Source organism: Brachionichthys hirsutus, unplaced genomic scaffold, assembly GCF_040956055.1.
Source record: "Brachionichthys hirsutus isolate HB-005 unplaced genomic scaffold, CSIRO-AGI_Bhir_v1 contig_1438, whole genome shotgun sequence".
Classification (NCBI taxonomy): domain Eukaryota; kingdom Metazoa; phylum Chordata; class Actinopteri; order Lophiiformes; family Brachionichthyidae; genus Brachionichthys; species Brachionichthys hirsutus.
The window spans coordinates 23,321-85,178 of record NW_027180561.1 but is presented as its reverse complement, the minus strand read 5'-3'; the positions used below and the strand labels follow the sequence as shown (position 1 = coordinate 85,178).

General features: G+C 45.6%; 4 protein-coding genes across 4 annotated transcripts; 2 read left to right on the top strand and 2 right to left on the bottom strand.

Annotated features, from left to right (window-relative positions):
• The first annotated feature begins 1,120 nt into the window (after positions 1 to 1,120).
• On the top strand, positions 1,121 to 5,641 carry LOC137915965 (keratin, type II cytoskeletal 8-like). The gene is made up of 10 exons (XM_068759087.1): positions 1,121 to 1,546; positions 2,583 to 2,791; positions 3,059 to 3,119; positions 3,239 to 3,334; positions 3,461 to 3,625; positions 3,971 to 4,096; positions 4,183 to 4,403; positions 4,476 to 4,516; positions 4,686 to 4,942; positions 5,606 to 5,641. Exons 1-10 carry the CDS (start codon positions 1,121 to 1,123, stop codon positions 5,639 to 5,641), a joined length of 1,638 nt encoding a protein of 545 aa, XP_068615188.1.
• An 11,256-nt stretch (positions 5,642 to 16,897) lies between these two features.
• On the top strand, positions 16,898 to 20,933 carry LOC137915963 (intermediate filament protein ON3-like). Its single transcript, XM_068759084.1, has 9 exons — positions 16,898 to 17,390; positions 18,456 to 18,664; positions 18,772 to 18,832; positions 18,913 to 19,008; positions 19,118 to 19,282; positions 19,388 to 19,513; positions 19,616 to 19,836; positions 19,934 to 19,986; positions 20,098 to 20,933. Exons 1-9 carry the CDS (start codon positions 16,962 to 16,964, stop codon positions 20,301 to 20,303), a joined length of 1,566 nt encoding a protein of 521 aa, XP_068615185.1. The 5' UTR covers positions 16,898 to 16,961; the 3' UTR covers positions 20,304 to 20,933.
• An 8,679-nt stretch (positions 20,934 to 29,612) lies between these two features.
• Positions 29,613 to 37,964, bottom strand: LOC137915962 (protein-glutamine gamma-glutamyltransferase 2-like). The gene is made up of 13 exons (XM_068759083.1): positions 37,955 to 37,964; positions 35,336 to 35,515; positions 34,314 to 34,532; positions 33,623 to 33,741; positions 33,135 to 33,263; positions 32,792 to 32,969; positions 32,258 to 32,390; positions 31,879 to 31,982; positions 31,560 to 31,799; positions 30,911 to 31,186; positions 30,662 to 30,822; positions 30,444 to 30,580; positions 29,613 to 30,013 (listed from the first exon to the last, which is right to left on the bottom strand). Exons 1-13 carry the CDS (start codon positions 37,962 to 37,964, stop codon positions 29,863 to 29,865), a joined length of 2,037 nt encoding a protein of 678 aa, XP_068615184.1. The 3' UTR covers positions 29,613 to 29,862.
• Positions 37,965 to 38,654: 690 nt separating this feature from the next.
• LOC137915964 (pleckstrin homology domain-containing family G member 4B-like) lies at positions 38,655 to 53,021 on the bottom strand. The gene is made up of 24 exons (XM_068759086.1): positions 52,968 to 53,021; positions 51,639 to 51,836; positions 49,322 to 50,846; positions 48,124 to 48,309; positions 47,294 to 47,417; positions 46,392 to 46,512; positions 46,194 to 46,280; positions 45,993 to 46,109; positions 45,344 to 45,442; positions 45,096 to 45,244; positions 44,624 to 44,762; positions 44,416 to 44,538; positions 44,033 to 44,230; positions 42,988 to 43,895; positions 42,571 to 42,820; positions 42,267 to 42,356; positions 41,556 to 41,780; positions 40,931 to 41,101; positions 40,402 to 40,579; positions 39,839 to 39,955; positions 39,507 to 39,761; positions 39,171 to 39,418; positions 38,965 to 39,019; positions 38,655 to 38,886 (listed from the first exon to the last, which is right to left on the bottom strand). The coding sequence occupies exons 1-23, from the start codon at positions 53,019 to 53,021 to the stop codon at positions 38,981 to 38,983; spliced, it is 5,601 nt and encodes a 1,866-aa protein (XP_068615187.1). The 3' UTR covers positions 38,655 to 38,886; positions 38,965 to 38,980.
• Positions 53,022 to 61,858: the final 8,837 nt, after the last annotated feature.

Below are 61,858 nucleotides of genomic sequence, written 5' to 3'. Positions count from 1 at the left end.
AAGCCAGCTGGGCTGAAGCGCTGAAGACACCAGGCCGATCTGATTGGCTGATTGGCAGCAGGTGCTCAGAGAGGAGGTGGCGGTGCCTCGCCACACCCTGGAAGAAGACACACCCACAGTCAGATGCTTATCCATCTGTCTGTCTGTCCGTCTGTCCGTCTTTACATTGCATCTTTATCAACATTTTCTACAGACAGTTTAAGACCAAGGTGGGGTTCGTAGGAAAAGACGAACTGTGTTTGCTCTTAACTGGCTGATATGGAAGGAATGTTCATCAATAGCTGTGTGTGTGTGTGTGTGTGTGTGTGTGTGGTCACAGCTAATAATGGATACATCCGATGTGCTGCACCTGATACATGTGCAGCTTCAAACACTTTGGAGTTTAAAAAGATGATGAAATTGAAACACTTTTTTGATAATCGCACAAATATTTCTTTTTTCTTTTTCCAGCGTTTCCAACATTTATGAACCCTAACGAACAGAGAGGAAAATGTTCAGTGTGTATCTGGTTCTAGCACAACAATGAGACATATTATCATTGGTCACAAAGCACATAAAACACATCACACTGCACAACCACAATTTACTCTGCAATATGTCACGTCTATGAGAACGTCTGCAAAGGAGGAACGAGGCTCATCAAATGAGGTGCGTGTTCGTTCTACCCCAGGCTGGACTCTTCGGGGGGTTGGAAGGTGGAAGGAACAGGCGAGTGACTCTAGTATTTAAATGTCATGATGAAATTAAGCCATGTCATTTAAATCATGGAAAATGCCTTTTCAGAACGGGGGGGGGGGGGGGGGGGTCGGTTCCACAGCACTCCACTGTTTCCTGCTGTAGTTTTAAAGAAGCTGGCACACTGACGCTTATGTAACTCTTGCACTTTTACTATGAAACCTTTTGTGCTAGAATTTTGGAACATGATGAAATTTTCTTCCGTGCCATTCGCTCAGTCCCCCCACCCCAAGTCCTTCACCCCCCTGTTGAAGATACTGACCAATCACATCTCAGCAGGTTTCCTCCCCTCCTCTGATAAAAAAGCTGGAGGGACAGGGGTGGTTCTATCGGCCCGCTTCTCTCTTCTCTTGTTCCACCTCTGTACTACAGACATTCTCCAGCCATGTCTGTCAGCGCCATGACGACCCCCAGCTTCTCCTCCAGAAGCCCTTCCAAGGGCTTCAGTAGTAGCTCCTTCTCTGGCTATGGGGGCCACGGTGTGGGTGGTGGAAGGCAGAGCTTGGCCGTCCGCAGCTCCTACAGGGGGGTGAGCAGCAGTGGTGCCGCCATGGGCGCCGGGGGCTTTAACGTGGTTGGTGGTAGTTATGTTGCTGGGGGATCAGGACAGCGAGGAGGAGCGGAGTTTGGCTTCATGCGCTTCGGCGGAGGTGCCAATGAAGTTGCTCCCCCCATCACCGCGGTGACCGTGAACACGAGCCTACTGGCCCCCTTGAACCTGGAGATCGACCCCACCATCCAGAGGGTCCGGAATGAGGAGAAGGAGCAGATCAAGACCCTGAACAACCGCTTTGCTACCTTCATCGACAAGGTTAGTCGGCTAAAGACTGAGATACGCACAATCCTGTCTGAGCAGAACATGCTGTCCTTCACGACAGAACAGCTGCAAGCAGCACAGACAGAACGCTCATAATCGGGGTTGGTTCTGGCTATCTGGTGGGCGCCGTCGCCGTCGCTGCCAGGCTATTACTTCCACAGAAATCAATCGAGAAGCTCAAAGGAAAACAGCCCCAGGTGAAAGGGCTCTGGTTTCAGAACGGGCACCATCTGCAGCAAATGCTGTGAAAGCTGCATTCATAAGCAGCCTGCAAGTCGTGCTCTGTGATTCGGTAAGGCTGCTCTGAACCACGGCTCAGTGATCGTTCATGCTTCTACCTTCAGGTGAGATTGTGAGGACCAAACATCTTTCTTGAGGGGTGCATGACGGTCTGAGCAAGATCCTCTGAAAGCGCAGAGGGTCCCAGTGGCTGTAAAAAAAAAAAAGAAAGAAGAAGAAGTGATTGGTATTCCTCTTGTGCCAAATGTATAGGTTGATATTTTGTCTTCTCTTGAACAAAAGCAGCATAACAGATTCCCATCGCTGCGGTTTAAGGACACGGACCTGAAGTTCACGTGTGAATCACTCGCTGAGCAAAAGCCGAGCTCCCCTGCCCTGCATTCCACTGTGGCGCGGAGCAAAGACGCAGCGCTACGGTTCTCCCCCTCGTGTTTGCTAAGTGGTAGCGGCGTCCCGCCCAGGCCGCCACCCGAGGTCAAGGTTCTCAAGAGAAAAGCTGTAAAAGGTGCAAGCCGGGCTACGGCCAGGGAACGGTGTCTCTGTGTTGAAATGCAGCAATATGGATTGAGATGAATGAGTAGTAAATAATTAGTCGATAAATGAATTCATGTTACGTGAGTGACCCCCCCCCCCCCCCCCACACACACACACAAACACACACCTTCTTCTTACATGAAATCCTTTTCTACATTCATTATGGACATATGCGTTTTGCTTTACTACGACGACACACAACACAATATCGTCTAAATGACTGTAACCATCCGTCATCGTTGGTTTTTGTCTGCAGGTGCGTTTTCTAGAGCAGCAGAACAAAGTGCTTGAAACCAAGTGGGAACTTCTGCAGGAGCAAACCACATCCCACTCCGATAGTGACGCCATGTTTGAAGCCTACATTGGCAACTTACGAAAGCAGCTGGACCACTTGGGCCACGAAAAACTCAAACTAGAGTCCAAAGTGCGTCAAACGTCAGACCAGGTTGAAGACTTCAAAAAGATGTGAGTGAAACAACATTTTCAGTGTTTAGTTTTATCCCATTGATAATATATTTATTAAGTGGATCACACTCCTATGTGCACATTAAAGTGGCAGCTAAGAGCTAACAGGATCAGTAAGTTGAATTCAATACACCAGCATTGGTTTTATTTCTGCTGTTTTCATTGGAATCATATTTGCGTGTGCATCTTCATGTTAATCAGAGAGAAACACATCTCAAATAATCCACGGGGACTTAAAGTGAATGCATTTCAAAACCTTATTTCCAGGTATGAAGATGAGATCCTCAAACGCAATGAGTGTGAAAACAACTTTGTCCTCCTGAAGAAGGCGAGTTCATCTTTTTTAACATGTTATTGATCTCGATTAATGGACCGGAGCCTCATAACGCACCTCTGTGTTGGAGCTGCATGTGCCAATGGGTATTCTAAATACTTTTTACTATGCAGGACACCGACGCAGCCTACACGATCAAAGTAGAGCTGGAAGCCAAGATGGACGGACTCAGCGATGAGATCGAGTTCCTGAGGCACATATATGATGCAGTAATAACCATAATTAATTTTTTTGGTGGTTCTCAAATGCATAATGGTTTGATCTATATATATATATATCATCAAAAAGAAAAGGAGAATATACCATATTTTCTCTGCCTATGTCCATTTATCTAGGAGATCCAAGAGCTGCAGGGTCAGATCAAGGACACATCTGTTGTTGTAGAGATGAACAACAGCCGCGACCTTGATATGGATGCCATCATTGCTGAAGTGCATGCCCAGTATGAAGACATTGCTAACCATAGCAGGGCCGAGGCTGAGTTATGGTACAAGACAAAAGTGAGTCCACTCTTTTTCTTTTAAATTCAAGCCTTATGCCAGCAGCCCATTCATCACCTGTGAGGACAGCCTTTTTTTTAAATATATTTAAAACTGAAAGATCTGATCTAACAAGTCCTATTCTTCGTAGAGCAACTCAACACAAATCATTTTTTTGTTGTGAGAATCCTTCTGTCTCGAAAACATCCTTCACAAATATCACTTTAGCTACGAGGATGTTTCTTCATCTATTCATGTCAATCTGAAATACAGAAACACCAATGACTCCAGAACTTAGAAGACAACTAAAATAGATATAAAATGAATGTATTGCGTTTGGATTATTTGTGTCCCTGCGTGCGCCAGTATGCAGCGATGCAGCAGGCAGCGGGCAGCAACGGTGACGACCTGAAGTCCACCAAGGCTGAGATTGCTGACCTGAACAGGATAATAATGAGGCTCCAGTCTGAAATTGAAATGGTTAAATCACAGGTGAGTTTAGCATATCGTATTTTAATTACAGTAATATGTGATCTTATTACTTAGCTGAAACTTGTTTTTTGTTCCTCAACTCGTAGCGAAGCAATTTGGAATCTCAAATCGCAGAAGCGGAAGATCGTGGAGACCTGGCGGTGGAGGATGGCAAACTCCGCATCAGAGACCTGGAGGAAGCTCTCCAGAGAGCCAAGCAGGACATGGCCCTGCAAGTCCACCAGTACCAGGAACTGATGAACGTGAAGCTGGCTCTGGACATTGAGATTGTCACCTACAGAAAACTTCTGGAAGGGGAGGAAAACAGGTGAGACGCTCCTGTGGAGGTGATGAGAGATTATTCTCTGGAGCTCATGCAGGTCTGCTCGTTTCTCTACAGGCTGGCAACGGGGATCCAGACGATTGTATCCAAGCAGACTTGTAGGTTCATGTTTGGCCTTGTTGTGCACATTCATTGTTTCTTGGTGGATTTACACCACATTAAAGAATAAATATAATATTTAATATATTAAAAATGTCAAACTCCTCTGAAAGCATTTGCAGGTACAAAACACAAATATCTATTTTCTTGCCATTTACTTTTGTACAGCTATGAATTACAGCGCCTATGGCCTGGAGAGCTCCTGCATCCCATCCTATGCCAGAGCCTCCTATGGTGGCGTCAAGGAGGAAGCACCGATGAAGAGCACCATAGTCACTAATACAGAAACGATGATAATCAAGAGAGAGGAGAAGAAACAGGAGAAGCAGACAGAGGTCGACAGTGTAGTTAAAAAGGAGGCACAGCAAGAGGAGAAAGAGGTTGAAACCGTGGCTGCAAAGGAGGTGCAGCAGGAGCAGAAAGAGGTTGAAGCCGTGGCTGCAAAGGAGGTGCAGCAGGAGCAGACAGAGGTTGAAGCCGTGGCTGCAAAGGAGGTGCAGCAGGAGCAGAAAGAGGTTGAAGCCGTGGCTGCAAAGGAGGTGCAGCAGGAGCAGAAAGAGGTTGAAGCCGTGGCTGCAAAGGAGGTGCAGCAGGAGCAGAAAGAGGTTGAAACCGTGGCTGCAAAGGAGTTGCAGCAGGAGAAGAAAGAGGTTGAAACTGTGGCTGCAAAGGAGGTGCAGCAGGAGCAGAAAGAGGTTGAAACCGTGGCTGCAAAGGAGGTGCAGCAGGAGCAGACAGAAGCTGAAGCCGTGGCTGCAAAGGAGGTGCAGCAGGAGCAGACAGAGGTTGAAGCCGTGGCTGCAAAGGAGGTGCAGCAGGAGCAGACAGAGGTTGAAGCCGTGGCTGCAAAGGAGGTGCAGCAGGAGCAGAAAGAGGTTGAAACCGTGGCTGCAAAGGAGGTGCAGCAGGAGCAGACAGAAGCTGAAGCCGTGGCTGCAAAGGAGGTGCAGCAGGAGCAGACAGAGGTTGAAGCCGTGGCTGCAAAGGAGGTGCAGCAGGAGCAGACAGAGGTTGAAGCCGTGGCTGCAAAGGAGTTGCAGCAGGAGAAGAAAGAGGTTGAAACCGTGGCTGCAAAGGAGGTGCAGCAGGAGCAGACAGAGGTTGAAGCCGTGGCTGAGGAGTAATTCTTTATACCCTATTTGATTGTTTAGGAGTTTTGCCGGTTAAGAAAAACCGGCAAAACTCGGTTAGGGTTAGGGTTGGGGTTAGGGTTAGGGTTAGGGTTAGGGTTAGGGTTGGGGTTAGGGTTAGGGTTGGGGTTGGGGTTAGGGTTGTTCGGGGTGTAATAAGATTCCCGTCAGACGTTTTTAATGGAAAGTGCCTCCGAATGGGTCGATTTCAGGCTTCTGAACAGTTTGATGGATTAAAGTTAAAGTTAAAGTTAAAGTTAAAGTGATTTCCTGTTGTCAGTCACATTGCTCAGTGAACGCTGCACCACAATAGTTTAGCCAGCAGGGGGCATGGTTGTATATGATTGTATCTGCTGCTCCATCTTGCTATTGGGTCAACGTGTCTGTGCGCGTAAACATGTAAACCTTTTCACCGGAAATCAACGCTGAAGCGAAACAGAAAGACACAAATATTTTCAGGGCTTCTAAATGTGTGCTCCTGTGCAACTCCTTTCTGCTCTGTAATAAATCCTCCTCAAAGGGTGTTTCGTATTGTTTTCTGTGTGTGTGTGTGGGGGGGGGGGGGGGGGGGCAAGGTTCAATGTAGGTTTTATGTAGTTGCACCTTCTTCAATTATCAGTCATGCTTTATTTATTTTATCATTAAAGAGGAAGTAGAAAAAATGTCTAATCAGCCCGAAGGGCGACCTAGTTCGACTGTGTCAACAAGCACACACACCTACACACACACACACACACACGCACACACACACACACACACACACACACATACACACACACACACACACACACACACACACACACACACGCACACACACGCACACACACGCACACACACACACACACACACACGCACACACACACACACACACACACACGCACACACACACACACACACACGCACACACACACACCTGACGTGTTCCCACAAGTTGCTGCCTGGATGCATCCCAAATAAAGATCTCATCTTTATCTGGAGGTCTTACACTCACTCAGGTGGTATCAAGTCTGTTTGCAATACCCTTAAGCATTCACTAAAAAAAGAAGAAGTGAATTACAGTTGGGTTCACACGAGAAACACTCAATGCATCCTAATTCAATCATCGCACGCTGCAAGTTCAAATCAAACATGCCACAACAGGAATGGCATATCCAGGAATGCCAAACAGGCTCTCTGCCATTGTAGTTACCGTAATAACAATAAAGGTTACTTTTCTCTCAGCAAATGCTTACATAAGAGGCCTCGGCCGCCCTGGGTGAACAGGTTTGAGCATGACTTCAGGGTGGTGGCTGTGCGTGCCCTCACAAAGTCAGGCACAGCAAGCAGCACAGAACTCTCAAACATCATTTTACAGAACTCTCCCTGTTCATATTGATATGACTTTATTATTCTTGGTGGCAATAGCTCAACACCTGCAGCTTGAGAAGACACGTAGATAGATACAATTTAAATTAAGATTATCACCAATTTGTCAATACATGCAACATGCAGTTTAACTTTCAACTGAAAGAAACTCCCTTTTCAGCAGGTCTTAAAGGGCGGCTCCTGGAACTGGAAGTGCAACATTCCTCCAGTTTTCACTCTTTATGTTTTGCACCGAGTTTCTATCTCACTGTGTGGGATGCCCCCCCCCCTCCCCCCTCCCTCATTCATTCAGGTTACAGGAGTTGCTGGAGCCTATCCCAGCTTGCTATGGGCAGAGGCAGAGAACACACATAGACAGACAACCGTTCACGCACACACTCTTGTCCGTAATGTAAAGAATATCAATATTTTACAAGCACAGTTGTTGAAAAAACCTCCTGACCTCTAATTTAATATTTTGCTCAATAGTTATAAATTACATATGAAAAAGTCACATTTGTCATGCATCATTGACTTTACATGAATAAAATGGTATATTTTTCAGATATTTCTCTTCTCTGGTCAAATGTAACTCAGCTCATCGTGCACCATTTGTACTTTTTTCTTTTCTTCGTATTAACCTGAGAGCGTCTTTTGGGAGTGAACCTGCTTGTTTGCCTCGCAGAAGAATCGGCGTTCTCCTTGCTGACAGATGCATGCATTTAGAGGCGTGTCAGTATACTGCTCGTTTTGCAACGACGCCCAGGCCTGCTGGCTTTACTAGCCTAACCTCCTGCTGCTGTCATTTCAGCGGTTAAAATTAGTTAATGCAGTCTTTAATGAAGGATGTTGAAACGAACATTTGTTCAATCAGCCTGCAGACGTGCTTTTGAGGTAAATGATTTCTGCTACGCTACGAATGGCATTCTGAAAGCTAAACCATGCAGCAGACTCCGCTCTGAATTTCGGTTTAAGCTACACGCCCTGTTCCTGTTGTAGCAGATATGACTGGCCATGCTGGTTTTCCTTTTCCAAAACAACCCCGCTAAATAAAACTTTTACAGTGTGAAAACTGCAGAAACAAAGCAATTAGCAAACAAATTCGGAGGTAAAATACAATCCTCTTCGGTTGAGCAATTGTCAGGTATGGGGCGAGGCTGCGGTGTCGAGAATAGCATGGGAAAATGATCGTGCTGTGACTGATCGATGTTCAGATCCTCCCATTCAACAGAGCAACTCAAAAGCGTGTGTGTACAGATCTGGATTTTGGAATGAAAAGTAATCCACCCTATATGTCTCTGTCTGCTGCAGAATGTTAGACTCCACTATATGTCAATACTGGATGAAGAAAGATAATCAAGCTTTTCGCTACGCTTCATCAAACTGCTGTCAGCAGATGTTTAAGCATTGCACATGTTTGTGTCGTCCTGCGTGCTGCATACAGCACATCTTTGTTAGAACACCTCTTCCAGCTTTGCGCCAAAACAACCAGAGGATTTAAAAACGCGTTTGTTAAATGTCTGCGAAAATGGCACACAAAAGTCAGATGTGACCACAGATTAGGGAAGTGTAGTTCAGATCGTTCAATCCAGTATCACATTACACAACATTACAGAACTTTTGAGAAAGCCTCTGACTCCATTTAACACAAAAGCCTCTGGAATATCCTGCACCCGTTTGGAATAACTGAAGAGAGAGACCTTGTTACCAAAACGTTTTTTCTTTTTTACAATAACTTTACATGCAGAGTAAGAAATATCTTTGGAAAATAACAACATTTAAAGACCAAAATAGAGGCTTTGAATGGAGAAGTTTCTCAGTCCTTGAAGACCTGGTCTATGCAGATGGTTTTGCTCTGCTTTCACACGCCCATCACCACATGCAGGAGGAAATGTTAAGTCTTAGTGTTTTGGGTCAAACAATTGGTTTGAAGATCAGCCAAAAGAAATCTCAGGTGGTGACCCTGAACATTCCAAATTCTTCCTGCATTCAGCATAATGGGGAAATCCTGCCTCGTACTATCATTACACAAGTAGTACTGTCAGTTATGATGGCGGTCTGTGGCTGCCCTACATGTTGGGACTGGCATCAAGGGCATGAACCTTTCTATTTGCCCCGGGCCGCATGCACGTACTTGTGCAGTAAAATGCCAACGAGGGACTTCAACAGATTTTATCAAGTGTAGCCTCACTGTGGTTTAAAGTTCACAAAGGTCTGTGCAGTAGATGAAAAATGGCAATTTACAAAAGGCGAGAGAGACACTGACGTGAAATTCTCATTTGAAACATTAAATTCGACATCGCTTCTGCTCTGAATTCACTCAATTTGATTCGCTCAGATATGAGGAAAAAAAATCACCTCCAAAGCTTCGGCAGTCGTGGCGAACTGGGAGTAAAAGCAGGGATGAGTGAAGGTTCAACCGCCACGGCGCTCACAGGGAGTTCAAACAGCAAATACGAAAGGTTAATAATGTCAGCTTTGGCTTGACAGGATCAGTGACAGCTGCAATTTGAAAAAACAAGCTCATAATCTCACACAAAAACATTTCACATGACATGATAATGACAGGCTTGTGCAATGAGAGCAAGGTGAATGTAGCCGTTCAAATCTGCACCAAACAAGTCCCAGATTCTTCCAGAAGCATTGATGGTCGTCATGTAAAGCTGCACACAGACAGTTGATCTGAGATAGAATAATAAATGAAAGCGCAACCTGGTCAATGTTCAGAATAAAAGTGCAGATTTACTGTCATGCATCACATCAAAAGAGAAACCCCTCTAGATTTACTTCTCCCAGGTGGAAAACCAGAATCAGTTCCTCAATAGTCTTTGGGTGGAGACAAGTGACAGATTGTAGGTAAGAAGCTGCAGAGGAAGCTTTCACCTTCTGGGATGCTAAGTCAAAGGCTTAGGGTTAAGGCCTAGTGGGGAGTTCCAGATGTTTAGCCCCGGCTAACGATCCCATCAAACATGCAAATCAGAACTGAAGAATATTTTGCCAGAAGTTTATGCGACACAAAGATTCCTCATGAAAAATCCCATCTAACATGATTAAATGTGATATCACATGAAGTGAAATACTGGCTCTATCATATTTCCATGTGTTTAATTTATTTATCATATTTTGTGCAATAGTTCTGTCTATTGTCAGGCTTATATCATCTGACACAAGCTAACGCATATTCCAACTGCATACTGTTGTCTGTCGGGTATTTATCTGGGCCCAAACGTGGCTGATGCCGGCAGTCGAAGGCCACGGTGTGTCGGAGTGGAGGCGGAGACCAGGTTTAAAGAATGCAGGGCGTGACGGAAGACAAATAACGCTTGTGTGAGAGAACCACAGCCAACACACCAGGATCAGCCACACCCAGCAGACACACACAAAGACACAAGTGAAAGGGAGAGAGAGGGGGGGGGCTTGAGAGGAAGGTACACAATGGTTGTAGCAGGTAGACACTAAATAAATAGTGAAGTTCTCAGAGACATGTAGCGAGAGCAAGGCCGTCGAAGACACAGAAAAGTTTGGTTTTGTCATGTCTTTATTCCACCTACGTTGCACATATTAATTGCCTTAGTAATTTATTGTAATTTATGTAATCTATTGTCATTCATTGTCACTGTGCATCAGTGGTGTAATTTATTTTAGATTAATTGTTAGTTTGCATCGGCGGTGTAAAATCATTTTATTTTTATTTTTCTAATGTTACATTGCATCAATTGAGTTATTGAATATTGGTTTTATTTTTATTTGTATTGTTAAATTTGTATTGTTAATTGTGGATGATTTATGTACGAAGGACTTTCAACGGAAAGCAAGGGCTTTTTTGAAATGCTCCTCTTAGACAGGATGTTTGACTCTATTTGTACTGTAATACATGCTACTGTGTGACTGTATTTGTACTCTAACATTCTATCTAATAAATATATTCATCATCATCATCATCTTTGAAATAATAATTGAATAAAAAAGGTTATAAAAAAAAATGTTTCTCGAAAAATAAGGATTTTAAAGCACCATAGGAAGAAATGCAGGTCTCGTCTCCTTATCTACCAGAGGAGCTTCACGTGATACCCAAAATTCAAAGCTCTGTTCCTGGTAACATTCCCAACAATTCCTGAACAGGAAGATCGTTCCATATCTTTTTTGAGTTATGCTGCTCAAAGAGAAACGGCCAGATAAAAGCCGCAGGAAGCATAACCTCCTTGGCGGAGTTAATAAGGTTATTAAAGTTGAAAGTCTTAGTCAAACCTTCACAGTATATTAATGATGCCAGCGCAGGTGCACCCCTCGCAGCCATCCTAAGCATCCTGTGTTTTTCTTTCATGACTTGTCACTGAAGCTGCTTGGTTTGTGGGTATTATCAGCCGTCACCCTGGTGCAGCAGAGTGACGGGTGAAGCTACCCGGTGACAGATGGCTCGGGCCCTCGGGGCACCGCGACAGCAGCAGTGGAACGAGACATCGAGCTGAAACTAACTCGGGACACGCTGCAACTGAACCAACCTGTCAGCTGAGCCAGTTCATTTTTCACTATGTATCTAAGCTATGATCTGGGAGCGGCTGTCCTCCCCGGAGCGAGACTGCTTCAATGGAATGAGAAGATGACAATTAATCAGCTTTGTCGGAGTTACTTATAATCACAAATAAATAAGATGGAGGTCGCACGCTGTTATTACAAATACGACGACAAAAGCCACATTTACATGCAATGTTGACAATGCCGGTCGTTGCCCTAATTTTTCCCTTTTTCCCCAATTATGCACTTATTGTCAAGAAGATATGTTTCTTTTTGCTATAATAAAGATTCACATTGACTTCATTCATTTGTGTGTCGTGTGTGAGTAGTTAGCTTCTCTATAAACCCTAACCCTGTCCTGTGCTGTCAGTGAAAGGTACGCCCATGCAGGCGTGGGGCAAAGATGCAGAAACACACTTTATTAGTCTGTGTCACACACAACTTTTACAGTAAAGAGGGTGGGTCGGTCTCCTGGTCCTGCAAAAAAAAAAAAAAGCATTGAACAGCTGATTGCTTTGATGTTGGAGTCAAAGTGACTGATTTTTGATCCATTTACATTTTAAATAAAACTTAATATTGTCCAAGGCTTAGATTTCTGATTCATGATCAGTTCTCCATCGGTGCTTCTCTGTGTGTGTGTGTGTGTGTGTGTGTGTGTGTGGGTATCATTCCTAAAACATGAGTCATCAATACAGCTGCCCCGTCATGTCTTGTAGTGTTTGTTCTATGTGATCAGAGAAAAAGGCAGGGCAAGTAGTCTTTGGGGGGCGTTATCCTTTATAAGACTGTGTGTGTGTGTGTGTGTGTGTGTGTGTAAAACACCATGAACATTTTTTTGTTTCCTAAAAATAACAAAATATTTTTATTGCTATACATAAATAATGGTAAACTGACAACTTTCTATTGTATTTCATGCTGCAGTATATTTACTGAAGCACACACACACACACACACACACGCACACACACACACACTTTACAGCTGATGAGTATGTGTTGATAAGCCAGTGGTTGCTAGTTGTTCAAGCTATCATAACACAGGGTTGCTATAGATCTGTCATGGTTAAAGGTGGGAAGAGAAGGTTATCATAATAAGAGAAGCCCGACAAGCAGCACTCGTCTCCTATTTCACCCATAAATACAAGCATCAGTTAGACAACGTGCATCAGTGTAGACAAACATGCAAAGCTGCAGCCCTCATGCAGATCTCAGATCATCCTACTGCTGTCTGAGAAGCTGCTGAGGCGACACAACCTTCATGACTCAATGTGTAGATTCCAGGTTTCAGTGTAGGAAAAGAGCATATGGCATTAAGCTCTCCTCAATGCTATAGAAATGGATTCATGTGGTCGTAAGGCATGTGCCCGAATCCAACGCAGTAAGCCACGCTGAATCTGATCCACTTGGTGGGTGTGGCACTGAGAATATGTTCACTGCAGGCGGAATAGACCTGCATGGACAAGTTGCATGTGTGTTTCAATGAATAGTGACTGTTCACCAGTACACTCGATGAACGGCCACCCAAAGAAGTTTAGCTCTAACGGGAAGAACAGAAACCAGCACAGCTCATTGTAATCAACATTCTGAAAAGTGAGAATACATGATGCAAAGCAGCATGCGAGTAGCTTTTAGCTCGTAGGTGCAACCGGCAGTGATTATTGCTTGTGGTCTTAGGCACAACTATTAAAGCCAATAACAAACGATTAAGAAAACGACCCAACACACATACACAAACACACACACAGCCAGAATGGTACTGTGTGTGTGTGTGTGTGTGCTTTAGGCAAAGTTTCAAAGTCGAGAACTGTAAAGTCAGTCTGCCTTGATGCTGCTGCTTTAGCAGCGGCCTTTGGACCAGATCAATAAATAGCAGCTCGTAGTTTTAGCGTGGAAACTACAGAATGAGCTGCTGTATGACATCATCACATTCTACGCTTTCATTGTAGGTTAGCCAGCTTTGACCTCCGCATGATAGGCCTGTGCAGACCGTCGCGTAGTAAAAGTGTTTACCTTGCTCACACTAAATCCAATCCAGCACCTCTCCCCTGTGATGATCACACCCTCATTCCTGCAGGGAAGCCAAAACAAGCACAAAGAGGTGTGGCTGTGTGGCTAAAAGCTAAATAGTTTCACAACCAAAGAAACTGAATTCATGTGGACGTCTTTGTCAATCACATACATGGAACCGAATGCTTAAAGGTATATAGTATACAGGATGTTCTTAAACCATCTCTCAACCATCATCATGGGGAACTTGCCAAGTGTTCCTGTGTATCTGCAGAGGCCCCCTCCTCCTGTCCGTACCAGCATTTGGGCATCAGCAATTGAGGAGAAATATAACTGACTGTTGATTTACATTCCCAGATTGTCAAATTATGCCACAGTCATGCATTAAAAGGCTCCTTTCTCTACCAAAGCACCGCAGCCAGCAGGAGAAATAAATAAGGTCTTTACACCCAACGATCCAAAGCAAAATAAATGTGACTAATGTTGCATAAAGCTTAGTTATCGTGAAAACGCAAAGCATAGTAGGCACGAGAGCACTCCTGAAATTTAATTGACCAGCAAGCCGCACATGATGTCAAAGTTATATTGAGAAAATAAATTGTTAAAACCTCAAAATAGTTTTGATTGATTGTGTTGTTGAGGTAGAAATGATCACCTTGTGATGTTTACAATGATCCATGGCTTCCAGACAACCTGTCACTTATTTTGATATATATATATAGAGAGAGAGACAGACAGACAGACAGACATTGTGTGTAACTGCCAGCTGCAGTCTTTGGGCGTGAACACTAGAATCAACCAGCGCTGTCCTTCTCTCCATCCTCCACTTTTACTACAACTATTTCTTCCCCGGTGTAGAACGGAATCTAGACGTTCTGTATGTTGCAGCAGCCGGGTGGGGGTAAGAGTGTCGTCCACTTACCGGAGAGTTGGTGGTTTGAATCTCATTCCACCCAGTCCACATGCCGCTGTGTCCTTGAGCAACCTAATTTCTCCGCGGGGGGGCCTAAAGGCTGACCACTACTCCTCAGGGAGGGGTCAAACAGACGAGAATATATTTAGGGCATTGTACTATGTGTGTATTTGTATTATTTATGATTGTACTCTATATTATTGTATGCTACTATATATTAGTGTTTACATTTACAAACTAATTGCCATAACTGTATATTTCATGCTATGCATAGAATGCAATTGTCTTACGTATGACAAATCACTTCCCCTTGAGCTCGTAAACGGAGTTTTGTTTTAGACGACTGCAACGCATTTCTGTGTTACTTGAGTGTGTCATCCAGATGTTAAGTGCGTCGCGCCGACATTTGGCCTGACTTCACTTTTAAAATGAACTCCTCACGACTGGAGTCCAGGAAACTGAAAAGGTATCGACTACATTTATATATATTTAGTATGAAGAAACTACACCTCACACACTGTTAAGTGTCTGTGAACTGTATTAAATTCCCATCATTACATTCATACCAACTGACTAGTTTATATTTGCAAGGTGAGGTGAGGGATATCAGTGGAATTATCACATGTCTGATGTGTCCTGTCTGTTTTGATGCATTTTGGAGGTTAATCTCACAGGTTGCCCACATTAGTGTACAACCTGAATTAATATTGTGCATAAATAAATCACTGAAACTATTTTCTGATGTGATTTATTGCTTCCTGGAGTATACAAGTAAGGTATGAGGAAACTAAAGCCTGTCAGACAAAGAAACATGAGCACAAAGGAAGGGGAATGTAAGAGGCAGGAGTGGAGCTGGTCGAATTCTTCACATGCATTTTAAATGCTTCCTTGGGGTTTGTCATTCACACAAGAAAAAGAGTTAATGCTTTGATTTAAACTAGAGATAATTCAAATAATTGATTGGGTATGTAAATGTAACTGGGTATGAATCTGTGTTTGTGTGGGTGTGTGTATGTGAGGGGAGGGGAAGAGAGAGTTCTCTATACATAAAATCACGAGTACCAGTATATTTTTACAAGCTAAACAACTGCTCAAGACAATTCACATTCCCATCAGAAATAAACATGGAAACACATCAGCAGATGGATGCAGCATAGTTCCAGGCGTTCACTCTGCCCCACCCTACACCTGCACCCAGTTTAATTCATTATTCCACATGATCCAGACCTGACCAGGCTTGAATTATGTCAGCCATTACCGGTGACATTTCAGACAAGCACAGACAAAGCTCATAATGAGTGTGAACTCCTATCAGCAAAGGTTTATGAATGTGTGCACGTTGTATGAGCACATGAGGTTCAATGGCAGAGTGCGTCTGAGCCTCACCTTGCGTGCAAATTGCTTGTTTGTCAACTACTGACGTCTTATGGATGTGCATGGAGTATTGGTGTGTGTGTGTGTGTGGTTATTAAGTTTGGATGCACAGGAAACTGTGCATCCAAATTTAATAAGATGCAAAACCAGAACATAAATTATCCCCAAATAACTGTTGGACAGCAGAGACTTGAGCTTTAGAGCAAAGTTCCACACCTTGGTAGAAATGAAAGGCATGTGCATGTGAAAAAGTGAAGAAGGGAAGAATGAAAGAGAGCGCCGCCTCACCTACACCAAAGGTGCAGAGGGACTTCACAATCGCAGCAGTGTTTGAGCACGGAACAACTGGGTGTGGTCAAGTGAGAACGCAACCATGAAATCTGTAATGCATCACGCCGTCAGTCTGAAGACTACAAGTTCCCATTTTAACTTTCCAATCGTACCAAAGACTTTTTCTGTTCTTCTCTAACGCTCTTTCTGTGGTTTAGTGTGCAATTATTGCTGTTGCCTGGCCGTTTTGATCATGTTCTGCAACTGAAATCTATTTACTTAATCTCACTTCCACACACTAAAAGAGACAGAAACCTTCTTACACTCAAGCAACACACCTTCCAAAATGCATTCCATACATTGGAATTAATATTAAAGTCGAAATTATTCTTCTTGCTTATGGGTTATGTTCTAAAGGCTGCATGTTTCTAAAGTGGGCTTTGAATAAGTCAACGGAATCCAACTTCAGGCTTCAGCTACTGAAGCTAGCCCTTTGTTCAACATTGATTTCCCTGTCCCGTGACCCACAGATCCACAATGTGTCTTTTTCCTAACCCCCCCTCCACCACCACTTCTCACTTTTTAACTCCCTTCAGCTCGTTTCTGTGCAGGGTGTGCCGCAGCTTATCTTCCAACATTCCCTCCCTACCTGTTTAACAGGAAGAGCCACTCCTGTCATTCAGTGCCCGAAGTGTGTGTACAGAGGTGGATTGGAGGCTGGACAGTAAAAGTGAGAGCTCAGGTTGGAGTGTCTGAGGAAGGCCCGCCCCCTCGCTTCCCTCAGCCATAAAAGCAAACGGCATTTGCTGTCCGACACTCAGAGGGACTTGGCTCTCCTTTTGAAGCTTCACATCCTCAGGTCTCCTCTGTTTAGAGCTAACAAGCCTTAACCATGGCAAACCAGAGAAGGACACAGTCAGTTCACCTTAGCAGCAGCAGGAGATCCGCGGCAACGCCAACATTCAGCTCTTACTCTATTACAAGATCCAGCGGCGGGGGTGGCGGCTCAGTTTCTGGTAGCAGATATGGTATGGGTGGCGGTGGCGGTGGCGGTGGCGGTGGCATGAGATATGGTGGCTCTGGATTCGACTCTGGTTTCAGCCAAAGTAGCATGAGATTTGGTGGTGGCAGCTCTAGTTTCGGCTATTCCGGCCAAGGAGGTGGCATGATGGCTGCTCCACCCATCACCGCGGTCCAAATCAACAAGAGCCTGCTGACCCCCTTGACGGTGAATATTGACCCCAACATCCAGAATGTCCGCACCCAAGAGAAGGAGCAGATCAAGAATCTCAACGACCGCTTCGCCAACTTCATCGACAAGGTCAGACCCATATATCTTACACAGATACGTATATATAACCCGCATGCTCTTTCACCAACGCAACTGCTGATCACTGCTCACGAGAAAGCTGACCAGGCGCTGCAGATATGATGCTGATCTTTGTCATATTGAATCCACCAATGAGTTTCAACCTGGGGAAAGAAACGCTTCGGGAAATCTCAGAATCTGCAGTGGACTTGAGCCAACCTAAGACCAGCGACTTCAAAACGTTAGTTAACAGTTGGCCTGTGGCCCGGTCTGGCCCGGTGGCAGTCTCCCTGCCCACGGTTTAAACATAGGTGGGGAAGCGCCACTTCCTTAGCTGGGACACGGGCAGAGAAAGGAGGGATCTACCTGCACTCATGCCCAAAGAGTCCAAAGTCTGGCATTTGCAAGTTACACTTATAACCTGGTTGTTATGTACAACAAGAACGTTAGGTACATGGTAGTGAATTGACTTTCACTTGTTTTGTTTTTTTAAGCCGACACTAATACTAACGTGCAAAAAATATGTTTAATTTCTCTAGCTTGATAATCTCAATTCACTAAAACAAAAGTCAGCGAAGCTCTCACCCAGTGTTCGCTGTTTTATCTTTGGCGTTTCACCTGCCACGCCTAGTTCGTTTTTATGGCTCAAATGATTATGTGGCTCTCGCGGCTCAGCAGCGCGTAAACGATGAGTCACAGCCACAGAAGCGATACAATAGGTGAAACACTTCGAGCTCATAGATCGCTTGGACTTGTACTAGAATAAACTGTGCTATTTGTTTTAAGAAGGAAGAAATGAAGACGTGTACTCTGTAAGCAGTCAGACTTTCACAAGTTCCCTTCCGCATGCACCTCTCAGCAGGCAGTATTAAAATGACTAGAACTGTTAAAAGTAGATCGTGACTAAGGTGTGGCATGTCATACACCCATGCAGGTAACCACTGGGTAATTACTGTTACGCAACCATCAGATTCTCTTTGCACTAACCTTTATCCAAAGATTTAGAAGTTTTTTTTTGCTAGTACCCTTTAATATACTATAGACTGATACATTTTTCCTGTCTTTGTGTCTCCGTAGGTCTGTTACCTGGAGCAGCAGAACAAGATGCTGGATACCAAATGGAAACTCCTTCAGGACCAGACCACCACCCGCTCCAACATCGAGGGTATGTTTGAGGCTTACATCGCAAACCTGCGCAGACAGCTCGATGGACTGGGCAATGAGAAGGTGAAGCTGGAGGGAGAACTGAGGAACATGCAGGGCCTGGTTGAGGATTTCAAGACCAAGTGAGTATTTGCGCTACGTGGTCACGCCTTAAAGCTTTCACTTGATATTGTGAATAGATGATCGCCGTGATGAACATGTAATCAAGCCGCTCGTCATCTACCAACAGGTATGAGGATGAAATCAACAGACGCACAAGTGCTGAGAATGAGTTTGTGCTCCTGAAGAAGGTGCAATGATCACAATATTGTTTAAGCGCTACAGTTTAATGCAATATGGCAAGCAATGCATGTAAATTCCTTCTTTCCAGGATGTTGATGGCGCCTACATGAACAAAGTGGAGCTGGAAGCCAAGGTTGATGCTCTTCAGGATGAGATCAACTTCCTCAGGGCCGTCTATGAGGCTGTACGCATTTGAAATTGTTAACCTTTACTACAATATTATAATCACAACTCACTGTGTCAATCAGCTGATGAAGCCAGAGCTAATTGATGTGCAAATGTTGGCTATGCAGGAGCTCCTTGAGTTGCAGAGCCAGATCAAGGACACATCAGTCATTGTGGAAATGGACAACGGGCGTCAATTGGACATGGAAGCTGTCGTGAATGAAGTGCGTCAACAGTATGACGAAATTGCTCAAAAGAGCAAGATGGAGGCAGAGTCTTGGTACAAACAGAAGGTCAGTGGAGAGCGAAGCTGCGGTTCATCCCCCGGCTTTCACAACACCTCAGCAAACACTTTAGATGTTATTGTTGACACTCCTTGTTATTCTTTGTTATAATAGTATGACGAGATGCAGAGCTCTGCTGGACAGTACGGCGACGACCTGCGCACAACCAAAGCCGAGATTGCTGAACTTAACCGCATGATCGCCCGTCTTCAGAATGAGATTGATGCCGTCAAGGCACAGGTACATAAAAAAACGCCCGTGCATGACGCCTCATAGTTAATGCACTCCTTTGTATAAGATAATTCACAGTAATTAAACAATATGTCTTGCAATGTTTCATAGAGAGCCAACCTCGAGGCTCAGATCTCAGAGGCTGAGGAGCGTGGAGAACTGGCAGTGAAGGATGCCAAGCTTCGCATCAAAGACCTGGAGGAAGCTCTGCAGAGAGCCAAGCAGGACATGGCCCGCCAAGTGCGTGAATACCAGGAGCTGATGAACGTCAAGCTGGCCCTGGACATTGAAATCGCCACCTACAGGAAGCTGCTGGAGGGAGAGGAGAGCAGGTAGGATAGGCTTGACACGTTGATGTAATTTCCACGGCTGTAACATGTGCCTCAACTAAAAGAATCAAGCACCAACTCATCTCTATTTTACCATTAGACTGGCGGCCGGGGGCTCAAGTGCAACCATCCATGTGCAGCAGAGCGGTGGAGGTATGTTTCACACCTTTTCATCATCATCATCATCACATGTGATACCTGTAACATTAGGCCACGCCTTCAAATGGATGGATACAAACACAAATCTGTGTTTTCCTGTTTCAGGATTCCAGGCTGGCGGCGGCGGTGGCGGCGGTGGATTCAGCTTTGGCGGCGGCAGCAGCAGCAGCGGCGGCTACGGAGCCTACGGTGGCAGCAGCGGCAGCGGCTTCAGCAGTGGCGGCAGCGGCTTCAGCAGTGGCATGAGCACCAGTGGCGGCGGCTCAACTATCAGCAGGACCACCACCAGCTCGGTCAGAAGGAACTATTAAAAGGAGAGCCAGCATTGAACCCCTTTAGAAACTCTTACATTTGATTTCAATCGCTATCCAGTTTTGGTGCTATACAAATACAAGTAAAACGTGTTCAGCTATAGTTGAATATCCCCAAAATTTCCAAAATCTGGGAGTTTCTGAAGGTGAATTTGGTCTTGAACACAAGGTCAATGTAAACAAGAAAAACAGAGCTTTTTTTTCTTTCAGCAACGATAAAAGAAACACTAAAGTTTGGATGAAATGTTAAAACTTAGCAAGGATATCTTTTGAAAATCTGTACTGAAGTGCACTGATACACGCTGAAATACGTGGTTTCAGATGAACAGGTCATTCTTGCATGCGAGTACCGATGTTAGCCAGAGGAGCAAGCCAACAACCAAACCTGCTCACTGGAGAAATGCTCATTTTAAGTGACAAACATGTTTACACTTTGCCTTTGAGCCAATTGGCTGCTGGATCGCTTTTCTGACTGGTCTGCCAAATGTTTCCCTGCTTAGTTTTGCATTTCTTTCAAGATGTTAAAACCAGATTTATTTTATAAGGGCCCTCTTGGCGACATGACCAATGAATGCTGCTGTAAATTACATCAAATACAACTGAATAAAATAAATCTGTGTACTAAAATGATTTTGTCTCATTCTCATTATTATTTTGAGGAATAAAAACAAGGAGGGAACAACTCTTCAGTCTCAAGAGCATTTTACTTTAGCAGCACTGACATTTTAACACGGAGTTGGTGCTGAGCCGCCACCACTCACTTCCTGCTGTGTTTTGCAGTCGACCAGATCAGCATTCACAGCACATGCGAGTATAACCCAAACGCCAGAACTGACCATTTCAATGTGGCAATGGCCTCATAAAAAAAAAAAAAAGAATTAACCACAGGCATATGAAAAGATGGATAGTCTGAAAAGTTGATTTCAGGTATGTTTGAGTTTATCAAGGTCTTCAACATTAGGAAACATTTTTTAACCAATCACTGATTTGCCTTTTGGGGAAAGAGAAGAAGACAATGTGAAACTGTATCACAACCTGATTGCCTGGCAGAATATTTTCATTGTGGAGCACTGTGCTGCATCTCCTCTTGCAACACTGGGAAGACAAATTGCACCACTTGGGCTGAATGTTTCCCCAGTGTTGTTTAATGTGGGATTTCTAGCTGCACAATAGTTCTGGGTCACTTCTGTTGTATACAGGTGGGCCTCGCTTAATGTTAGCAATGTGAGTTACGTTCCACAGCACTGGAAGAAATCCTCAGAGGCAATTGAAAAGATTGATATTACATGATCAATAAACATTACACCTTCCACAAACTGACAAAGTAATCGGTAATCAGCAGCCACAAATGGGAACAATGATGAGTAGTCTGCTGCATGAGATGTGAGCAATGATCAAATCAATTAGCGGCTTGGTCAGTTTGCAACAATGCGTGTGCGTGTGTGTGTGTGTGTGTGTGTGTGTGTGTGTGTCCTAAGTCATAACTAGTCTCCTGATGCTTGTGCTGCACCCGAAGCAACTTACATTAGTGCTCAGTCATGTTACAGTGCAGCGTTACCCAATTTCAAACCGAACAGAGTTCTAGGAAAACCATAAGAAATGAAAACATTTCATGGATATTTGCAGGGCATTTAACAAATTTAGTGAATCGCCATTTGATTTTATTCAACAAGCATATTGCCCTTAGCTAGACATTCAGTGTATTGTTAAAAAATGCTAGTCACTGTTTGGGTGGAAGTATAGCTGGACTTGCTTTTGAATCATGGGTGACCATATTAGCATTCTATGGGCAAAATATTATGTGCATTTTATTTAAAATTGCATGTAAAAAACAAAAATTCTGAACGTGTAGGAAAAGAAACGTGTTTCTGTGACAGCTTGAGGAGGATCTGTACTTTTCCATGCACCAACCTCTCCTGTCTTCTCAGATGCTCCTCCTGCAATCAGTTCATTCCCGTCATCTGTGCTCCTACGATCAGCAGCAACTCGTCTCTCATCAGCTCCGACTCTGCATATTCTCTGCTCATGCCACACCTCTCTGCTCCTACAATCAGCAGCAACTCGTCTCTCATCAGCTCCGACTCTGCATATTCTCTGCTCATGCCACACCTCTCTGCTCCTACGATCGGCAGCAACTCGTCTCTCATCAGCTCCGACTCTGCATATTCTCTGCTCATGCCACACCTCTCTGCCCGGTTGTTGTGACTTGTTCCTTCATTCCAGTACTCTACTTATTCTCGTGTACCTGACCTGCCTGTTTTTTGGACGTTGACTGTTTGCCTCCGCCTTTGGACCCGTCTGTCTGTTTATTCTTCCTCTGCCCGATTCCTGGATCGATCTCATTTCCTTCCAATTTGTCTGCCGATTTGGACTGACTGGCTAGTATCGAACAATAAAGCTCAGGACTTCCCTTCTCTTGTCATGCATTTGGCTTCTTACCAGTTTCCTGTTCTCTGCATCACGAAAAAAATGAATAAAAAAATGTTAGAGATTGACACTTACCAGATAGACGTAGAAGCTGAGTGATTAGCTTAATATGGGGAGACTGATAATGCTTCCAGCTGTAAAATATTTTTTTTGGGGGGGGGGGGTCTTAACAGCCATCGTGATAAACACTATTCCTATTGATGTCCACCACATATTATTTTTGCCCAGTTTGCAAAAGAGAAGAAGAGCCTCAGTTGACAGGGAAATAGTAATCGAGTCACTTTCTCTGCTGAGGAGTGGCAAACATGCAAACTATAATCAGTTAAGGAATGGAAAACACTCTGATGCCAAGTGCTGCAGAGGATTGTGTTCCGACATAACAATGACCCTCACACCGCTAGAAAACTAAAAATGGAATGATATGAATCCACCACCTGGTGAACTATTTTCACAAAGGGTGTGGTAGCGCACTGTCAGGACTTTCATGTTCCCACATGTCTAAAGAACTGTGTTTTGAGCAAGAAGAACATTTTCATTCTCAGCTTCAGGCCGTGTTCTCAGAGCCTCTGACAGATGAAACTCAGCTTTTTACGAGCGCAGTGGTGTTTTCTGCCAGAGGCCAAACTCTCCCTCTGATTTCTGTATTTATTTTTTTTATACATGTCGTAGATGCAGGTATGGAGGCTGGAGAGTTTAGTTCAATGCCTTTTGTGCAACAGCAAAATCCTTAATTTTGATGGTATGCCATTGCATAGTTTTAAGTTGAATAAATGTGTGTCTGTTTTTGGTGACTGTTTGTTGTGCGCCTCGAGCTGGGACCTGAGTGCTGTTTTTTCGTTTCGTTTCGTTTCGCATGAGAGTGTCTGAATGACAATAAACATTTCTTGATTCTTGATTCTTGCCAATATTCATCTTTTGGAACCAAACAAGGCATTGAGCCATGTTTGTTCAAACTCTAAGGTAAAGACAATTAACTTAAAGGGTCTTCAGCGTGGGGAGGCAGAGCAGCTCATTATCATCTGGTTTGAACAGTCATGCAATGGGAAGTAAAAAAATTTTTTTTGTCATGTTTATCTATTCTTTGCAAAGTACTAGATCCTGACGCTGCAGGGTTAAACATAATACTCCCTTTGTTCACACAACGGCAGCATTTAAAATGACGCACTCTAACCTCGAAGCTCTGTTCAGGCTGAACAAAAAAAATGTACAGAAATAATTTAGAGTTCCAGCCTGCCTGCACACGATTCTTCACTTCCTTTCCAAATTCTCCATCACTCTGCAATGTTGACCCGAGGAATTTGAAGTCCTCTCCCTTCTTTACGTCTATTCCTTGTAACCAAACTGTTCCCCCTGGGACCTTCTCATTTACACATAAACATAATGTCTCCCCACATTAGTGCCTCTAAATGCGCTTACACTGCAAAGAATAGCTATAATTCAAGAAATTGTATGAACAAAATGATCTGCCAATGTAGCCATATACGTTTCCTGTGAAGGAATCTTAAAATATGCTGGTAAACAAGGCTGGTAGCTATGGGTGGGCACTGGGCAGGTCTGTCCTGGATGATTTACAGCATCCCAGTCCCATGTTCTCATTACACCACGAGGTATTTGCTGCGCAAGCCATGAAGAGCTACTCATCAGTCTAAAAACTGTCGCACAATGTGCACACTTTTACTACCTAAGTGGCAACTTACCAATCTTGTCACAGATTCAACACAGGGTGCAGACAGTCTGCACACAACTGAAAGCATTTTCCACCAAAGCATCTGTGAAGAACCAATCACTTGCTGTGTTCGTTGTCTCTTCAATTATCTCCCTTTTTAATTTCAACTCCAACTTCTACCAGCCTACCCAAACAAAGATGGCTCATACGAGCTAAATACAAAAGCTAATGACCAACCTTTAAAGCAAGATAATCCCATGTTACTACAGGAAATATTTTGAATCTCGATTTTTTTGCAGCATTTTATAGGGTAGGTGTGACTGTGACTGTGTTGGCCCCGTAATGAACTGGCAGCTTGTCCAGGGTGCGCCCCCGCATCTCGCCAAATGTCACCCGGGATAGGCTCCAGCTCCCAACAACCAACAACCGCACATGATAAGCAGTTACAGAAAATGGATGGATGGATATTGGATGGTTTGTTATCTCATCTTGTGACAATAAATTGGTTGTTCTGGTGGCGTAAACAAAACCACAATCATCTTGTGAAAGCAGTTCAGTGTTTGTTCAGATGCTGGACTTTGGAGGGATAGATCTCCTGTCATCGGCTCAGTGCACGCCGGGCTGGATCTGGCCTGCGCTTCCACAGCTGGCTCTTTGGGCAACACTTATTCTATCCTACTGAGCTGAGGCACTTTTCTTCCTTGGGATAGCGTGACAGGGTCTATTCTGGCAATGGATCAGAGGCAGTTCCACAATCCTCTCATTCCTTTTAGTTTTTCTTGAGGCAATTTTGGAGCTAAAAGCTCAGTTTACACAAATATGTAATTGTAATGGTACTGTAGTACCATTTATAGCAGTACAACTTTGAACAGTTGGGCACTCCTGACGTATTAATATCCTAAATCTGCCCAAAGCCATGTCTTGAAATGTTATTGATCTGCCCTGATTGCTGCAGTAGATGCAAGTATTTCTCATTTAATATTGCTTGGAACCATTCCTTGGATTGACAATTTCACGACACAAACTCAAAATATATATTTAATTTTCTTGTTGTGACTGAGAGCATTTAGAAAGTGTCAGGGGCACGACAGTAGTATGGGAAACCAGAAACAATACAACAATACCAGGAAGTCAGTCCAGCTCAGCAGGCAAAAAAGATTGTTCCAAGGATCAAGCAAAAATCACAAACCTGGTAGTCGGAGAGCGAACAGGCAGACAGATCGAAAGGGGCAGGCGAAGAAGCAGCATCCAAGGATCAGGCCGGGTCGAAACACGGGCGGTCAATCTGGAATGCTGGAAAGTAGGAATCATCACTAAACAATCTGGCAGCGAGGTGTGGCATGAACAGAGACGAAGTAGAGTCCGGGCTGATGGGAGATGAGTTGCAGGTGATGACCGGGGCACAGGTGACTGGAATGAACTGATTGCAGAGGGAGGCTCTGCAAAGACAGGAGATGTAATACTGAGGCATAGAAGACCGTGGCCGTGGCAGAAACAGAAACTGTTCATCTTTTATTTCTATATGACTTTAGCTGTCGCTGTGTTAAATATTTCAGAAAGTACGACCTCACCTTTTACACAACATAAAGCAATATCAGACTGATTTTAGAGGTGCAGTCCTGAAAGTCCTTTTTGGCAAACAGGGTGAACCTAAAGGTTTTCATTTGAGGGGATTAAATCACAACCACAACTGTTTAAACTCACTGATAAGATGATTGGATTTTAACATACATCTGTAGAGTGTGTTAACGCTTATCAAGGTGGCTCTTGACCATAATGTTATCTGAGCCTTGTGGTGCCACAGTTTATCGTTTACCTGTTACTCACTGCGGCGTTCAGTGTGATGTCTCAGCATTTCAACAGTTAATTAGGTTTGAAATTGAATTGTGCCTCTCTTCAATGGCCAATAACTCCAGAATGAAATATGGAATGCACTATGTTTTCCTGATGAAGGAAGAGACTTTCAATCTCTTGAATGGCATACCACCAAATGAAATCTTTCATTTGGTAAATTTGGTGTTTGCATAGAAAAATAGAGCAAAATGAGCGGAAACTGCTGCCACTTACCAGCTGAAAACGGCTGGCATTGGATGAGTTAATTGGATCACACTTTTGTAAAGCTTTTTGAGAAGAATAAAAATGCCTTACTTCTGCTACACGAGTGGGCATCGTCAAATTTTACAGAGAGGACACTGTATTAGGCTGTAGTTTGCACACTTATTCCTGGTGCTGCAGGGTAGCATGACCTTTTTCTCTCGCATCTTTCAAATGACAAATGTTTCTGTTTGACTCTTTTTGCTCCTTAATCTGTTACAATATTACAAGCGGTTTCAAATGAGGCTACCACACAGTGACTGCAATTTAGGAATGCTTAAAGTTTGCAATATGCATAGTCTAAGGACTAGATTTGACTACTGTCAAGGATTTTTCTACCACAAGTTAATGAGATATTAAGTTTTCAAAGGCCATGTCTATTGATGTGTTATGAAATTGGCTATCTGGGCTCAATAGTAGCTGCTGATGCTGATTGGTGTCTTTGACTTATCAATCTATTGCATGAAAGCTGCTATTGACGCCTTGTGCAACAGCATTAACAGAGCATGCAAACAACAGTTAAAGAAACTCTTCATGTTAACTTTTATTCAGAGACGAAAGGACACATTATTACATTTATTTTGTTGTATTTTGTAAAACATATTAATAGTGTAGAAGTATTAGCGCCTCTAGTAGCCAGCCAACATAGTCTGGTGGTGAGTAAGATGACTCTAGTCACTCTTCCTCTTCTTCACCACTAGAGTCTAGTGGTGAAGAAGAGGAAGAGGACGAAGGCAGAGCAGAGGACAAAGTGGTGGAGGCTGAAGAACGAAGAGTGTTGTGTGGCTTTCAGGGAAGAGGTGAGACAGGCTCTGGGCGGACAAAAGAGGCTTCCAGAAGACTGGAATGCAGCAGCTAAGGTGATCAGGGAGACAGGTAGGAGAGGACTGGGTGTGTCTTCTGGAAGGAAAGGAGATAAGGAGACCTGGTGGTGGAAGCAGGAAGTGCAGAAGTGTTGTCGTGGCAAAAAATGGTTCAATAAAGATCGGAGTCATACAGAGTTGTCTTTTCTTTATTTCAAAGATAGTAATTAATCAAAGCACATGTTGTGACAAGCAGCCGCAGGCTGGTTGCATGAGTGTGCAAAGATTCAATGCATGCAGGTGAGATTTATATAATCCTGGGTGGATACGTGTGTGCAGCGCAGCAGGATGAAAGGGAGGGGTGGGAGATATGGGCATAAACCAAGACGGAAGGGACGAGATAAACATAGAATACACTTACTGCAATGGTAGCAGGCTCTGTGACAACAATGGAGCTTAAATGTGCAGGTAAGGGGAGAAATTTATCTTCAAATATGATTTAGTTATTAACATGGGCAGAAAGGCTCAAATAACCAAGCTATATAGGATTAATAAGGAGATCTTGAGAGGCAGCTGTGCAGGCAGAAGGATCTCAAAGACAGTCAGGCCCAAAAGTCACTAAGGACACCTAGTGGACAGGTGTCATATAGCAAGTCAAAGGGTTAATATATATCTTTTATTTAAATAGCATAAACACTATGTACACACTGTACAATAACTGTGTCTTAAAAACAATTAAACAGAGAAAATGTATGTTTTTTCTTTTTTAAATTATTTAATTTATCTTTATAAATACATTGTAAAATCCTGCTACTTGAATATTTCTCCATATGCTGTACTCAAACATTTCATATTGTTGTATCCCAAACATATTGCAAGATGCTAAATTTTAATTTTAAGGCCCATATACAATAAATGATAGTGTGTCTGACCAAAGAGTCAGGAGAACAAAGCATACCGTTCCTCTCTTATGCGATCTGCCCAGATCAGCTGCAGTGGACTTCTGTGTCTGAGGACCAGCTACAAACATAGAACATTCATTTGTTCTCCTCCAGACGCAGAACATCAGCCACACAGACAGGCCCAGTCCGCCAGGAGTTCACGAGACTCTGGCTGACTTTTGCTGAGGTTTCTACTCCATAAAAGAAAATCACTGCACATTGTGAGGAAAACCTGAAAACAGACAGTGATGTGCAGCAACAAAATACTCCTCAGCTGAAATGCAACAGCACGGTGGACTCCTGGAGCTTTACATTCTCCAATTTGTTCTTATTAAACAGCAGGAATTGTACCACTTCTTTTTACAAATCATCACAAAGAACAAAACTAATTAATTTATCACAACATTTAAGTGTAGTCATCCATTTTTTCTTTAACAGACAGTTTCAGAATCAAGGTTTACAAGAATTGCGTACACAGATATTTATTAGTAATAGCAATTTTCTAGTATGACGAAAATAAGAAAAGAAAAAGAATAAGCCGTCAGATGAAGGCACGTACGAGCGCTATGTCATCGATTTCAGTGGGTCCACGAAGCAGCGTTTCTGTGTTCGGGCCTCCCTCAGGGTGGAGCCAGAGGCGATTCACAGTCCAGATGACGTGCAGGAGCAAGGTCACCTGTCACAGATGAACCACCTGCAGCACAATCAGCAGGCCGAAGGGACGGATCAGCACCACTAACTGTAGTGAGAGCCGCGTGCTTCAGAGGGGGACGTCTGCCCGTCCGTCTGTCCGTCCGTCTGCATGGTTTTTCTGTCATTTATTTATTGATTGATTTATTGCTTCGTGCATCTGTACTGGGCTTTACTGCAATTGCACTAACTTTGTGTTTATGTGTTTAAAAGGAAGTCCTGACAACGCTAATAATTTTACAAGATTTATTCCAAACACCTCCGGTGAGATATAACATGGTGCCTGCAGCTGTCATTTCACATTATACAATCCCAGCATTTAGGAAGCTCTTGATGCAATCACTGCTAAAGGCCAGAAGGGGGCAGCATTTCTACTGTAGGAAAACATCATACACATCTGTTAGCCTGGGTAGAAATGTGCTTTTACCAAAACGTTTTATATGCTACAGGACCAGGAGCACAAGAGTAGCTTGCCATGAACAAGGAAGATTCTTTTTGTGCAAATACAAAATGGATACGTCATCTTTTCAAATGCAGTTTGTCAAACACGATAAAAGATAGTTTGATTGGTTTCATCAGTAGCACACAAGCTATTGAGACACATCTTTTAACTCTTAATTGCCTTTAATTATAGTGCACTGAAAAAGTAAAGATAGAACATCAAACTTCAAATACTAAACATCACTTTGATTGTGAGAAGAAAAAGCACAAAGGAATTGTTTTAAACAGGAATTGATGAACGTCAATGCAGACAAAGGAGTCTCGTGTCACATTTAAAAACGCATTCACGCGAATAAAAATGGAAATAGATTTGAGTTAGATCGAAATGTCTTTCATGGATTATAACCGCCAAAATGCAAGTAGCTAATTTTTTTTAAAAGGGGTGCAGTGAGGGGGGGGGGGGCAGTTCCGAAAAAAGAGTGAGAATAAAGAAGACTTTATTTCCCGATAATAACATTTCTATAGCCTTTGACGTGACATAGCTTGTTGCTGTCGAAGTCAACCACCAGCTTTCTGAGCCCAGAGTGGGTGGGAGTGAAGTAAATCTTCGCCTTGGCGTCTTCCCCAGGACCGACTGAGGAGGCCAGCCTGTGGGGTAAATAAGTAAACATCAGATCTGAACTCCGAAATCTAGACACTCAATCACAAACGACTTGGCACTTCTGACTATTTATGGAGACGAGGCAGATGCTGTTGCTCTCTAAATCGCAGGTCTGGCTTCTGTCCCGACTCAATACGACATGTCCAGCCAGACGTCTATAACGAATGTCTCAGAGTCTGCCAGTCAAATGGAGAACAGACGTTTACAGGAAGCAACCTAGTCATTTATTTTACTCCTCCTTTTTTAACCCTTACATCTGTGGCAGCCGTCTGGTTGAACAGGAGACGTTCGGACACCGAGTCGGCATCGTTATGAAATGCACACACGTGCTTTCTACCGACGCGTGCTGCAATGCCTGCCGTACAAACGGTGCTTCGGTGGATCCATTCAGCCGACTTCAGAGGGATCATTTCTAACCTGTGAGAGACGATTTGTCCCCCGGTGAGGTTGGCCCCCTCGATGCTGAAGCAGCAGCCCTCCAGGGTCTCCGGCAGAGGGTTCTGTAAGGTGAGCTCTGCGGCCAGCTTCCGATTCGCCTTCGGTTCACCCAGAATCTGCAGGTTACAGTCGCCACTTTAGTTACAGTACTGAACGCAGTAAAGAGTCTCAAGCATCGCATCACGTATTCGACTCACTCGGACTTCGATTCGAGGATTCTCAAGCACAATGTTTCTCACGGCCAGGAATGACTCTCTGGTGCTGTAGTCCAGCAGCAGAGCTGCCAGACGGATTGCGTTGTCCTCGGTGAGCAGACCCCCGTACTTGGTGTAGTTCAGCCTCAGCGGAACTCGTCTCGCTTAGAAGAACAGGGAAAACACATGAAATACTAACAGTACAAAGCCTTCTGAGCACTGACGGAGGCACCGGAAGACAGCTTGGCTCACTTGCTCCTGGTGACAGTTCAACATTGAGGAGATCTTTAAAGCCACAGTTCCCTCCGAGAGACCCGTTGTAGGACGCGGCACAGGAGCCGAACAGCAGGCGACCCTTCTTGGCGGTTTGAGACCGGTTAGTAACCACGGCAAAGACGTCGAAGTCGCAGCCCGTCCTCATGCCCGGTCCAACCTTGATGGCAACGTCCAGGTCTCGATCCGGCTGTTGCTGTAGCAGCTTGTTCAAGTGGTTGGCCTTCTGGAAAGCGGCGCGCTCTTCATCCGAGCCTGGCGAGACAGAAGCAACGCAACCAGGCAACAGCTGGACTCTTAAAGGGGCAGCGTCTACATATTTAACACGGCGAGTTCCCCGTTTGAGTGAGGATGCAGGCGTCTGGTCGACTTTACAGAATGTATGCTGGAGAAATAAACCGATTCTGATGGGGGGGGGGGGGGGGGAGGGGTGTAAAACTTAGATATGCATCTGACAGAACAATATACATCTGGAATCAAGCTTAATGATACCTCCTTCAGGTTTTCTACAGGTAGAGCGAGTACATCCAGCAGTGCTTTCAGGTTTTCTACAGGTAGAGCGAGTACATCCAGCAGTACTTTCAGGTTTTCTAGAGGTAGAGCGAGTACATCTAGCAGTACTTCCTACCTTCAGGGTACTTGTACAGGTGAGTGATGTCTTCTCTGGCATCGCTGCCCACACTCTTGGTGCTGATCTTCTGGCCCACCACCGTAGCAGAGGTGACCTTTGAGGTGCTGCCATCTTTTCTCTTCATGAAAGTATTGACGTCGGCATTGACTTCAGCGAAGACAAATGGGGCATCATAACTGAACAGGAGGGCACCTTCCTTGACGGCCCTTACAGGGACGGGGCCACAGCAGTACACCCCTAAGAGGACAGTGCAGAACGTTAGCGGCGCCTCCTTCGTGCTTCTCAAACGCGGCCTCTAATGCAGCACGTTCTTCACCTTCACTTTTCTCCTGAGGTGTCGGGTCGCTGGCCTGCCAGCCGTTAAAGTCGGCCTTCAGGTCAGGTCTCGTCATCCAGCTCTCCACCCAGCAGTGATAATTCCTACAGAGAAAATACTTGGAATGTTTCTGATCTCATTCCCAAAGATACTGCAAACTGTCCGACTTCAGTTGGATCCCATCTAAAGCTCTGCAGTGCAAATCTCTCCCGTCAGGATTGGCCAATATAACATTTCTTATCGGTATGATAAAAATCACATTTAATGATTTAATAATCAAATCAAGACACTGTTCAGACGAGCAACGCGTCTGACCTGCTCTGATTTCACGCGCATGCCAGAGGGCAGAGGAGCTGAGGCTTCAACTAGCCGCTCTTACCAGATCATTTCTGTGAATTTAGACAGGTCTCCATTCTCATCGATGAAGCGTTCGATCACCAGGTTACTGTTGGAATCGTGGGCTGACAGGTAGTTGGTGATGACTCTGCAGGGAATACCGAGAGCTCTGGAAACTAATGAGGTCAGAAAATAATACACATGAAGATCAATTTGGTATTACTCTGTACAAAGCAAGATTATCACAAATTAGGATTTTTATTTTTATCGCTTGCGCTACATAAATACATTTTATTTTATTTTTTATTTACAGAATTGCATTTGTCTGGACATATTTAGTCCTCAGTAATAGTAATACAAATACATTTATCTTAGTCTGGGTTGGTTAACATCATATTGTGTTTAAATATGTGCTTTCTAGATTGCAGTCTATTAGACACGAGATCATCTACGCAGTTTTCAGTTTATTTGAGTCTTTGAATTAAAGGCTTGATACTTATTTCAAGAAATTCATCACCTTTTACAAGCCAAGGTAATTATTGCTCTCTACGTAATCCCATCAGGTGTGATGTTTTACCTGAACAGGCCACTGCAGCAAACACCCAGCACTGTCCATAGCGCACAGGCCGACAGGCTTGTGTGCTCCAATTGCACAGAATCTCCACACTGCCCTTCCAGAACATGGGGCTGACGCCTCCCTCATGGCCCTCTGTCCATTTCCCCATCAGCACGCCGTTGTCATCATTACAGTTCACCTGACAGGCAAAGGTAAGGATTTCTAATTGGACCTTCAATTCCAGCACTTATTAGCCCTCAGACCTTATCGCAGAGGCTTTTAGTGGAGGGCAACAAGCTCGCTACTCACACACGGGGTGGTGAATGTTTCAGTGTTTCCCACTGGAGCAAAGTGAACGTCTTACCATGGCGCTCAGCACTCTGGAAACATAAATGGGATTTCTCCTCCCTGAGCAGTCTTTAGCCGGATTTCTCAGATATTTGGGGTTCATATCCAGAATCCTCAGGCAGGCATCCAAGATCCCACTTTCAAACTGTTGCGTTAAAAAAGGAATAATGCTCATTAGTTGTCGTCTGTGAGTAATAGAATTATTGTTAATTAATTATTATTATTATATTATTATTACTGCTATTGTAAATCATTGTGTGTGTGGGGGGGGGGGGGGGGGCTGTGACCGTCAGTGCATGGGGGCGGCTCCATGTAAAGCCTTGAAGTATTAATGTACTGCACCACGCTGTAAAACTGTCGCTGCAATAATGATGAGCTGCATCAGATTTCACAGGAGCGGCTGGAAATGGCGTCACGACTCTCACGTTATCGGGTCGGGATTCTACACGGTCACGATACTATCCCCCCTAAATCGCTTGATGCCGATGCGTTCTGTGTCTGTACCTGCCCAAAGTTCCAGGGATTTGGAATGGGATATTTGTAGCTGCCACGGAAGATGATTCCATCCTGAGACAGGACATACTCTGCCAAGTTCTCCTCATTATCCATGTATACTGCATCTCCTGTTGCCATGATACATCATAAGCATTACAATCAATGCTTTAATTCATACCCTGATTGGTTCCAATTGTTTGGAGTTCTACTTAGCTTATATACGAGACATTCTTCAGTCAAACACAATTTTCAATTTCTTGCATTTGATAAGATTAATATCATTCTCATTTCTGCTCATTCAATGTTGTAATCTACAGCCAGAAGCCGTTTACCTTTTACATTAGCATCAGAAACTAAATCTGCAGAACTATTCCCGTATATTAATTAAAACACACATCACAGCCGAGTCCTGGCAACCTTCGGAACAGAATGCACCCGGCCAAGAAAATAAACTACCTGTAAAACTTCAAATTCACGTTTCACACGATGTTTGGGTTAAATAATCATGACACTAAATGATTACGCTGTTTGTGAATGTAATGGGATAATAAACCAACTGGCTAGTGGTGTTATTGTATACTAGATATAAAAATACCTCCCATAAAATAAAAAACAAAAAAACATATCTCCCGTCATTCCTCCAGTCTGGACTGAACCATGGTTCCTACATGACGGCTAGATGACTGATCTTTCCACCCACCTGAGCACCAGGGATTAAACAGCAGGATGAAGTCAATCCGTCCCGACCGCCCGAGGGTCAGGGTGTAGCGGCCGATGGGTGCGTCGGGGGCAGAGCAGAGGGACAGGGCCACCGTGTCTCCGGGGGGGCTGGTGACGGCAGCGCTCCAGCGGGACGTGTCGATGCTGTCAGACAGACCAAAGGCGGCCCTGGTGCCGTACTGCTCCGAGGGCTGGGGGCCTGTGTGGGACAGCAAACGTATGGTCGGGTCCCGAGAAACAACCAGTTCAAATTAAATGACAAGTTCAGTTCAAACATGTCTGGAATCGTGTGTCAGTCATTTACGGCCCAACTAACTCCATTCAGATTTAATTTCTGGTAAGACAGTTAAAAGTCACTTCCAAAAGACTCTTTTCGGTGCATTTGGCCAGCGTTTTCTCCATCCCAGCCCAAACATGCTTTACTCTCAGCCGCTGCTAACGTTATCTACCATTAAACACACGGCTTCCCGTTGGGCAGCAGCACTTCCTGTCTAAACAGTTGGATGTGATGTCAACTGACGATGTCTTATCATATTCCACATGAAAAGTAGATCCAAACATGAACATGAAATGCATTAGAACACTGAAAACGGTGCTGCCAACAATAACATTTAAGGCCATTAACAAGAGCAGAACGGCAACAGTGCGTGCTACGACCAGAACCGCGTGGCGGTATAATCGGGGAAAACGATTTCCTTTTCCTCCAGAGCTTCCTGTCTCATCGTTGAAATTACAATAGATAGCGAGGAAAACACAGCCAGCAGAAACACGCCGTACTTGTTCCACCCTCGCCTTGCTGGATGGGAGGACACCACTACATTAATACTTCAAGCCAAATTCATCAGAAAGCACATATTTATACTTCCAAAAGCTTTGTCTAATAATTATTTCCACTTGCTATGCAGAACAAGGAGGATTTATGCATTTCATTTATGAAGTGCAAATCATTGTAGATATTTTAGGAGCGCGGCGACTGCTGAAGTGCTAAAGAAAGATCAGCACCTGTTTCTGCAACGCAGTCCAGAGAGCTGGATCCCGGCTGGTAGCTTCCGAAGCGAAGGTAGAGGCTGACCGTAAATGTTTGGCCTCTCCTCACGATCAGGCGGTCCACGCCGTTGAGATCCGTACGATGGTCCATGTTGTTGAACTCGCATTCCAAGTCCCAGCGTTCGATGTCGAGGGCTTAAAAGAGCAGAAATAAAATGGAGAAAAGGGTGTTTTTTTTAGTTCTTTATACAAGTCTGATGATGCAATGCAGCTGGACAGCAAGTGGCATCCGCCGGCCGTTCAAGCCACTCTCCTTGTCACCTTGTAAATGTGGTTATTTTTTAAGAATCCTTAATGCAAACAAATCCGAAGATTCTTCCAGAATATTCTTTCTAAAGTCTCGCTTGTGCGTTTCTGGCACGTTTTGCTCTTAACCCAGTTGGAGCATCATGTAGATGTCCAGGGAGGACTTTTAGTTTCAGGACACCGTCCTTAAAAAAAATGTAATTCTCACGTGGGGAAATTCATTATTTTTGATGGTGTGTGCATTATGCATGTATCGTTGATTATTGTATGTGGGCTATTCTGTAGAATTTACATGGTCCTACAACAGCAAGTAGCTTTTGCATGGTAGACTGGAAGTGAATTATTGCACGTTGGGTAATTAGTCTGTTCTTCATCCGATGGTTTTTTTTATGTGCAGCCCTCCTACAATGTCTACGTGCAGCAAACTTCAATAATGACTTCACGTCGGGTCCGTTCTGTTTGCAACAAATAGTGCACTTTTAATAAAAAGGTTGACTTCAGGACACTTGTAATTATTTATGGTTTTTACGGGCCTTCATGAGTAGATTTAACGAGAAGTCACTCCCCGTGAAGTTTGCACACTCGCAGCCACTCCTCCTCCTCTCAAGGGTTCTTTGTGTCAAACTGAATCCCACCCTCCGATTTCCTGTAAGAAAATTCCGGGCCCTCCCAAATGATGTCTCTACCATGCTCCCGTTCCCTGAAGACTGGGAAGGTTATGTCATTTTAACCTCTCCGGCAGTGTCAAGTCTGAGCACGCAGAGGCTAAGACTTCCTGCTGCTTCACATGAAATCCGCAGGGAGCATTCCTCAGCCATACGCTGATGCTTTACTCATTTTGACCCTAAAGACATGTTCGTGTGGCTAAATGAGGCACAGGCCCTAAAGATGGCAACACCACATTTTCTGGAACAGCTGGAAATACCCCACCGAGTAGTCAGAGGATCGTAAAGGCTTCACTTTTTATCCTGTGCATACTCCATCATCTTTGATCCCACATTTCAAAATGGCCTCGTTTAATTGGCGTATTGGATCCATCAAGCAAAAAGAAGCATCTCACTTCGGCCCAACAAATCCAGATGGGTTTTCCACTTTTTCCTTTGGAAGAGAGAGGAGTTAAATTGGACTTGCACCGCAACGGAAGAGGGAGTCCAATGAAATGGATTCTGTCCTTACACACTATGAAAAAAACCAAACTAATATAATGTGACCCACAACCCTCAGGAACAGCACAAGCCATTGACATCATTCGCTCTGCAGTCATTTAAGGTTTTCTTGTGGTTCCATAATTGGCATTGAGGGAAATGTGTTTTAATCGACTTCCAAACCATCATTTTAGGGAAAATCAATTCGCTGTAGGCGACGGTTCCCTTTCTTTCTGTAGGGCTGCAGCAACATAACGCTCCAACATGAAAGGAGGGGCCGGAGAATGATCATTCTCGATCCTCACTGATCGTAACGTAGAGCAGACGCCCATGCTTCGCTCCCACTTCACCAACCGGGACCAGCGAGAAGCGCCGGGACCAGCGAGAAGCGCCGGGACCAGCATCGGCCTTATAAGGAAATGCAAACACAATCCGGCTGCTGGTAAACTAGATGCTATCTAAACCCTGGAATAATAAATATGTCATCTCCCATCATAGGAGAGGCGTTTTCAGTCCTTCAGGGCGTTACCTGAACGCGTCACAGAGTTACAGAAACGTCCTAATGATGCTCTCATTGCTGGCCATGCATCGCTGCAGCGACCGTCATGCAGAATGAGCATTTCCATCGAAGCTTTAGTGTTAGAGACACTCAGTGAACGCCTTTCCTCCCAAAGCGCACCCAACAGCCGCCCTCTCAGGCGCCTTTGGTATTCCACACCTTTTGCCCCAAGGGTCAACAACTATGCTGACCTTTAGGGGTGACTTAAAGCAAGCCTGGGGGGGGGGGGGGGGGCGCAGCAGCATTTGTTGGATTCCCGCGTCACGCATCCGTCCACGCACGGGATGACACATTTCACTCGTCCTGAGAGGTTTGATGAACGCATGCTTGGAAGGGATCCTCCCGCAGCCCTGAACGCAGCTGGTCGTGCGTAATGATGTGCGCGATGGTGGTAAGTTTAGCTCGTTATTCTTAGACAGTCTGCTGGACGTCCAGCGCCAACAAGCCTCCTCGATAATGAGATGAAAGCCGCGTTTAACTCTTTAACTGCTGTTCGGATGCGCAGTGAATGAGCCGGTTTAATATTTAGTGTCAGAATATTTAGTCACGTTTAATAAATAAAGATCAGAACTTCTCCGTTAACTGGAACTTTAGTTTTCACTAATTACACGAGATCAAACTCACCTTGAGTCATGATTGCAGCTGCGTCCTGCTGAGCGCGGAGATCCGTGTCACCCCACGCGCACGCGGTTATCTGGGTTTTACTCGCAGTGGGCGTGACGCGACCCTCCCCGAGACAAACAGGACGCAGCCCCCGCCGCGCGTGTTCAGGCGTGCGTGTGTGCGTGCGTCAGCGCGCAAACCTTTGGCAACGTTTCATCCGGATAACTTATCTTTGGCGTGTGTTGTGGTTTCCATGGTGACGACGGTTCTCTTTAAGGATGTTTGAATGCCTTCAGATCCGTTTGATGAGAAACGTTTCAGCAAATAATAATAATAATAATAATAAAGAGCTGCTGGATTCAAATGTGTTTCTGGATGAAGCCAGTCACACGGCTGGAGGAGTATTCTGAGGAGTATTCTGAGGAGTATTCGCTTGGCTCCTTCAGCTATGTGATTAATAAAAACTCTGTCCAGACCCACTCAATAACAGAACCTCGCTTTGCCAATGCAGGCCTGGTTTTCCTACGTGTAAAATATCCTAATTGATCCTGAAATCATTTTTTCGCAAGTGAAACGTTATCATGAGGTCAGAAGTGATGATCAGACACGACAGGAAAAGACGAGGAACTATTTAATGTAAAATAAAATAAAAAAAACCTGCTGATTTCACACTGAAGCCGTGAAATCAAATCAGGCAGAATGTTTTAATTCGTGTTTCTTGTGTTTGTACAATACACAATTATGAAAATATTTAATGATGTACAGATACAGTTGGTTAAAGAAAAAGAACAAATGCATCCAATGCTTCCTGTTAAATACCATCATTAGTTACACTTAGTGTACGTACGTGCACAGCTATTGTTTCAGTGACATTGCATCTATTTACACAGTGGTAATGGATTACAGTTACAGCGGGTATAAAAGGACGTCTGTTAGTTCTCTTCTCTCCAAATCTGCAGAAGGAAATAATAAAATCATTGAATTGAAACGCTCTTTCTTTCTCCAGGTGGCTGCTGAACAACGATCCTCACCTTCGTTTCTCACAGGTCACACCTCTGTGGATTTCCCAGCAGTGCTCTCCTGAACCTGGGACATTGAAGAAAGCGTTATTTTAATGTTACAACCGGGGCCTGATTATTGACGTGGGAAAAGTGAGTGACGAATCAATCTGTGACGATAAAACTTTGCATTTCACGTTGATGTGACTCAGTTCCTGGTTACGAGCTGTGGCCCGCACCTTGCAGCAGGACGGTGCCGTGGCGTGGCGGCCGTCAGGTTTGGCGGCCGCTGGCGATGCTGGCAGATCATTTTCTTGGATCCCTGCAGAGGCTTCAGCTCGATAAGCAATCGCCGCATCCTTAACGACGATGGCAGAAGCAAATACCGAAGGCGTGTCCTCCACCTCTCCTCCAATAGCAGAGTGGAAGCTGTGACTGGAACTGCTGAAACCGCTCACGCTGTCCCCGGAGGACTCGGAGCTGTCCACTGCAACAAAGACATTTGTGCACATTGGACAGATTGAGATCAGTGTGGGCAGTCGCCTGGGCTAAGGACGCGTTGGATTGAATCCTACACAGTAAGTTCTGGCTCCCGCTCTCGTGGTCCAGGTCGTCCTCCTCCGGAGCTCCTGGGGGAGATGTGTATCCTACAATGCCTCCCGCACCCATCGTTTGCATCGACCCACACAGATATCCCACTGGGGGCAGAGAGCCCCTCCCAGAGGACGAGGAGGAGGACGAACTGCTTCCTGAACCTGCAGATTTTGGCCGGGCTGCAGGAAGTCCGTCCTGAGATCCACGTGATCCCACCGAGGACAGCGCCTTGTGTTCTGTAGAGATCATACAAGACAGGAAGTGGGAAAAACGACCCCGATCACCAAAATGAAAACCAGGGAGCATGTCGTACCTCTTCCCATCAGCACATAGTCGATGGCTCTGTCGCTAATGGCGGCGTCACTGGGCTTGATGTCCATGAAAGGCTTGTTTCCGATTCCCATGAACACTCTCTCCTGCATGCGAACCGCTGATCAAAGCACAAAAGAAACCTCGTAAACCTGCACGTGGTGGACGGCGATATTAATACTGCTATTCGTGTAACTGTAGTGTCTGTGGCCGACGCCCAGAATAGATCAAAGCAGCCGAGGGGCTCCAGTTTCAAGAGTCGGTTTATTCCACTATGAAGGCCTGATGGCTTATGGGTATCAGGACTGAATGATTATGAAGCCGCTGCATTGCACGCCTCACGCAGGCCTTATTCAGGTCTGATAAGGTCTGATGACTTTCATGCGTGCGTATTTGGAAACGGTTGTGATGTGATGCCCTTTGATTGTCTCCAGTCCTGAAAGACTGTAACCAGGTCACTGGAAAGTCCCCCAGCGCGTCGACGAGACAACGTCTTCATGTTGACACAAGGACGCAACGAGTCGACTCAGAATGCACCCGCTGGTGTTCGCATGGACGTGCTGGTACCTCGGTTGTTTACCGCCTGCTCCCACAGGATCCGCTCCAGGTCCTTGGTCCAGGCGTGCTTCACCTCCCGATTAGCTGCTTTAAGCGTGTACGTGTCGTGGGTTTTCCTCTTCCTGAACCAGATCTCAAAGCACAGGCCGCTTTCACCAGTGTTCTGGGTCAGGCCTATGTCTGAGGTCTAAACACAAGCAGAGACAATCGCAGGGTGGCTTCAGGACACCGAAAGCAGCTTGTGAAGTTTGGAAACGCACACGGAGAGGTGCCCATTTGAATGGATCCAATTGTGACAGTAATTCACTGTCGTTTTATATTTATGTTTAACATATTGAAATGTTCAGATGCGTCTGCGCTATTAATACCTAAAGTGTGATATCGAGCTGAATATTAAAGGTTTGATCACGTTTCCAAACTCCTGATAAACAGCTGCCGTGTCCAATAATGAATTCTCTTGGATTGACTTGTTTGCATTGCAGCACTTCTATTGCTGCTTCACATCGATTACTGTGTACGTGCATGTTTGGCAATTTACCTTGAAGGACTGCTTGTAGATGTATGTGTCATTTCCTACATCCGTCTCCCTGGTCTTGCCAAAGAGGACGAGTTCTTGAAAGAGAAAAATGTGACGGAAGCACTTTCTTTTCCTAAATGTGACTAAGAACTCGTCCTGGCGAATCAGCTGGCCCTGCTCCTTCAGGTTGACCTGCGGAGCACCAGGGAAAATGCAACTGACAGTTATCTACTGTGGTCACGGACCAATCACAGACCAATCACAGACCAATCACAGACCACTCACAGACCAATCACAGACCAATCACAGACCAATCACAGACCAATCACAGACCCACAACACCCGCATGACTTCATTTAATTCTGCTGTCCAGCTAACGGCGTTGAGCTCATCTGCACCTCCCTTTGGATTTCATGGAAAAGAAGATAGATGTGCAACTCATTCCCCGTCTTCCCTTCGTTCATCTTATCGTGATTTACCTGCGGCATTGCCAAATGGAATGTGCGTGATTCACGTCATTTATTGAACGATAACAAAGCCAAGCTTGTGCCTGTTGCTCTTCCCATGAACGCCTCTGCTAACGCGGCATGAGAGGCTGTGAAGGCATCACTCTGCACCTCCTTGTTTATAAACTCAAACATCTTACATCACAGTGGTGGATGGCATCCATGGCCAGCAGGTTGTTTCCGTGGCGTAGCTGGAACTGGATGACCTCCAGAGCGGCCTTGACCTCAGCCATCTCTCTGCTTTGTCCCGCACCACATTCCCTCATCATGTCCTGCAGCAGAAGGCTGTACTTACTGATCCGCTGCACGGGCTTCAGCAGGTACGACCACAGGTCCATCTTATCCCCGAGCCTCAGCTGCTTTTGCTGGAATGCAAAGAGAAGAGACGGCGCGGTTTGTGAACTGGAGAGCTGGTCTCTCGAAGCTTGCAAGCTTCAGCAAAACGCGTTGCAGGTGGAATGAACACGATATCTGGAGAGGCAGGGAGCCATTAGAGAAGTTGATGCTCTGCAAGCCGCAAAGCCGCAGAAATGTCTGGCGAGTCGTTGGTCCACGCTGAAATCCCCCAAAAGGTTTCTGATGCATTGCAAATTCTTTTGCAATTAGCTTTGAGTAGAATATCAAAGGCAACTTTTATTCATGATGATGCATTGCAGTAAGCATTAACTTGCAGATGTTGGTTGGACATACGGAAATAGCATTCAGGTAAACATCAGCATGATAACACTGTCCAAACAGCTGACGATCGAACTTCCAGCTCGACGCGGCGCTCTACTTCCTGGATAAGCCGTGAGCTCTCCACCTGTTCAACAACATCCACGTGTGCTTGAGAGGCCGGCAGTGAGTCTCACCTTGAAGAAGACCTGGCCGTGGTTGATGAGAAGACTATCAGACCGAGGTTTGTTCTTGCTGTAAAGAGCATACAAGGCAAAACCTTCCCTCTGAAGGAAAAGGATAAAGGAAATCGCATTAGTCTTCATTATCGCTGAAGGAACAGCACCGAGTGACAGTTTAATATTAGACAGACTGCTAAAAGCTCGGTGTGTCACGAAGCCAGTAAATGGGCTTGAGGAACATTTTTATTTATATAAGCTACGCCACATTGCTTCACGTGCAGTAAACTGTGATTCGGTGCGTCGCGCACGTGGCACCTACATGCCGCAGGAAGCAGCGTCCCACTCGGAGAGGCTCACTCATGCAGCCCTCCAGCTCATCGGTGAAGCGGAGTCTGTGGAAGTCATGCAGTCTTTCCAAGTTTCCGAAGATGCTGCCCCCCTGGCCCCTCAGGTCCTGAGGGACGTCCGCCCTCTCCAGCTCGGGGAGATACTGCTCGCGCACGTAGCCCAGAGCCTTCACGTACTCCCTCTCCGTGGCCAGCAGCTCCTCCATGATCCGCCGGAGCTTCCTGCTCCACATACAGGGAAACCGAAGTCAATCGTTTGTCGGACGTTCCCCATTTGTGGCTCTCACAGTATTTCTTCGTGGTTTAGCAGCGCCACGCCGACACGCTAAGCTGTGTGCATGCAGGGCGGCGTCTAAGTGAACAGCTGAGGGAGGGGAGACATTACTTACAAAGCATTGCTGCCATTGTTTTGTGCTGGAGTGAGCAATGTCTCTGCAGTCCTTAAGTCTTGAGGTCTCTGGGTTGAGGCTGTGCGTCCTTCACGCTGCTCTCCATCGCGGACACCTGACACCAAACACTGGTTCTGGGGGACGCACGGATGCTGGGTGGGCTGCAGATGTTGCTCCGGCTGCTGTGTCCTGCTTTGACAGTGTTTGTTTCTCACATTTAAAGGTGAAAACCACGAGACGGCCGTCAGACGGCAGCTCGAGCAGGACCCCTCACTCAAAGAGCGACCTAATGGCTGTTGAAAGGGAAAGTCGCTGCCCCCGTCGCCCGAGGCGGTACTCCTCAGATCCGCCTCGCTGTGATGCTCTCTTGGCCTCGATTTGCTTTCTGGATGACGGTTGATGTTTGGTGTAAGAACACGAGTCGTTTTGTCATTTGCAGCAGCCGCTTCAATCCGGTTCTGTGTTTGGGGTTCGCCCTTCTTGCTCCTTCTCAGATGGTTGTTGGAGCGCGGAGCAGTGGCTTGCTTCTGGGTGGGGGGGCATTCACTTTTGCCTACGTCACCCCTTTCCTCCTCCTCCTCGATCCCATCCCCTTGTGGGTCTGCTACAGTCTGTAGGATCTGGTTCTTGTCTGAGCCTTTCGTCTTCGTCTTCTTCTTCTGCATCGTCTCAAGACGCTGTCTGATTTCCTGGCACTGGACCCACGCTGCATTCCACACCCCCATCACCCCCGGAGCCCCTGATCTCATGGCGCATACCTTTGTTTTCAGAGCCTGGAAGTTCTGGGTGGCGAATTCATCGCCTAATCTATCTTGAAACATTTGGAGGGTGCTCAGGGTCGAAGCTGAGTCGCAGCCCTGCTCTACCTTCTCCAGGAAACGACTGCATTCTTTGACCGTGGAGGACGCCTAGGATGGCAGAGGGGAGCGGGTCTCAGCATTACGAATGTAAAGGTTAACATAAATCAGTCAGAAATATGCAGACAAGGGGCAAGAAGGCAGTTTTGATAAACTGCATGCATGAGGTAGATGAGATGAGCACCAACCTGCTCACAGAAGCGATGCATTTGCACTTTTGCGTCCAGATCTTTGTACTTCTCTTCTGCCCGCAGCATAAAATCATCCAGATTGCCTTTAAAAGTGCTGAGCAGAGTCTGGAAAACATCTGCTGCCGGATTGGAGACACCTCTGCCAAACATTCCCTCTGCCTCCTTCGCTATGGAAAGGGCGTGCTGCTGGTTCTCCTAAGAAAAACGATAAGATGTCAAGTGGACTTGTTACTCCTCCGTGTAAGCGTGATTTGCTATCAACTGTTTACAGTTCAAGCATTTAAAAGTTTAAAACGTCGAGGGGGGAAAAGGGAGAACTTCTTGTGAAGTGAAATATATTTTAGACGTCCTCGTTGGTATTTGTTATCTTGTTCTCCTACCTTTGCCCGTTTGAGAAACACATCAAAGTTCTGCAGCGTCTCTTCAGTGGACTCGAGAGTTTCATCTGTTGCACGAGGGTCATTCAGTCTCTGTTCACCTTCCGTGCTGAACCACATCCCAGCCTGGAAGAACCACACGGTAATGTCGCTGCAGCGTATCAGACCTTGATGTCGATTGGGATTGTGAGCTGAACAGAGCCGGTCGTACCGTGTTGATTTTGGCCTCCGTCTCCCTGAGGGTGAAGAGGAGCTCCAGGTGCTGCAGTGATTCATTCGACCTCATCACCAGGGTGTGGAGCTTCTCGTCCAGCTGGTTGTACAGACTTGTTGCCGACTCGAGAGCATCTCTGCGAGGAAGATGAGACCAATAAACTAAATCGAATGGAAACTTTAGCCCAAATCAAACACACTTGTTGGCAAGAAGTGTTAGCTCTTTCACAGCTGTGTGTTTATATATATATATATATATATATATATATATATATTAGATCTCGCTCACAGCACACTATTTTATTCAATGTACTACTGTAAAAGTCCAGCAATAAAGGACTACTCAGGACGGTGTGTGTGTGTGTGTGTGTGTGTGCGTGTATCTCAGCAGTTCTACATGTTACGATGCTGCTGTGATGTCAGTGTACGGGCTACGATGCTGATTGGATGCATTAATTATAGCTTTATACCTGTAGTCCTCAGAATGTGGAAACCTGAAGTCCTCTTTTTTCATCCTTGCGAGCACAGCCCCTCCCTCTCTTTGCAGACTGACCAATCGAGCGTCTTGCAGGACCTCTTTCATTGAGGCTCTTTGGTCCTGAATGCATTGCTGCACCTCCTGCAGCGGCCACAGCAAAAGCAATGCATTGAGGGGAGTGGGGGGGGGTGGGGGGCATAACAATCACATAACTTCACAGCATCAGCCTGCATCTCCTACCTGGCCAGTGTCCATCTTTCTGCAGTCGTCCACTTTCTTGATGGCCTTCTGCAACAGCCTGTCTGCCCCTCGCAGGTCAGCCATAAACGAAACCAGTCTCTGAAATGATTCAGGAGAAGTGGACGTAATTAAAATACATCACCATGAATCTAAGGGGAATAAGTGCTGCATCTCTGCCCCTAGAGGGCGCCACAGAGCTCCAGCAGCTGTACCGATGTGCGCTGGCTGACAGGAGACTTGGGATGCTGCTAGCTGGAGCGGGGACAGACACAGACAGTCTAAAAGGACTTTGCTCCTTTCAGGACACAGTGTATTTATTTTACCCCTAAGTTATTGTTGTTGTTTTTAAGAATAATGAAAAATAAACAAACAAAAAATATGAAGATGGAAACAAAAAGCAATGATATTGTTGTAACTGAAAAACGAGCTGAGGGGATCCTGTCCCATAGAAACACTGCTGCTAATGCTAACATTCAGCAGCTTCCCTTTGATCAGCGGTTGAATTTGTAAAGAAAAAGACAATAATAAAAAGAAAATTGCATAATTACGGATTATGACTTCACGTTGATAAAGATAATAAATGATTCCAGGCGTGATTCATTTGAGGTGAATCTCCTCCAAATGGCTGTAACGCCGTGCCTTTCAGTACCTGATGGAATTGCAGCCAATCAGAGTGACTGTAAGCGAAGGCCCCACCCAGGTCAGAAGTGAGCTGAGAAGCTTCGACTGTCTTGCTGAGGGCTTTCATAGACGTCACCACATCCATCTTGTAGACAAAGATAAAGCCACAGATAAGCCTGAAGCACAGCTCTCGTGTCAAATCTCACTGAATCCAGTTCCCGGCTCTGACCTGCAGGCCGGGCTGCTTTTCAGGTCGAGGACAAGTGTCTTTATCCACCAGCATCACGACGCTGTGGACGGCGTGGAGGGCCTGCTCCTGGAGTTACCAACAAGAACTCAGGGTGAAATCATCAAGTCAAGTAGGTACGACGCAAATGGAATGGTGTGTGTGTGTGTGTGTGTGTGTGTGTGTGTTGCTGATTCTGACATGTGCATGCAGGCCTGTAGCTTTAACCTGGGCCATCAGCAGGGCTTTGTAGAGATGAAGCGAAGGCGGCTTCCTCCTGGCATTGATGACCAAAGTCATTCCCAGCTCTCGAATGTCTTTCCTGCCAAACCATCGACTCTTGTTAGGACACATTCAAACGTGCTCACGTTTACGACGGACACGGAGGCTTTTCGGCTGATTCCTTTATTGCACTACCATCAGTATATCTCTTTGTATCTCTGTCAGCCATGCTCTCTTCTTCACATATTCTGTTCCCCTTCACAGACGCCTTCTAAGGGACCCTTCTTGTGTTACTGTGAGTCTTCATCAGACACGGCTGCTAATCCTAGCACGGCGCTGCATACCACACATTTGGAAGTCAGCCAGCTGAGAGACTCTTTGTTTCCTTACTGTGGAAAGAGGAAGTCTACTCATAGTGCACTTCTTTTTTTAAGAGTCCATTAAGCCCAATGCAAACAAAGAGTGGGTGAGGTGTTCTCTTGCATGGCTTGACAGTTGCCTGTTGACACACATTTGACACTTGGAATGTATCAGTGTAAGCACAAATGTATGTAACTTTCAGCTGATCATTAATCAATACTTATCAAATATTGCTTAACATTGTGATTCTGCATTTACAATTGTTTATTCGTTTGTATGGTTAAGAAAGGGATCAATAAAGGATCACTTGACTTGATGCGAAAGTAGACCATTTAATTAAAGCCCATTTTGGACGCAGGACGCATGATGAATGATAATCTGCTGCCCTCTTGTGGTTTTAAATCTTATTACACAAAATGTTCAGGGATTTGAGCCAATAACTTGATTTCCTCTCCACAGAACAGGCACTACTCAAACTAATAACTTTATAAATATATCGATGATTGGTGTTTTTTCAGTACCTTGGTATGGAGTGTAAGTACAGCAGTAAGTCGCAGACACTCTGGGCTGACACGAGAGGGCTTGCCCACTCCTTTCTGTCAGTGTGGACCTCCACCACTGGCCTGCCCGTCCTGTCCCTGCTGCCTGAGGGACAGAGGAAAACGTAATGAAATAATTAGTACAAAGCTTTTGCATGTTAGGGATTCTTTAATGGGGACAGTTCAGACCCCACCAGGTAAGGTTTGTCCCAAGGCCCCTAATCTGAGATGAATTTTGCTTGAAGATGTTGCCGTACATAAAGTGCGTGAACCCTATGGCACAAATTCACACGGATTCTGCCATTGATTCCATTTGAAGCTTAGTGAAAACAAAATCCTCCCCGTTTTTGCTAAAGGCTTTCAAATTTCATTTTAAATCTTAAACCAGTGACATAATTACCATCAAAGTGATTCAAACAGATCATATGGTAGTGAAATTAATTAAAAGATAGACGTTCTAAACAAAAACAGGGATACATTTAACCCTTTATTGCCAAACGTATCATCTTTGATACACATGCCCTTTCAGGATTTTAAGACTTCCACAAGTTTGTTTGTTTGTTTTTTCTGAAAAAGTTAATAGATACAAGCCAAAACATGCATCTGCGTTTTCCATGCAAAAATTCTGGATTTTGCAAAGATTACATAAATTAGAGCAAATTATTTTTTTACAAATTTGTCAGAAGGTTCCATTAAGACCTTATTTTCCAAAAGAATTAGAGTGTTCTGACAATTAATTCATGGTTAACAGACCGAGCTACAGTAAACATACAAACAAGACTATTTATAAATGCGTGTAACGAATAAAGTACCTGGCAGACAGATCATGCCCAGTTCAATTAGAGCACTGATGCTTCTGAAACTTGATTCTTTGGCTTCTGGAGACTCCCGAGTGTCAGAACATGTTGAAGGTTTTTCTGTCCTTGAGATTTGGAGTTTGGAGCCTGGTTCCTCTGTGGTGGCGCCGGCGGCGGCGTCACCTGACGAAGTAAGGAAGCCTGCTGGTCAATTGGTACAAACTCATCTGATGTCACACAATAAAAGATAAAGGATAATTATCAGAAATGCTGCTTTTTGGGGAGGGCTGTGCGTTTCTCTTAAGCAGGAGTTAGCATGATTCGGCAGGTGGGGAACTCTAAATTCTGATGTCGTGGCAGAAACTATGTGGTATAGAATAAGCTTTTATATCAGGCGGGGCCCGCTCCTGGGAAACTGCTGTCCAACTCAAAATCAGCATTGCTTGAAACGACTGATTCTGAATTTATCAATCAGATTGATTTATTTATTGAAAGTGCTCCAATGTAATCCTCCATATGTTTCTAGAGCAACAGCTCACATCAGCTTTGGAGCCGATCAAACAACCTTTGCCTGTTTAAATCAACCGTCCTTATTTGGTGATTCCTGTTTCAAAATACTGTGATTTCAGAAATCTCTGCTTAGAGTCAACAATGCATCGCCTGTGCTCTTTATCTTTACTACTTTAATAGTCCATGACAAGCATGTCAGACGAGACCCCATCATGACATGAGACATGAGCCCCCCCCCCCAGCCCACAGAAGCCTCCTTCTTCCCTGTTATCGCTTGTTTCTACACACCCAATGTTTAGGTCCTTTCTTTCATGGGGTGCACCGTGGTGCTTTAGTTCACTTCCTGTTTGATGGGAGGAACATGAAAGAAGCCATGCTGTTGTAGAATGCAGACAGCGATGGGAGGACGACATTCAGGCCTGATCTCTGAGCTCTGGACCCCCTTGCTAAAGAGCTCCGGTAATCTGCGGAGCTCAGTGGAGCGCACTCCCTCCAGCATGCAAGGGTCAGGGTTGTGTTTCAAGCAGTCTGTTTTGGTCAGCAGTCCTGTGACCACCGAGCAACAGACCATAATACAAGTCTGCGTGTGGAGTGAGGATGATGCACAAACGTTTTAAGGTGCGTGAGAAAGACAAGAGAGCAAATGAAAAGAGAATGAAAGCTGCGTCTAAACGCTCAGTCCCGATTGGTCCACTCTGCGTACCGTTTTTCGGGGACTTGCGTCTTTCCAGCCTCCGAGTCGCCTGATCCGAGAGCTCGCTCCTCTCGCACTGCATCATGTCGGTGATTGTTTCAGGGCAGATGTCGCTGTAGCTCCTGTTGTTGAGTTTGTAGAGAGGCGGGCTTCCTTTAGAAGTCTCCGACACACTGGACAGAGACCGGACCTTAGCTTTGTGTTTCCCAGACGGTTTCACGTCCTCTGCCATCGCATCAGGTTTTATGTCTCCATCACAGTTTTCCAAGGACGAATCGGACCCTGCCGGTACACCGGGACTCGCTCCGGGTTGGTGGGAAATAAGTTTCATCTGAATTTTCTGAGAGTGACTCAAACCAGGGGTTGATTTTAAAACCACAGGCGGTTCCTTCATGAGGTTCTCCAACTCAAAACTTGTCGGATGATCTTTGGGGTGAGGTTGTCGGCTGCCCGGCGTCGGTCGACAGCACTGCCAGGGCTCATCACTCATCGAGGGCTTATTGCAGTGGCTGCAGCGATTTCTATTCGGCCTGGATGCACCCTTTGAGCTTAGCTCTTCCGCCTCACAAAGGCCAACGTCCCCCAGAGCAGCCAGGAGGTCGACGCCCCCTCTCTCAAAAGGAACCGGGTTCCTCAGCGCTGCCACATACGACTCTCTGTACCGACCCTTTGAGTCTGGATCATCGGGCTCGTGCCCCATCCTTCTCTGGCTGCATGGTGCACAAGGCTTCTCCACATACTGAAGCGTGCATCCACAGGGAGCGCCGCCTCCACACAAAGTGGGCGGAGCTGGCCTGGCGGGTTGGCACAAACCTGAATTAGCTGGGTTTACGCGGCTGCCTCCATGTTTCCCTTTGTAGATATCAACAAGGTCTACATAATCACCCTCACTCTCTTGATATGCATCTTGGCTGTCCCACGTATTCGGGGAAACCCAGCCGACGGGTCTGACTAAAGGCTTGGAGCATGACTTGGAGGTTCGCCTCTCATGCTTCAGTTTGACAAGTTTGGAAGAACAGTCCAAAGGTCTCAAAGAGGCAGACATCCGGTCTTTTGAGGGAAGGAAAATGGCTTCCACTGGGAGCGTGGAGGAGCTGAAATGGGAGGGAACTGAGATGTGTTTTGCTTCAGGAGGAGCTTCGTGAACATTTGTCAGGATCTTGGGCTTGTCTAAAAACTCTGGAATGGCAATTTTAGCCCAAGGCAACTTGATTACTCCTTGATCTGTGCAAAGCAAGCAGCGGGACAGGGGCGTTCCCTGCCGTCCTTCGTTAATGTCCTGCAGCCATTCTTCTGTGAAGATACAGGGATAGGAAGTCTCTGGGACGGGGGTCTCCTCCACTTCTCGACAGTCCTCCACCAGCAAACTTTTCAGCACGATGCGAGCTGCCTGATCCCCGAAAGGCTCCACCTGGAGATAGAAGTCTCCGGGACGCAACAGCAACGGGTTCACAGGAGCCAACTGGATGACAGTTTTATCACGGAGACACAGAGGCCAGCCTTCACAGCGAAAAAGCACATCAGAGTAGCCAGCCTAGAGGAAAGAGCCGGAGCAGCGTGTCAGAGTAATGCTGTTTGCAACTTTTACAACTTCACAAAGATAATACTGCAACAGAATTTTCATTTCCTGAATTAAAATTCAATCGATCAGCCCCAGAGCGTCTTGGAGACGGCTGCGAGAACCAAGAGACGGAATCACGTCCCTCCAGTTTCAGCTTCTTCGCACTAGTTCTCAAGATAGTATTTTAGGACAGCTTTTAATATATTTACTTTTTCACAAGCTTTTAGTGCTGTTATTTGCAAAAAGGCACAATTTGAGGATCTCGGGACGAGATCTTTCATCTGTTCCAGGAGCCTGTCGGAAGATGAAGGGGGACATTTAGGGCCCCGAGGCTCCCGAATGATCCTGCTGAAGGAGGTCAGCTTGGCCGAGTCAGCCATTTCTTTTAAATCCTGCTGTTTAACATGCTTTTGTTAGAGAGTCAAAGCAGGTTTTACTTAAGCATTTAATTTCCTTTTAACTGTTCTTCATGAATAAAATGAAATTGCTTTGAATTTAGTGCAAACTGCATTTTCCGTTTCAATTGTGCTGCTCTTATGAAGCTTTTAATATTAAGGTTTTGAAAAGTGCTCAGTAAAGATTGTTGCTGGTATTTTTAATAGCCTGTTAACATATTTTACCGTTCCTGCTCCCATGTCCCACGGGGGTGTACCTGCACCCAGGGTGGCATAGATAGCAGCCACTATGCAATGCACAGAAGAGGTGGTGACGCATCAAAGACATGAACAGGACGTGAGTGAGGCCCTGAAATGTGCTGATACTCACACATGCTGCCTGCTGGACGCTCTCCAGCAGGTGCTTGGATGGGATCAGGAAGTCCAGCAGGCACTGTAATGCATCGCCGTGATACCGTTCCTCAATGGAGCGAAAGAGCTGGCCGAGGACGACGGGGGCCGTGGCCTCGAAAGGAGGGAAGAGGGCCGAGAGGGTGCTCTGGATGGACGAGTCCAACGAGTCCGGGTTCTGATGGGCGAGAGGCGTGAACAAAGTTTACATGGCCAAGATAAACTGAGAAGAAACGTTTAGGAAATATGCAGAAAGTTCTTTTTGAACTTTAAATATCCCTTAAAATGTCTTTGACATTCAAAAACCTTTTGTTTCGTAGCAACTATTTGTTCTGCAGCGGGACTTCGGTTTGGAGCGGCAGGAATGGAAAGCTGCTCAACTTGATCTGCAGATGATTTACTCGGACCAAAACACCGCCTTGTTTCATCTTTGGCCAGGATATACTGAAATGGGTTTATACGTCAGATTGCACCGTATATGAAATGACAAAAAGAATTAGTATATGACGACAGATAAATGTCTTTGGAATGAAAAGACGCGGGGCGGGAGTAATATTCACGTTAGCTGCGAGTCACAAATATGCACTCGATGCTTATTTTGGCTCGGGACGGGTTTTCATCTCAAACCGCAGCTGGTGTGCTTCATGCAATCAGTTCACAATGCTCTTCTGTGCTAACCCCCCCCTCCCCCAGCACAACAGGAGGCTTCTTCTAGCCCCTTCCTCATTTAGTTTGACGGCCTAACGAGGACCAGAGGCTGGTCCAGGCTAAACACAAGCACAGCAGCTTCAAAGAGCTCACACTGGTGAGCGCCGGGACTCTTAGGAAAACACCTCGGGGTCAGGAATCGTTGAGAATGCAGAGAGCAGGAGTACACCAAGGACACTACTCCTTCATCGGCCCAGCAGCATCATCATCATCATCATTTTTGACCCAGAACTCTCTGCAAGATTCTGCAGGGACCCTGAGTCCACTTTGATTCGAGGCTTTGTCATGAAACTTGTCTCATCCATTTTGAAGTGAATCCAGATGAAGGAGGAGGTCCAGGATTAGAAGCTCGAAGTCCTTTATTCATTCACACACAACGTGGAGTTCTGTGTGAACACACATGCTGCTGGGTCAAACCGCCAGCCATTGGGGAAGTGATTGGTTCCTCCATGATACGGGACACTTTCACTGACAGTAGCGTGGAAACACAAATGCGTGACTCCGGCGACTCGTTCACCATTAATGTGCTGCTTCTCTGAGAACAGTGGTCTTTGCTCATTGCTATGATCCCAGTTCAACTCCAGTTGTTTTTAGAACTCGCCCACGCCGCTCTCTCCAGTGGGGGAGGAGCGCCACCCTTCGGCTGCTTCTTCATGGGTAACACGCCCCCCCCCCCCCCCCCCCCCCCGAGTTCATCCGAGGCCTCCTGAGGTTGTTTAGGTTGTTCTAATTTCATTTACATATGTTTCCTCTTGAGTTTTTTGGACTCACATCCCTCTCCTCTCCAACCCGCCCCGCCGCTCCTCGTGTCTCTCCCTGGCCTGTGATTGGCCGGATCGCCTGATCACCTGCGGCTTGCGTAGCTTCAATGTATTGATTCCGGCTCCGCCTTCCTTTCTGTGCCAGTTCATTGTGGCATTTCCTGTGTAGTTTTTTTTTTTTTTTACTTTTGGATTTGGCTTTGTCTGATGTCATTGAACACAGCGTTGAGATTAGTCTGAGCCCTTTCATTAAATAGATATTACTTTACACACACAATAAAATGTTTGGTCCTCGATAAAAGGTTTTTGTAAATATATACACATATATAACCGTATATAAACAGTTAACATTAGCATGTTCTGAAATCCTGCAGACAAACGAACCTTGGCAGAGGTCCCGACATGAACCAGCAAAGCACTCAACCGGCACCGCTTTGTTTAGTCTTTGCCTCGGCAGCTAAACCTTTAGTGTTGTTGGATTAAAAAGTGATTTTGCTCAAATCACGCATGAGAATTACCTCTAAAATTAGCTCATGCTAATCAGCAGCTTTTATATCTATTGTAGACGCTGGGTGCCCTCAGTGGAAGAGAATGCTTCCTTTGTGCACATCTGTCACAATAGATTAGGAAATGGAGAAGAGAAAAGCGTGGCGGCGCTGAGAGGTGATTCATCACAGCTGCTCTGAGCTGACTGCAGCCGGTTCACTTTGTATTCCTCAAAGATAAACCCGAGGTCATGCACAATGCAGCACAAATCTATGAAATGACTGTGCAAGACCGAGACGCTCGATTTCCTTCTGTGCAAGTTGTCTTTGAAAAGGAATAGTTTGGAGCGATTACGGATGAAAGCTTGCATATTTTTATTGATGCTTCCATGAAATGATTGGACGGCAAACCTCTGAAAACAAATAAGGTAAAAAGCCCCCCCCCCCCCCACCGAACGAAGCGCTTCTCTGTGGGTGGCGGGACAAGTGATACTCATGAGTCAGAGCCTCTTGAGATTTTACAAAGCGCTGCTGAGCAGTTCAGTCGGATGAAGTGAGGCTAAGCAGCCGGCGTCGAGAGTTCCTCTGTTTCCTCGGACAAACCTTTAGTCCCAGAAAATGCTGCTTTCTTAAATAAAAAATAAAACCCAGCAATTACACAACAAACGGTGGCTGTGTGTGAGTGAAACTGTTTGTTTGGGGGGGGGGGGGGGGGGGTGTAAAGTGGAAGAGGTTGTAAACCATTAGAAATAGTGATTTAGATAGCCGTGCGGTTACAAACCAAGCACCAGCCGGTATTTAGTATTCCTAATGGTTAAGGTTTTTTTTCCTTGTCCAGGGTAGTGCGGGTACAACGGTTACCCTGTTGCTACAAGCCACTCGCTCTGCACCACCAGCGCTGCCCGTTTCCCAGCGATCTGTCCAGCACCGTTTGAGAACCCACAGACAGTCACCCAGTATCTGCTCTCCTGTCTTTGCGTTGTTGTGTTTATGTCTGGTTGGCTGGCACGCAGTTGCTGCCTGGTTTTTTTTGGCACTTCCTCCCAGGCAGCCAGTGAGGAGTCCTGAAAAGTCCTGAACTTTTATCTCGACCTGTCGAGAGAGAGCAGCGTGAACAATGTCCGGCTGACGAGCCCGTTCCACGGCCGCCTCCGCATTCAGCACGAGGAGATTCCCTCGCTGCTCGCTTTCTTCCGGTGCAGTCTCTTGAGAATCTCTCCAGCAAAGATCATTGTTTGACGTGCTGGTGTGGACAATAGGCAGTTGTTGTAAAGATTCACTCCTGCTTTGTCTCGTCCAGCTTTCAGCCCCCCCGGCAGGTTTAAGCAGTAGTGAGAGTTAAGCTGATAATTGCAGCTGTCTTTGTATTGCCTTGGGCTTTGACCAAATAAAGTCGGGACCCAGATTTGAGCCTATAAGCAAGAAGCTGTCGAGATGTGTAAAGCAAAGTGTGCATCTGTGCCGTCAGTGAAACGGGCTCAGGTAAGCTGACCAGACGGCTACACCTTGACCGGTCATCACATTTATCTATTTTTGACAACCTGATCATCGTAACGCGGTCTGGCATCCCACCCCCCAGGCAAACGTCAGAGTTTAAACAGAAGTGTCAGCTCAGTCAATAGCTGCCGGTAAATCCCAGAGGCTTCCTGATTTCTGCATGTATGGACAGAGTCTCTGATGACAGACCAACAACTCAACCACAGCAGGGGGGGGGGGGGGGGGTAACAAAGGAACGCTTTAGCCATTCATCAAGGGAAAAACTGAGTGTGAGTAAAGTCAATCATGTCCATGTGCAGATTGTGGGTTGTTTATGGCTAATTTAACCACAAAACAACAACAACAAAAGGCGAGAAGTTGACGATTGGCTAATCTTGATCAAGTCTTAGTGATGTCACAATCACAAGGCTGCTACCCTCATCTCTCATTTATTCCCTCCCCTCTTCAAACGCCCAGCGTCTCCGTTTGAACAGCGTGTTGTCTTTGTGTACGTAATCCAGAGGGCTCCGTCCAGCCAGGCTGGATTAAATCCCCGAAAGGAACATGAAAGTTCAAACGCTCCTCGGAAGCCGTAAGAAAGCCCAGCGAGTGCAACAGAACGCCGAACGGTCAACGGCTCCTGTTGGGAAGAAGTCGAGCTGCGTTTGTGAGGCCATTTAAACCGGGTTGAGGTTTCCACAAGTTACTCATTAATCCAATCCGAACCTGCAAAGGATGAGCAATGATAAATAAAACCATGTGCCTCTCTCTCTCTCTCGCGCTCTCTCTCTGCCTCCCAGCTGCACACTCAATATTATGAAATATAAGATTTGAATCACTGAGCTCTGGGACAATGCTTCCATTCTAGTCTGGATTACCCAATGCCTGATGGGACTACCGGCAGGTACGTGAACCCGGCTTTCCCACAGGGACGAGTGCGGCTTAATAATAGTTGAATGTTAAATATCATGAATATAGAAAGTTTCCTCAAAAGCTAAAAACCGTACAGTCAAATCCAAAAGTGGCACACACACACACACACACACACCCTCCTCCAGCTCTCCAGCACAGTTAAAAACTCTCGGCCCAGTCCGGAGGGGAAAGACAAGCGTGTCTCGAGGCGATGCGAGCTGATAACTGACCTACACGATGACCCACAGCTGCTCAGACATTTCCTCTCACACCACCAACACCACAATCTTGCTGCTCATTCTGCACCCGCTTCTGTGCTGCACAGCTAATAAACACACCGAAGACACGGTTCTGGCTGTTATCAGCGCTTTGACTTGATGAATGAAACACTGGAATGAATCAATAACAAATGAAAAGGTGAAATACTTCGGATATCATTTTGAGATCATTCGATTCCTGCGGCTCCACAGAGCCAATATCTGCTGTTCCCTGCCTGCCCAGATGATGTCACAGCCGGCGACGCGGTGGGCAGGAAGCATAAAGATGAGATGTGATCCCAGAAGTCCCTGGTGAGCATCCCGCGTATGTTCAAGCGAGCGTGTCCAGCAGACAAAACATGACCTTTTCCTATAAATCACAGAAAAACCTGCGACACACAAACTAAACATGTTTTGACAAGACTAGAGCACATCTGAAACCCAAGATCAACTCTCACAGTCGCTCTGCGTCTTTGAAAGGCTCATAGAATCTGCACCATGTTTGCTGCCCAACGAACGGGAAAGGCTCTTGACCTTGCAGGCAAATAAAGGACTCTTGATGCCTTCTGCACACAGACGATATGCAAACACAGTCCACACTGGCAAGTCGGGGGGGGGGGGGGGTGTTTACTGTAGTTAGAAGCAGGTCCAACACGGCATTGTAATCCTGGACCTTAGATGCAGAATCATGCATGGTTGTAATCCCGACGGTTTGAATTTCAAACGCCCTGACTTCCTGTTCTTATCTGAAAGACTTGGATCCGGTTTATGGATCTGACTGTTTCCAATAAAGCGTAGAAAGATACACTGATAATAGAAGCGTGAATACGGGCGTAGACTGAATGGACATGTTTCAGTTGGCCGAACACAATGCATATTCATATTCATCAATATGGTTGAGCTCTTATTTCATGCTCATCTGTGATTCCCGTAGGAGCAGCATCCAGTAAACCTCGGTTCAAAGGAGCCGCATCCTCCCACAAACCCATCATTCATGTGGAAGAAGTTCACATCTTGTGGCTCATTTGTTCATTAATGTGATGAAAATGTTTCAACATAAGCCAGCTTGTTTGAACTTCGAGCACTGAACTGGACACTTCTATTACATGCACATGCAAAGCAGTCAAATAATTTATAACCCGGAACACTCAACACTCATACAAGTGTGTGTGTGTGTGTGTGTGTGTGCGTGTGTGTGTGTGTGTGTGTGTGTGTGTGTGTGTGTGTGTGCGTGTGTGTGTGTGTGAGAACAAAAACATAGAAAATCATGCAACTGAATAATAGAAAAGGGAAAAATGCATTAGTGTCTAAATTTATGTGTTTGGATTCTTAAAATTCATTCCCACACGACTGACAAAGCCACAGAGAGAAACACAATGCCACATCCAGAGCAGACAAACCGCCCTGTTCAGTGGGTCAGTGGAGCACAACTCCTGAAGCAGAGAGCAGCAACGAGCAGGAAGGACTCAGGAATGTTACCATCGTGCTTCTGCAGGAGTTTCTCCTCTCTTAGACGGAAAGCTTGTTCATTCCTGGTCCTGGTGATCCGGTCCAGACAGCCTCCCTGGATCCCGAGCTGAGAGACTTGCCATGTCGAGTGCATCAGCTACAGAAGCGAGTTGCCTCGGCCGAGAAGCCGCCGAAGTCATCTCCATTCTTCTGAGACTTTCCACGCTCCTGTGAGAAAGCAACAAGTTGTGAGGCTGCCTGTTGATCACAAAGCTCTTTCACTTCTCCTTGGCTCTGTCTGGTCTGAATGTTTGGGTTGAGAGAGAGAGAGAGAGAGATAGAGAAAGGGAGAGGGAGAGGGAGATGGGGGAAGGAGAAGGAGAGGAGGAGGAGAAAAAGCTTTTCCTTTCCAAGGAAATCCCCCTCCAGGCTTTTCAGAGTTTCTCTGCTCTCACACTGGCTCTAATGCAAACGAGTGAAACAAAAGACACAAAATGGATGCACAAAAGCAAAAGCAAAAGCAAAAGCAGCCGGTGAGACCTGCGCCGACGCTGGTAGTGTGTTGCTGCTTGAAACAATGCGTACATTCCTGTGTAATCTGCCATTCACATACAGAAAAACAAACCCGATCACACACACACACACACACACACTCATGACTTCAGAGAGCCCCTCGTTCTGGCCTCTTTCTTTCTATTTTAATCACTGGAAGCTTTTAGAAGACTCCGTCAGTCTCTCTCTCTCTCTTTCTTGTCCCTTATAGATTTCCACTGTCTTCCTCATGTCTCTCTCATGTCTGCCGGCAGACTGCCCAGTCTTTGATTGGCATCAAAGGGAGACAGCAGAGGGGGGGGGGGCTTCCCTACAGAGGTCTCAACCCAACAGCAGGCCTCCAAATGGTGCCGTCATACCCACGGCTCAGTCCCCGGGAACGCGGCGGTGCCCCCACTGACCTCGGCTTTGCATCTGGATCTGGAGGACGTACAGACGGGGAGAGCTGCAGCAGCGAGAGGTGAAGTCGTCCACGGATGAGAGGACCGGCGTGAGCGAGGTGGCGCAGACATGCTCATCCAAATGCCAGGCAGCCCATTCATATTTCCATCAGCGGCACATCACACACAAACCAGATTCGTTTTTAATCACAAGTTTCTTCTGGCTCTTTTCAGCAGGTGAAAACGGAAACGGAACGGAAGCCTCCGCCTCTCTGGGTTTGTGGTTTCCCAGAAACTGCAGTCTGTCGAACATTCCTAACATGCTTTTCTGCCACAGAGAGAAATCCATGCTAATTTCTCTTTCAGGGTAACGTGCGTGACATGTTTGTTGTTTTTCAGACCTCCTTACATCCTCATTACAGGACAGAAATACTTTGAGTTTCAAACGGGCACCAAGAGCTGGTGCAGACTGCATGTACCGGTAGTTTTATTCACAACAAATCAACTGAAGTCACCTTGAAATAGAAATTGGAATAATTGTTCATTTTCACTCGGCCCTTCGCATTAGCTCCGTTTTTAGCTGTCTGCTAACCCCCTTCTGTTTCTGTTGATCTATGGATGAAAACTTTCTCGTTGCTACTTGGATCTGTGATTTGGGGAAGTTCCTGCTCAGTTAGCTTATCAGCACTTTCCACAGGGGCCTCATCCGGAAGTTACAACAAACATTTTATTTGGTGCAGCAAAACAGCTCAATTCTGTAAAAAAGAAAAAAAGAAACTGTAAATAATAAAGTTGTCGGAGCTCATTGCAGAACTTTCTGTAAATGACCTCAAACTCATCTCTGGACGTTTATTATTCTGTCTTATTTCCCGGCATTCTGAGCTCAAATCAACCAATAATATTGATTCTGCCTTTGTATCGGTCGCGCTCCGTCCTGTGACACAGATTCATGGGAAAGAAAGACGGTCTGTGTTTGCTTTTGTTTTGCTCATTGTCAAGGTCCAGACCAATCCTGCCTGTCTGCCCAGCAGAAACGGATGAAAGTGGGCGGCGGCGGCCCGCCATTCAGTTCTGATCCGTCTTTCATTCAAACCAGATGAGCTGGAGATCTAAACGTCGCACGGCAGGGGGGGGGGTGGAGGGGCTGCTCTCTCCTCTGAGTCAGGTGAGTACACTTCACAGCAGACATGATGTGCACGGGGACGGACGCCGGTTTTGAGCACACGCCCACAAGGGTTCATCAAGTAACAGTATAAACATTCCCATGGAATCAATCCCATCGAGGTGTGTGAAGCCAGACATAAACGGATACATTCCGTGCGCTCACACACAAACACAGCAGGGGGCTTACTCTTACCCGTCCCTCCCTCCTTGCCTAATTCCTTTCACGTGAGTGCAAGACCCCTGCAGCAAGCGAACAGGACCCCTTCGGTGATTTACCGAAAACCATCACCTCCTGCATTCACTTAGACACAACAGCATAGGTGTGACTCACCACGAGCGGACGGACACACAACAAAATGCTCCCCCCCCCCCCCCCCCCCACTGCACTTCTTGGATCCACTACTTGAGTTATTTTCTCACCGAGTCCACATCCATTAACTTTTGCGAGCTGTGGGTTATTTTACTCAGCGCACTCAGCAATAATAATTGATCGAGGTCACCCGGCTCTCGGCCGACACCCAAACATGCATCTCACATGACTCAGGAACGTTTTGATCGGGTAAGATGAAAGCAGGGAAGATGATTATCCATTTCTAGTTTCACTTGGCCAAGAAGGGCAACCTTATCAGCATCAGCATCTGACTTTGACATCATTTCCTGCCCAGCCCTAGAGGCCCGGCCTTGGGATTCAGACGTTTGGTGGTTCCTTCCACAAACAGAAGGGCTCCTGTCCGGGCATCTCCCCCCCGTCCCCGTCTGTCTGCAGCACAGGCGAGGTATTCCCGGGTCGAGTATGAACGGATCTAAGGCGCTGTTTTGAGTAGCTTGTCACTCTGTGTGGTGCCAAAGAGACAATAAAGGTCTCGAGTGAGGAAAATATGTGAATTCATGGACATTCTGGTACAATCCGTAGGATTCTGAATGCTTCCACGTGTGCGCTTGTCTTTCATTGTTACTAAGGTGATAAATTATGGCTTTTATTGCTCCCAAATGTTTGTAATTAAACCCATCTGTTCATCAAATTCTCCATACCATGCTCCATGTTTAAGGTGAATTAAAAACAGGACAGAAACGCCTCCACCGTGTTCATTTGCTTCCCATCTGTCGGACTTTAACAGCTTTGTTCTGGCCCGGCTTTTATAATGAGGCGACTTATTTTAATGTAGCACATAGAAATAATGACGGCGGTAACATTTACATCTAATGCACAACGACTCCTCGTTGTTTCAGTTCCACATGTAAACGCATAAAAGGCTGCATTTTATTCTATGGAGGTTCTTTGTCCTTCATAGTAATGATGAATTTAATGTATGTGTTAGTGACATAAATCCCTTTTATGATGATACAAAGTTGTGGTGAGAAGAAGGGGCAGATAGATCTTTCAACAAAAGACAATTTACTCGACTCAACTAAGAATTTGTCTGCAAAATAACTTTTGAGATTACTTCTTTAATGAGATTGTTTTTTTTAGTTCAACTCAAAATCCTTTTTTTATTTTGCTCACTAATTTGATTATATTGAAGGAATTTCTTCAAATGATGACTGAGGGAGTAACACTATGAATGCGACGCATGCTCTGCAGCAGATGCACCGAATACTTCCGACGCTTGCAGCCCAGGTTTCAGAGTGTTGAGTATTTTCGTGAGTTTTACTGACGCTGCACGTTAGACCCACTGTCCATGTTCCGGCTCGCCTCCACAGGGTCCTCGTGTGTTTCTTTGAGTGTCCCCACTGAGAGGCCCTGACCTCAACTCGCCGCTGCTGGGTGTTCGTCCAGTGGAGGAAGCAGGTGTTGAATTCAAAACAGCAGTCCAGCCAGAGGGGGGGGGGGGCAACTGCAAGCTCGGCCATGAGAATGTGGGAATCTTGAGACTTTGGCCCAGAACGTTTGCCTTCTCTTTGTTTCGTTTTTCACAACGAGGATGTTCTACTAATTTCATGGTCTTGTTTTGTAGAATTCTAGAGCAATGGGAAGAAGGAAAAAATGAAAGGTCATTTTAGGACATTTAACTATCGTGGTACTTCGGGACTTCACCGGAACGCCTATGAACACGTC

Excerpts from the sequence above, each read along its gene's own strand:
- LOC137915965 (XM_068759087.1), top strand. The coding sequence starts at position 1,121 with ATGTCTGTCAGCGCCATGACGACCCCCAGCTTCTCCTCCAGAAGCCCT. Across the intron at positions 3,120-3,238 it reads ACTTTGTCCTCCTGAAGAAG|GACACCGACGCAGCCTACAC; the intron begins GCGAGTTCATCT and ends TTTACTATGCAG. Across the intron at positions 4,097-4,182 it reads TTGAAATGGTTAAATCACAG|CGAAGCAATTTGGAATCTCA; the intron begins GTGAGTTTAGCA and ends CTCAACTCGTAG.
- LOC137915963 (XM_068759084.1), top strand. The coding sequence starts at position 16,962 with ATGGCAAACCAGAGAAGGACACAGTCAGTTCACCTTAGCAGCAGCAGG. Across the intron at positions 19,514-19,615 it reads TTGATGCCGTCAAGGCACAG|AGAGCCAACCTCGAGGCTCA; the intron begins GTACATAAAAAA and ends AATGTTTCATAG. Across the intron at positions 19,837-19,933 it reads CTGGAGGGAGAGGAGAGCAG|ACTGGCGGCCGGGGGCTCAA; the intron begins GTAGGATAGGCT and ends TTTTACCATTAG.
- LOC137915962 (XM_068759083.1), bottom strand. Across the intron at positions 31,983-32,257 it reads AAATTCACAGAAATGATCTG|GAATTATCACTGCTGGGTGG; the intron begins GTAAGAGCGGCT and ends TTTTCTCTGTAG. Across the intron at positions 30,581-30,661 it reads ATCCTCGAATCGAAGTCCGA|ATTCTGGGTGAACCGAAGGC; the intron begins GTGAGTCGAATA and ends TGTAACCTGCAG.
- LOC137915964 (XM_068759086.1), bottom strand. The coding sequence starts at position 53,021 with ATGAAGAAGCAGCCGAAGGGTGGCGCTCCTCCCCCACTGGAGAGAGCG. Across the intron at positions 43,896-44,032 it reads TGCATCGCTTCTGTGAGCAG|GCGTCCTCCACGGTCAAAGA; the intron begins GTTGGTGCTCAT and ends CTGCCATCCTAG. Across the intron at positions 39,020-39,170 it reads CGGCACCGTCCTGCTGCAAG|GTTCAGGAGAGCACTGCTGG; the intron begins GTGCGGGCCACA and ends TCAATGTCCCAG.